This window comes from Antechinus flavipes, chromosome 2 (genome assembly GCF_016432865.1).
Source record: "Antechinus flavipes isolate AdamAnt ecotype Samford, QLD, Australia chromosome 2, AdamAnt_v2, whole genome shotgun sequence".
NCBI classification, from domain to species: Eukaryota; Metazoa; Chordata; class Mammalia; order Dasyuromorphia; family Dasyuridae; genus Antechinus; species Antechinus flavipes.
The window spans coordinates 244,843,534-244,915,622 of NC_067399.1; the positions used below are offsets into that span (position 1 = coordinate 244,843,534).

The following is a 72,089-nucleotide window of genomic DNA, read 5'->3' on the forward strand; positions in this document are numbered from 1 at the left end:
CCTCTGGATATTGTTCAGTTTACCAATGTCTTAAAACAGTGGTGCCCAGAACTGCAGACACGACACTCCAAATGAGTTCTGATGAGGTAACCAACTGTGGGACTTTCACTACCCTATTCACAGAAGTTCTGCCTGCCTCTATCACCCTGCTGGCACATATTGAACTTTTAGTCCACTAAAATCATTAGATCATTTTTCATAACAACAGCTGTCTAACCATGTAACCCCAACTTGTATTGGGGAAGTTGTTTTTTTTTTGTACCTAATTGTAAATTTTTACATTTATTTTTACTGAATATTATGACGTCCAATGCTTTAACCTCTCAAGATCTCTTAGGATACTGGTTTTATCATCCATTATATTAGCTACCCCTTATAGTGCTATAGTAGCTACATATCTGTGTCTTTATTCAAATAAGTGATAAAAATGTTAAAGAGCCTTGGTTTCTTCATTTGTAAAATGGGGGTAAATGTACCTGCCTCATCTGCCTCCCAGAATTTTTAGTTAGAATCAAATGGAATACCACAAATTATTATTGAAGTAGATACTACTTAATTGGGAATGGCTAAATAAATTATAAAACATGCAGGGAATGAAATAAATCACTGTTGTAAGAAATTACAAATATGAAGAATTCAGAGACTCATGGGAGGGGTTATATAAATTAAAGCAAAGTGATATGGGCTGAACCAGAAAGCCATGCACACAATGATTACAATAAATATCAAAAACAGAACTTATTTTCTTTTACCCCAAAACTGAGAATTTTCCTATTACTATAAAGGACACCAATCTCCTCATATTCCATCAGTCTCACAACCTCAGTGTCACACTCTCACTCATCAAATACAATCATTCTTTATCATTGTTCTATAAGAAATAATCAGGAGGATGATTTTAGAGAGACTTGGAGAGACTTATAGGAACTGATGTTAAGTGAAATGAGCAGAACCAGGAGATCATTGTACATTGCAACAGCAAAATTATATGATGATTAATTCTGATAGAAGTGGCTCTCTTCAACAGTGAGAAGATTCTGGTCAGTTCCAATGATATTGTGATGAAAAGAGCCATCTACACCCAGAGAGAGAACTGTGGGAACAGAGTGTGGGTCATAACATAGCACTTTCACTCTTTTTGTTGTTTGCTTTTGTTTTCTTTCTCATTTACTTTCTTTTTTTGATCTGATTTCTTTGGTGCAGCAAAAGAATTGTATAAATATGTTTATACATATTGGATTTAACATATATTTTAACATATTTAACATATGTTGGATTGCCTGCTATATGGGGAAGGGGGTGAAGGGAAGGAGGAGAAAATCTGAAACACAAGGTTATGCAAGGGTCAATGTTGTCAAATTATCCATGCATTTATTTTGAAAATAAAAAGCTTTTATATTAAAAAAAAGAACTTATTTAACCTAAAATACTAAAAAAAATGGTCATTCTTTTGTTGTCTTGTCATTTTTGCCTTCATCACACTGCTTATATATGGTCCTCCCTTTTCTCTGCTCACACAACCTCCTACCCTAGTACAGGCTCTCATTGCTTCTCCCCTGTACTGTTGCAATGGCCTTCTAATTGGTTCCTTTGCCTCATCTTTCCTGATTACAATTTATTCTTCTCTCCACTACCAAAGTGAGTTTCCTAAAGTGAAGTCTGACCACATCATTAACATACCTAATAAACTCTGGGAGCAATGAGCTTGGTTGGCATTTTAATTCCTTCACAACCTGGCCCCTTCCTACCTCTCCAGTTTTCTTCCCCTTTACTCCATTCAGTGCACATAGTGGGCCATTTCTGTCATCACCATGACATGCCATCTCCCTGCTGCATGCCTTTGCTCGGTTGTCCTCCAACCTTGGAAAGCTCTTCCTCCTCACTTTAGCCTCTTAGCTCCCCGACTTCCTCCAAGCCTCAGCCCAAATTTTACCTTTTTCTTCCTCTACCTGCCTCATCCCACTCGTGCTTCTCTAGGATCACCATCTATCTGCTCTATAGATATCTTGTGTGTATATAGTTATTTCATGTCTCTTCCATTAGAATGTAAGTTTCTTGAAGTCAGGGAGAATATAATTGTCTTTCTTTTAATTCCAATACTCAGTACAGTGCTTGGTACATAGTAAGTACTTAATATATGCTCATTTGACTGGAAGAATAAAACTAAATTGCACAATTATGATGATCAAACTTGGCCCCAGAGGAAAAATAAGGAAACACAACTTCTTCCCATTTTTAAAGAGGCGGGAGATTACTGATGTGAGATGATGTGTTATCATTTCTCTGCAAATGATTCCTATATTTATATATCAAGTCCGAGTGTCTCTCCTAAACTCCAGTACAACCCCAGCTACCTATGACCTTTCAAGCTGGATGTCCTATAAATGTCCCAAATTCTATGGTCTAAAACTGAACACACCTTACCAAAACCCACTATTCTTTTTCCAACCCCCCCCCACCAATTTCTCTCTCAGTTAACTATCATCTTTCCAGTCACCTAGGTTTACAATTTTGATGTCATCGTAAACTTTTCATTCTCATTTATTTCATTTAGCCAGTCAGTTGCCAAATCTTATACTTTTATCACCACACCATCTCATGTCTCTATTTCTCAATTCTTCACATAGTTACCACCTTAGCTCAGGCCCTCATCCCCTCTCATTTAAGGATTGCAATGGACTCCTACTTTGTCATCCTTCCACACTCATATTCACCTTCCATACAGTTGCCAAGGTGCAAATCTTACTACGTCATCATCCTTCTCAATAAAATCTTTTTGTTCTATATATGTTCTATATAACCTCTAGGATCCAGTATAAACTCTTTTGTTTGGTTTTTGAAGCTTTTTGCATTCTAGTAGGGCAGCTCCATATTATTATTTAATTATTTTCTCTATTTAGCCTTATTACCTATTATTCTTGTCTACAAATTCTGTGGTCCAGCCAAACTAGTCTTCTTGCTGTTCTTAACACATGGCTCTTGTTTCCATTCTTTTTTCCGCTGGCTAGACAATGTACCTGGAATTCACTGCTTCCTCACCTCTGCCTCTTGGAATCCCTGATTTTCTTTACAACTCAGTTCATGTGCCATGTTCTACAAGATGTCTTTCTAGGTTCCCCTCAGCTCTTAATGTTTTCCCCTCCAAAGGTATCTTGTATTTATTTATTTATTTAGTATGTATAATATATATATATATATATATATATATATATATATATATATATATATATATACATACATACATATACATATTTTAAATATATTTTGTCTGCCCTCCCCCCATCAACTTTTTGAGGGCAGGAACTGTTTCATTTGCGTTTTCATATCCTCTATGCTTAGTACAGAGCCTAGTACAAAGTAAGTGGTTTATTGATTGGTTTTATTGGATCACCATTTTTCCCCTCTTCCTTTTCAAATTTATTACAAGGAATCATTGGCTGGGTAGCAGAGAGAGAACTAATATGTTGGACACAAAATCAGAAGGCATTAATTAAAAATTCAGATATGTAAAACTGATATTATTTTTAGTCTTTATTTTTTAGGGACATTCATAAAAATCAAGGGATAGCCAGCCAGAAATTGGCTCAGTTTCTGGGCACTGGACCAGCATCTTGTGGAATATGAATTCCAATCATAACTGTTATCCTTATTGACAACAACTGAAGGCTTTCCTTTTCCTAAAAACAACCATCTGCAGTATTCTCCTACTCCTGTATATTCCTTGACTTAAGCAGGTGATGAAAGAGAAAAAAAAATGAATAAACTTTGAATGGAGTTCTTGTCAAGTTGGCTGGTAGCACTGTATAGACACATTCCTTCAGTGTTTTGTGGCAATAACACAATTTGGATTTGAAAGATAAATGTTTGCACATCTGAATCAGATTTAGAAAGTTCCATGCTGTGAATTGTGCCACTTAAAAACATTGCTCATTATCTACTCTGATCATTTTACTTTTGCTTATTTCTTGAGGAATTTAAATCACCCATCAAACCAAAAGAAATGCAGCCTGGTCTAAAAGCATAGTTTAGATTCTCTCTTTGTAAAGATATAATGCAGACACCTCTGGCATGTCCTACAAAGTTTAAACGGCTTCAAGAATAAGTCAGTTAATGGATTGTAGGGGCTCCTTGAGGGTCAGTCTGGATGAATGCTGCTCATCAGAGGATTGGCTATCAGGTGATGAATACTACAGTTATGAGAGGCAGAATGATATAATGGAGAGAATGCTGAATTTGGAGCAAGAGCACTTGATTTAAACATTATACCTCTGTCACTTATGATGTGGGTTTTTTCCATCTGTAGCTTCTTCAATTTCTTCATCTATAAAATAAATATGTGATTTCTAAGGTCTCTGCCGACTCTAAATTTATGATTGTCTACTAAAATGTGAAAGAATTATGGGATTTAAAGCCTGGAGGGACATTAGAGACCAAGTGGTTCAACCTCACATTATAAATGAGAAAATTAAGGTCCAAATGACTTGTCCACTGTCACAGAAGTATAGGAAATAGTAGAGCAAGGATTTAAACTCAGGGGCATCTGGGTGGTATAGTGGATAGAGTGCTGGGCTGAGAAGATCTGAGTTGTATCCTGCCTCAGTTGCTAGTTGTATGACCCTACTGAAATTACTGAGCTACTCTCTCAGCTCAGTTTCCTCATTTGTAAAATAAGAATGGTGATCTGGATAGCCTCTAAGGTTCCTTCTTATTCTAAATCTATCATCTTTTGACTTTACTAAATATATTTTTCCATTATACTCTGTTGACAGGGGTTGTAATATGAGCTAATAAAGGAAATAACTATATCAAACTAATCTTAACTCCTTGAAGTAATGAAACAATATGTAAGAAATGATATGGTTTAATGGAAAGAACATTGGATTGGGAATCAGCTGTGTGATCACAGGCAAATAATTTTAGCAGTTCCTAATCTGTAAAATGCAGAAAATACTACAATCCTATGAGTTAGGTAATATGAAAGTTTTATAAATCTCAAAGTACTCTAAGAATATAAGTCATTATAAATATAGGCAAACATGGAAGCTTAAGAAATATTACAGTACACTCTAAGTCTTGATTACTTTCCCTGTACTGCTAAAATTCTAGGGAATGTTCTTCCAGTGTAATATTGGCGGTTGTTATGAGGGAATGTAGGCCTTTTAGCAAATCTCTTAACTGACTCAACTTGATACATGAAACTTGCATTTTAGTGGAGAAAACCAGAAAGGATCCCTATAAAGAGAGAGCAAAAACGTATATCTAATATCCACAGAAAGAGAGAAAGAGATCCTAGTTGACTACCCGTGTATCGTAGCACAATGACGACTCACATTGAGCTTACATTCCACTAAAAACCCCCATATCTTTTCAGAAGACACCATATTTACTCCATCTTGCTCTGATGAAGTTGATTTTTGTAAATCTTTACTTTTAATTAGAATTCGAAGAAGTCCCTAGTCCAACCTCTTCATTATACCAATGAAGAAACTCTTAAGAGATGAAGTCATTTGTCCAAAATCCTACAGTGTGTTCTGGGAAGAAGTGGGACTAGAAGCCATTTTACTGACAAATGACACTTTACCCAGTTCTTTCCATCATTTTTTGTGCCTCTTTTACTAACCTGTTAATTCTCTTTTTTATAATTTTCTTTCATCACTCTTGTTTTTTCCCCCAATTTTCCTTCCAGCTCTCTTGTTCTTGCTGGGCTAGAGTCCAATTAGCATTTTTTGAGGCTTTGCTTATAGTTTTTTTCACACTCTTGTTTTCTTCTGAGTTGATGGTTTAGTCTTCCATGCCCCACTACTTTTGTGAAAATTTAGGGCAATCATGGTGCAAAATGCATTATACTATTTCCTTTCCCCATTTAGAAATCTGGCTTCTTTTATTTGTGTATGAACAATCCTTTCTCATAATGTGCAGAGTATGAAATGAGGTTCTGCTAAAGTCCATGTCTCATTGAACAACCCTTGAAATTTTGCAAGCCCTGAGTAAGAGTACTTTTTTAAAAAAAAATTAACGCTTTTTATTTTCAAAATATATACATGGATAATTTCCAACATTCACCCCTACAAAACTTTGTGTTCTAATTTGTTCCTCCCTTTCCCCATTCTCTCTTTCAGTTGGCAAGTGATCCAATATATGTTATATTTGTGCAATTCCTCTATACACATTTCCATAAATATCACACTGAACCAGAAAAAATCAAATCAAGAAGGAAAAAAATGGGAAAGAAAACAAATGCAAGCAAACAACAACAAAAAGATTGAAAATAATATGTTGTGGTTCACCTTCAGTTCCCACTGTCCTCTCTCTGAGTGCAGATAGCTTTGGTAAGAATACTTTTTAAAAATCTTAAAATAGATGAATACAGAGAGGCTTGGAGAGACCTACATGGACTGATGCTAAGTGAGATGAGCAGAACCAGGAGATCATTATACACTTTGACAACGATATTGTATGAGGATGTATTCTGATGGAAGTGGAGTTCTCTGACAAAGAGACTTAACTGAGTTTCATTGGATAAATGATGGACAGAAACAGCTACACCCAAAGAAGGAATACTGGGAAATGAATGTGAACTATTTGCATTTTTGATTTTCTTCCCGAGTTATTTTTACTTTCTGAATCCAATTCTCCCTGTGCAGCGGGAGAACTGTTCAGTTCTGCAAATATGTATTGTATCTAGGATATACTTCAACATATTTAACATATATAGGACTGCTTGCCATCTTGGGGGGGGGGAGGGAGGGAGGGGAAAAAACGAAACATAAGTGATTGCAAGGGATAATGTTGTGTAAAAATTATCCTGGCATGGATTCTGTCAATACAAAGTTATTATTAAATAAAATTAAATTTAAAAAAATCTTAAAATATATCTTGGTGAAGAGGATGGAGGCAAGATGGTGGAGTAAAGGCAGCAAACTAGCTGAACTTTCCCAATACTCAACCTCCAAACAACTTTTAAAAAAAAAAACTAATCAATCAAATTTTGGAGCAGCAGAGAGCAAACAAAATGTCAAAGCGAGATAGTTTGCCAGCTTAAGACCCCTTAGGTCAATGGTATCAAGGCAGGTGCCAGCCTGGAGCAATGCAGCAACACCAGGGGGAGGCCTTGGCCAGAGACACTAAGAGATCAGATAACTGACCAGAAAGTGATTTCTGGTGCTGGGTATATTGATTAACAACTCTGTTACCTACATGCATTTCTGGGTTTCAGTTCTAAGGTGGAAAGGAATGCTTGTAGTTGGTCACAAGGGAACATCTTTGTTCCACAGCAGTTCCACAGCAGAAGGAGCACCAACCTTTGTGGCTGCAGGAAAAGAGGGGTTCTGGTAACAGGTCCAGAATCAAGAGGAATGGGAAAACTTGAAGCTGCAGAGGAACAGGGGCCCTTCCTTGATAAAAAAAATAGGAGAATGGTGAACATAAGTGGATCACATCACCAGAAACCACCAAAAACTTGCAGACCCTCAGAAATAGCTTTGAACACAGCAGCATGAAAAAAATCACCACACAACCAGGTGAGCAGAATCCAACTTTAACATAAAGTTCAAAATGAAAAAAAAATAGACCCGAAAATGAGTTAACAACAAAAGAAGAGCTTTACCATTAAAAAGCTACCTACTATGATGGCATAGAAGATTAAAACATAAACTCAAAAAAAAGACAACAATGTAAAAACAACTATAAGGAAAGCCTCAAAAAATGCTAATTGGACCCAAGTCTAATAATAAATAAGAGATAGAATGAAAATTTGGGGAAAAAAACAAGAGTGACACAAAAAAATTATGAAAAGAGAATGAACAGTTTGATAAAAGAGGAACAAAAATATTGAAAAAATACTTTAAAAAACCAAAATTGACCTATTATACTATTGTAAAAGAATTGTAAACATTCACTAAAGAGAACTCCTTAAAAAGCAGAACAGATTTTGTTTTTGTTTTTTTGTTGAGGCAGTTGGGGTTAAGTGACTTGCCCAGGGTCACACAGCTAGGAAATATTAAGTGTTTGAGGCCTGATTTGAACTCAGGTCCTCTTGACTTCAGGACAGTGCTCTATCCACTGTGCCATCTAGCTGCCCCCAAAGCAGCATAGAATGAATAGAAAAGCTCACTGAAAAAACCAATTCCTTAAAAATTAGAATTTGGCAAGTGAAAGTAATGACTCCACATCTAGAGACAATAAACAAAAGAATGAAAAAAATAGAAGAAAATGTGAAATATCTCATCAGAAAAACAGCTGACTTGGAAAATAGATCAAGTAGAGATAATTTATTAGGCTATCTAAAAACTATGATTAGCTTGTGCATCATAGCCCAGGGACAAGAACTTATCAAGGAAAATTGCTGATTTCTTATATTTAGAGGGTAAAATAGGAATTTAAAGAATTACCTATCATCTTCTAAAAGAGATCCCCAAATGAAAATTCCCAAATTCCAGGGCTCCCAGGTAAAGAAGAAAATATTGCAAACAGCTAGAAAAAAATACAAATATTGTGAAGCCAGTCAGAATTTTACAAGATTTAGCAGCTTTCACATTAAAGGAAGAAAAGACATGGAATGATATTCTAGAAAGCAAAGGAGTGAGGATTACAATCAAGAATAACCTAAGCAGAAAAACTGAGTATAATCAATGAAAGGAAAAGATAAATATTAATGAAAAGGGGACTTTTAAGCATTTTTGATGAGAAAACCACAGCTAAATAGAAAATCTGACATTCCTACACAAGACTCAAGAGATTCATAAAAAAGGTAAATATGGAAGAGTAATCATATGGGATTTATTAAAGTCAAACTGTTTATATTCCTCTATAAGAAGATACATGTAACTCCCAAGCACTTTTCATTATTAGGACAGTTAGAAGTAATCTATATAGGCAGAGGGTATGAATGTAAATCAATTATGTTAGAATGAGTTCCCTCTAAAAATTGAGAAAGAGGAATGCATTGGGAGAAGAGGGAAGGGAGAAGTAAAATTGTGAACATTTTCTCACATAAAAGAGGCATACAAGGAAGAGCTTTTATAGTGAAGGAGAAAATGTAAGGGAATGGAACATAAGTGCTTGAAACTTACTCTCATTGGAATTAGTTCAAAGAGGGAAGAAGATAAATAATCAGTTGGGTATAGAAATCTATTTTACTCATCAGGAAAATAGGAGGTAAAGGCAACAAGAAATGTGGCAGTGATGTTGAAATGATAAAAGGGAGGCATTTTGAGGAGAGGAAGAAGAGAAGGAGGAGGAAGAGGAGAAAGAAAAGAAGAAGGAGAAGAAGGAAAAGAAGACGATATACTTTAGTATGTTTAACATGTATGGGACTGCCTGCCATCTAGGGGAGGGGGTGAAGGGAGGGAAGGGAAAAGTTGGAACCGAAGTGAGTGCAAGGGACAATGTTGAAAAATCACCATGCATATGTTCTGTTCATAAAAAGCTATAATAAAAAAGAAAAAAAATAAAATGACTAAATGACCATAAAAAAGGAGGAGGAGGAGAAGAAGAAGAAGAAGAAGAAGAAGAAGAAGAAGAAGAAGAAGAAGAAGAAGAAGAAGAAGAAGAAGAAGAAGAAGAAGAAGAGAATAACAGAATGGAGGGAAATATAATTATCATAACTGGGAATGGGAATGGGATGAGCTCACCTATAAAAATGGAAGTGGATAGCAGGATGGATTAGAAACCAGAATGCAACAATATGTTGTTTACAAGAAACACACTTAAAACAGAAAGGAACACAGAGTTAAAATAAAGAGCTGTAGCAGAATCTATTATGCTTTAGCAGATGTCATAAAGGCAGGGGTAGTAATCATAATATCAGGCAAAGCAAAAACAAAAAAGAAATAAGTAGAAGAACTGCATTTTTCTAAAAGATACTATACACAGTGAAATAATATCAAGTTTTTTTTTTTAGTAAATTTTTCTGATAAAGGCCCCATTTCTCAAATATGTAGAGAACAGTGAAATTTATGAAAAGTTAAAGCCATTTTCCAATTGACAAATGGTCAAAGGATATGAACAGGCAATTTTCAGAAGAAATTAAAACTATCTATAGTCACATAAAAATGCTCTATGTCAGTATTGCTAAGAGAAATGCAAATTACAACAACTCTGAGAAATCACCTCATACATATCAGAAATGATAAATGCTGGAAAGGATGAGGAAAAATAGATAAATAAATGAATTGTTGATGAAATTGTGAACTTGAGCAGTCATTCTGGAGAATAATTGGGAAATATGCCCAACGGGCTATACAATTGTGGATACTCTGTGGCCCAGCAAAACCATTACCAAGTCTGTAGTCTAAAGGTATCAAAGAAAAAGGAAAGCAATTATATGTACAAAACTATTTACAGCAGTTCTTCCTATGCTAGCAAAGAATTAGAAATCGAGGGGATGCTCCTCAGTTGGGGAATGGGTGAATAAATTGTGGCATATGATTGTGATGAAGCATTGTGATATGCTTTTAGGATATGACAATGGGGATGATTTCAGGAGGAAAATGTCAAGATGATGTGAACTGATGCAAAATGAATTGAGAGAACCAGAAGATCATTGTGTACAGTAACAGCAACTTTGTAATGTATCAACTTTGAAAGATTTGGCTGGTCTGATTAATACAATGATCAGTAAATTCCAAAGAACTCTTGATAAAAATAAAAATACTATCCAGAGAGAGAACTGGTAAACTCTCAATGCAAATTGAAGTACCACTTTTCTTACTTTGCTTTTTTTGTGATATGGATAATATGGAAATGTGTTTTACATGATTTCACATATAGAATTGATGTAATTTTGCTTCTTGGAGAAGAGAAGGAATATGAAACTCAAAATTTTAAAGCACATTAAAAATGAAATCATATAAAATTATATATGTGTATGTAATGTTATATATATATATATGCTTATGTATAGATATACATATTTTTATACATACCCACATATATGTATGTATCTTGGTGAGGTCAGTCTACTTTATAGTCAGAATTTCACTTTCTTAATTGAGTCTTAATTCAATTTATAAGCCAAAATCAGAACATTTCCAGTCAAACTCCATATTTTTTTACTAGCAGGGATTCTAACAAAGTAGAATGAAAAAATTCCTAGGATACTGAGCCATTAAGTCAGAATTTACAAAAGGAATGGGATCGCTGATCCTCCTTCCAATTCCCATAAATATCAAGCTGATAGCTGTTCTTTGGAGTTAAAAAAAAGTCGTCAATTGAGATGTGGCTATAGTATTAATGTTTTTCCAAGCAAATTCAAACATATCATTTGATAAAAGATTTGAGAGGTTTAGAGAATTGCATAATGATCTTTGAAATTAGAACTGTTCAATTAATCTGTACTTTATTATAGAAACAGATCTTTTCACAAGGGACAGATATTCAGGGATCGATTACTGGGATTATAATTTTATTGCTATCCCCTATCACAGTGGATCAATTCTAGTTAAATTTTGTTTTTTCTTTCATGATTTTCTTAAGTTATGTTTACATATAAGCTAATTTAGGTAATATCACATGTCAATATATGGCAGACCTCTCAGTGGAGATGTAGTTTGGTACAATAAAGCAAACAATGGTCAGCACTGGAAAATCTGAACTCTCATCTGGTCTGTACCAGTACTGAAAAGCTGCCAATAGGGCAAGCCACACATTCTCCCTGCACCTCAGATGCCTCAGCAGTAAAATGTTCAGTTTGTTCTAAATCATCAAAAAATAAATAAATTAGGACTGTTGATTGGGACAAATCAAGGCAGTCTTGTCCACATAGAAAGGGAGAGGATAGGTGCACTGTACTTATTTTTTTAATGTATGTCTTTAGCTTTTACATAACCATTTCTCAGTTTATCTCTCTCTGACACCCAACCTAGAGAGCTATCCCCCGTAACAAAAAGAGAGAAAAAAAAGTTCAGCAAAACTCACCAATACATAAACCAAGTTCTACCATATATTAGCCCCATACCAATTGTCCCTTATCTCTGAAAAGTCAGGAGGGAGGCATTTTCTCCCATTTTTTCTTCAGGACTGTAATTAAAATTACATAGCATTCAGTTTACTTCTCCCTCCCTTCCTTCCTCCTTCTCTTCCTCCTTCCCTTCTTCTTTCTATCTCTCTGTCTCTTGTCCTTTCTTTCTCTTTTATTCTTTCCATTTACAATATTGTAGTTATTTTATTTATTGCTTTTCTGGTTCTCACTTAACTTGTCATTAGTTCATATAAATCTTCCATTACTTCTCTGAATTCTTTATTCTTATGATTTCTTATGGCATTATAATATTCCATATACCAGAATTTGTTTGGCCATATGCCAATCAATGTGCATCCACTTTGATTCTAGTTCTTTGCAACTCCAAAAAGTGCTGCCCAGATTCTTAGTGTAAATAGAATCTTTTTTTTATCTTTGACCTCCTTGGGATAAGTAATTTGTTAGCAAACCAACTTCACCACCCTAAAAACACATTTCTATAAGGCTTGTTAAGAATACTGCTCATTATTTTAGAAGAACTTTGCAGCTGAATTATCTCTTATCCACTGCTCTGGTTTTCAGTCATGAAAAACAGCATGGTTCTTGTTGTCTGGCCAACTTTCACTCCTCCATAGTAGATGCTGTCCTTTTCTTTTTCTCTGTGCCTTTTCTGTTAATTCATGTTTTACTCAATTAAACCCTGAAATCCCTTAAAATTGAAATGACAGGAATGGTGTCTCTGTTTGCCAGAGTCTGGAATTTAAACAGGAAGCTTTGCTTGTTTTAATCCTGCTCAGGGTGATAAAGTGATACTTGCTGTTTTTTACCATTGTTATACAATGAGAATGTGGTGATCTCACCAGTATTCTGGTGGGGGGGAAGGGAAGAAGTGCTGCATTATAAACTCTCATCCAGGTCACTGCTAATTATGGTTTATTATAGTTAAATGCAATATAATTTAGAAATCTTACTTTCCTCAACATAATATTTTAGGTGAAATACCTTTCTCAGTATGAAATGTATTATTTAAGGGACTTGTCTTAAGAATGTACAATTTCAGATTTACTATAAATCTTCCACTATCCTATTTCTTGGTAAAATTGCTTGAAAAAGCTGTTTAATTGTACACTCTTCTATCAAAAAATAATTAAAGTTAGGGAAAAGGACCTATTTGTACAAAAACATTTATAGCAGCTCATTTTGTGGTAAAGAATTGGAAATTGAGGGGATTCCCATTTATTGGAGAATGGCTGACCAAGTTGTGGTATATGATTGTGATAGCATATGTCTGAGTTGTCAGGGAGAGAGCTGAAGGGAAGCCAGAGGCACCCCCCAAAATTAGAGATGCTTACACTAATCTCACTAAAAAAAATGAACCCAAAGAAGAAAGAACCCAACTTCCTACAGAAGCAGGGAAGACAAGAGGTCATCATCAGAGGACACTAAAGTATAAAAAGCTTTTTCTACCCCAAACAGTAATGATAAAAGGCCCAGAGAGAATTGATATAAGAACTCAAAAAATAATTTAAAAATCAATGAGAGATATTGAGGAAGAACTAAAAAAAAATCCAAGAAAAGCAAGAAGATTATAAAAAAAGTTAACCAACTCGAAAAAGATACTGTCTTAAAAATAAAAATAACTCTTTGAAAATTAGAATTGGGAAAGAGGAAGCCAGTGACATTGTAATAGACCAAGAAATAACAAAACAGAATATAAAGAATGAAAAAATAGAACAGAATGAGAAACATCTTGGAAGAAAAACAACAGATCTGTAGAACAGATCAAGAAGAGAAAATATAAGAATAATTGGAGTACTTGAAAGCTGTGATTAAAAAAAAGAATTTCGATATAATAAGGCAAGAAATAATTCAAGAAAATTATCCTAGAGTGGTAGAACATGAGGGAAAAGTAGAAATAGAAAAAAATGCATTGACCATCACCTCAAGGAGCTCCTTTATGGAAAACACATAGGAATATTATTGCTAAATTTTGAAACCCCCAGATCAAAAAGAAAATTTTGCAAGAAATAAGAAAAAACTATTCAAATACATTGGAGCTACAATTAGAATTGTACAGGACTTAACAGTCACAGTAAAGGACTATAGATACTGCAATCGTATACACTGGCAATCAAAAGAATTTTGGCCTGCAGTCAAAAATACAATATCCAGCAAAATTATCCATAACCTTGAATTTTTAAAAATTGATATTCAACAAACTTGCAGGTTTTTAGGACTTTTCTTTTAATAGGAAATTTAACATATAAGAGCCAGTATCAAGGATCAATTTCTAGGAAATTTACATGGACAAATTGTTTGATTTTTACATGGAAATGCATACCATATGTTTAAGATTGACATCAGCAATTGGATAGCTCAAAAGAAAGACTGGGGCAAAGTGGAGTATGATCTGACTTTAAAAATCAAAATCGCCTAGGAAAAGGTAAAATAGTAATTTTGATATACAAATGAGGTGCAAAGGAAGTATAGATACAGAGTGATTAGTGGGGGGAAGAGAGCTCATAATTCTGAAAACCTACTCACATTGGGAATGGATTAAACAGGCAACACTACATACATCTCAAGAAAGATACAGCATCCTCCAAAATCTGTAAAGAAATAAGGGGGAAGGAATGGGAAGAGAGAGAAAGGAAGGATTAGGGAAGAAGATAATCGAGGGATCCCTGGGTGAGGGAGGTTAAATAATAGCAAGGCAAGTTAGAAGTAGAATTAAAGCAGAGGAGTTAGCAGGTTTAGGAAAGAAGAGATATTCACAGACACTAAAACAAGGAAAAGGAGTAGGATTTACTACTAGAAGACAAAAAAGTAAGGCTAATTATCATTGACTTTAGACAAAGTCAAACTTAAAAGATTCAATCAAGAGAGAAATGTACATTATATGGCAGCCATATTAATATTGCTGTGGATGCAAGTTTACATATCAGTAAATGTGTGTATGTGTCTGAGTATATCTAGATATGTATACATGTTGCTCTGTATATGTGTGTGTATGTGCAAGGAGGTATGACTGTGTGTATATGTGTCTATGTATATATCAATATATGTGAATATAAGTATATTTGAGCTTAACTATAGTCTGTTTAGGGGAAGTGGAGAAGATGAAAGAAAAAAAAGGATAAAATAAAAAAATGTATGCAACAGAGAACAAAAGAACAGTCTATAAGGAAACAAAGAAAAGATGGACACTCATAAATATAATTTATTCTACTATTATATATCTTTTCAGGAACTGGTAATTTATTATTATATATTTTGAATCTTCCCTGTTGTTCTGTTGGGAACATGACAATATTGTTTTCTTTTCTTTTTTTGATTCTGTTTTTAAATAATCAGAAAAAAAAGGATAAAAAAGAAATGATGAGCAGGATGCTCTCAGAAAAACCTGGAAGGATTCGATGAACTGATGCCATAGTGTAGTGACCAGAACCAGGAGAATACTGTATTCAATAATAGCAATTTTGTAAGATGATCACCTGTGAATGACTTAGCTGACAATAATCCAAGATAATTCCAAAAAACCTTTGATGAAAAATGCTTTTCACTTCCAGACAGAGAAATGATAAACTTTAAATGTAGACTGAAGCATACTTTAAAAACTGTCTACATTTTTATTATTTTATTTTCTTTGTATCTTCATTTGCAACATAGCTAATGTTGGAAATTTGTTTTGTATGATCCCATGTGTTATGATTATTAAAATTTTTTGATATGTGATAGGGAAATATTTAATATACATATATACATATATATTTCCCCCCCTGAGGCAGTTGGGGTTAAGTGACTTACCCAGGGTCACACAGCTAGGAAGTATTAAATGTCTGAGGCCGGATTTGAACTCAGGTCCTTCTGACTTCAGGGTCAATGCTCTATTCACTATGCCATCTAGCTGCCTCCAAAAAAGAATATTAAAAAAATAAACTGAAGTATAATTTTTTACTTTATTTTTCTTGTTTTTTTATGTTTTCCAACATGGCTAATATGGAAATATATTTTACATGAATATACAGGTTTAATCTATTGCTTATCTTCTCAAGAGGTGGGAAAGGGTTAAGAGGTAGAGGAACAGTTTTGAACTCAAAATTAGCAAAAGTGAATGTTAAAAAATTGTAAATGTAATTGGAAAATATTTAATGATATATTTATATGCTTATATATGCATTCAATAGTATTTTATTTTTCAAATTATAAGTAAATATCATTTTTAACATTCATTTCCATAAGACTTTGAGTTCAAAATTTTTTTCTCTCTCTATCCTTACCTACCTTCTCTCCAAAATAACAAGCAATCTGATAGAGGTTATCCATGTACAATTTTTAAAAAAAACATTTCCATATTTGTTATGTTGTGAAAGAAAAATCAGAATAAAAAGAAAAAAAACCACAAGAAAGAAAAAAAAAAAGGCAAAAATAGTATGCTGTGATCTTCATTCAGAGTCTCCATAATTCCCTTTCTGGATGCAGATGGCATTTTCCACCCCAAGTCTATTGGAATTGTCTTGGATCACTGTTGCTGAGAAGAGATAAGTCTGTCATAGTTGATCATCACATAATATTGCTGTAATTGTGCACAATGTTCTCCTGGTTCTGCTTACTTTATTTAGCATCAGTTCATGTAAGACATTCAAGACTTTTTAAAAAAAATCATCCTGTTTATCATTTCTTATAGAACAATAATATTTCATTACATCCATATACCATAACTAATTCCCCAATCATCCATTCCCCAATTAATGGGCATCACTTACTCCATTTCCAATTCTTTGACACTTCAAAAAAAGCTGCCACAAACATTTTTAAACATGTGGGTCTTTTATGGTTTCTTTGGAGTACAGACTCAGTAGTGATACTGCTGGATCAAAAAATGTGCAGAGTTTTATAACCCTTTGGGCATGGTTCCAAATTGTTTTCCAGAATGAATCTACTAATAAAGCATTGATGTTCCAATTTTCTTGCAGTCCATTCAACATTTATCATTATCTTTCCCTGTCATCTTAGCTACTCTGGTAGATGTGAGATGGTACCTCAGAGATGTTTTAATTTGTATTTCTCTAATCAATAGTGATTTAGAATATTTTCATATGACTGCAAATGGCTTTATGTTTTTCATTTGATAATTTTTTCATTCTGATCATTTATCAATTGGATAATGACCTGTATTTTTTTTTTTTTTTTTGCTGAGACAATTGGGGTTAAGTGACTTGCCCAGGGTCACACAGCTAGGAAGTGTTAAGTGTCTGAGACCAGATTTGAACTCAGGTCCTCCTGACTTCAGGCCTGGTGCTCTATCCACTACACCAATTAGATGACCCATGACTTGTATTCTTTTTTTTTTTTTTTTTTTTTTTTTTTTTCATTTTATGATTTTATTTTTTTATTTTTTTTTTAAATTTTTTATTTAATAATTACATTATATTGACACTCATTTCTGTTCCGATTTTTTTCCCCTCCCTCCCTCCACCCCCTCCCCTAGATGGCAAGCAGTCCTTTATATGTTGGATATGTTGCAGTATATCCTAGATACAATATATGTTTGCAGAACCGAACAGTTCTCTTGTTGCGTAGGGAGAATTGGATTCAGAAGGTATAAATAATCCGGGAAGAAAAACAAAAATGCAGATAGTTCACATTCGTTTCCCAGTGTTCTTTCTTTGGGTGTAGCTGCTTTTGTCCATCATTTATCAATTGAAACTCAGGTCTCTTTGTCAAAGAAATCCACTTCCATCAAAATATGTCCTCATACAATATCGTTGTCGAAGTGTATAATGATCTCCTGGTTCTGCTCATTTCACTTAGCATCAGTTCATGTAAGTCTCGCCAGTCCTCTCTGTATTCATCCTGCTGGTCATTTCTTACAGAACAATAATATTCCATAACATTCATATACCACAATTTACCCAGCCATTCTCCAATTGATGGGCATCCATTCATTTTCCAGTTTCTAGCCACTACAAACAAGGCTGCCACAAACATTTTGGCACATACAGGTCCCTTTCCCTTCTTTAGTATTTCTTTGGGATATAAGCCCAATAGAAACACTGCTGGATCAAAGGATATGCACATTTTGATAATTTTTTGGGCATAATTCCAGATTGCTCTCCAGAATGGTTGGATTCGTTCACAACTCCACCAACAATGCATTAGTGTCCCAGTTTTCCCGCATCCCCTCCAACATTCATCATTATTTTTTCCTGTCATCTTAGCCAATCTGACAGGTGTGTAGTGATATCTCAGAGTTGTCTTAATTTGCATTTCTCTGATCAATAATGATTTGGAACACTCTTTCATATGAGTGGTAATAGTTTCAATCTCATCCTCTGAAAATTGTCTGTTCATATCCTTTGACCATTTATCAATTGGACAATGGCTTGATTTCTTATAAATTTGAGTCAGTTCTCTATATATTTTGGAAATGAGGCCTTTATCAGAACCTTTAACTGTGAAAATGTTTTCCCAGTTTGTTGCTTCCCTTCTAATCTTGTTTGCATTAGTTTTATTTGTACAAAGGCTTTTTAATTTGATGTAATCGAAATTTTCTATTCTGTGATCAGTAATGGTCTCTAGTTCATCTTTGGTCACAAATTTCTTTCTCCTCCACAAGTCTGAGAGATAAACTATTCTATGTTCCTCTAATTTATTTATAATCTCGTTCTTTATGCCTAGGTCATAGACCCATTTTGATCTTATCTTGGTATATGGTGTTAAGTGTGGGTCCATGCCTAATTTCTGCCATACTAATTTCCAATTATCCCAGCAGTTTTTATCAAATAATGAATTCTTTTCCCAGAAGTTAGGGGCTTTGGGTTTGTCAAACACTAGATTGCTATAATTGACTATTCTGTCTTGTGAGCCTAGCCTTTTCCACTGATCCACTAATCTATTTCTTAGCCAATACCAAATGGTTTTGGTGACTGCTGCTTTATAATATAATTTTAGATCAGGTACAGCTAGGCCACCTTCATTTGATTTTTTTTTCATTAGTTCCCTTGAGATTCTCGACTTTTTATTGTTCCATATGAATTTTGTTGTTATTTTTTCTAGATCAATAAAATATTTTCTTGGAAGTCTGATTGGTATAGCACTAAATAAATAGATTAGTTTAGGGAGTATTGTCATCTTTATTATGTTCGCTCGGCCAATCCAAGAGCACTTAATATTTTTCCAATTATTTAAGTCTGACTTTATTTGTGTGGAGACTTTTTTATAATTTTGCTCATATAATTCCTGACTTTCCTTTGGTAGATAGATTCCCAAATATTTTATGGTATCAACAGTTATTCTGAATGGAATTTCTCTTTGTATCTCTTGCTGTTGGGTTTTGTTGGTCATGACTTGTATTCTTATAAGTTTTACTTAGTTCTCTGTTTTTTGTTTTTTGTTTTGTTTTTTGGAAATGAGGCCTTCATTAGAAACATGACTAAAAATTGTTTCCAAATTTCTGCTTACCTTCGAATCTTGGCTGCCTTGATTTTTGCTTGCACAAAATCTTTTTTTTTTTTATTTTATAATAACTTTATATTGACAGAATCCATGCCAGGGTAATTTTTTTTACAACACTATCCCTTGCATCATTTCTGTTCCGATTTTTCCCCTCCCTCCCTCCACCCCCTCCCCTAGATGGCAAGCAGTCCTATACATGTTAAATATATCACAGTATATCCTAGATACAGTATATATGTACAGAACCGAACAGTTCTCTTGTTGCATAGGGAGAATTGGATTCAGAAGGTAAAAACAACTCGGAAAGAAAAACAAAAATGCAAATAGTTCACATTCATTTCCCAGTGTTCTTTCTTTGGGTGTAGCTGCTTCTGTCCATCATTTATCAATTGAAACTGAGTTAGGTCTCTTTGTCAAAGAAATCCACTTCCATCAGAATACATCCTCAAACAGTATCATTGTTGAGGTATATAATGATCTCCTGGTTTTGCTCATTTCACTTAGCATCAGTTCATGTAAGTCTCGCCAGTCCTCTCTGTATTCATCCTGCTGGTCATTCCTTACAGAACAATAATATTCCATAACATTCATATACCACAATTTACTCAACCATTCTGCAATTGATGGGCATCCATTCATTTTCCAGTTTCTAGCCACTACAAACAAGGCTGCCACAAACATTTTGGCACATACAGGTCCCTTTCCCTTCTTTAGTATTTCTTTGGGGTATAAGCCCAGTAGTAACACTGATGGATCAAAGGGTATGCATAATTTGATAACTTTTTGGGCATAATTCCAGATTGCTCTCCAGAATGGTTGGATTCGTTCACAACTCCACCAATGCATCAGTGTCCCAGTTTTCCCGCATCCCCTCCAACATTCATCATTATTTTTTCCTGTCATCTTAGCCAATCTGACAGGTGTGTAGTGGTATCTCAGAGTTGTCTTAATTTGCATTTCTCTGATCAATAATGATTTGGAACACTCTTTCATATGAGTGATAATAGTTTCAATTTCATCCTCTGAAAATTGTCTGTTCATATCCTTTGACCATTTATCAATTGGACAATGGCTTGATTTCTTATAAATTTGAGTCAGTTCTCTACATATTTTGGAAATGAGGCCTTTATCAGAACCTTTAACTGTGAAGATGTTTTCCCAGTTTGTTGCTTCCCTTCTAATCTTGTTTGCATTAGTTTTGTTTGTACAAAGGCTTTTTAATTTGATATAATCAAAATTTTCTATTTGCACAAAATCTTTTTAATCTAATGTAATCAAAATTATCCATATTTTATTTCATGGTGATCATAAATTTCCCCCTTTTCCAAAGATCTGATAGGTAAACTACCCTTACTCTCCTAATTTATTTATAGTATCACTTTTTAAATCTAAATCATGAATCCATTTCAACCTTATTTTGCTCTTGGGTGTAAGATGTTGATCTATGCCTAGTTTCTGCTATGCTATTTTCCAGTTTTTTTCCAGCAATTTTTATCAGATGAGTTCTTACCCCAGGAGCTGGAGTCTTTGGATTTTTCAAATAGTAGATTATAATAGTCATTGATTATTGTATTTGTGTACCTAATCTATTCTATTAATCCATTACTCTATTTCTTAGCTATTACCAAATGGTCTTGATGTTTCATGCCCAGAAATTGTGAGTATTCCTATATACTCTTATTTTTGGATTAATATTATGTTTATAGTGCTAACCCTCAGAACTTCTTCATGAGACCCCAGTCTCTAAAAATAAAAGACCATAGCAGTTCTCACAGGAGAAAATAAAATAAGGTGATAAAAACCATTTATTCTTCTACGTGCAATGTACAGTTAAATGGACAACTGAATTAATTCATCAATTCAGCAAACATTGACAAGTAAGTCTGATGCTGGAGATTGTTGTTGTTGCTTAATTGTTCAGGAGTGTCCTACTCTACAGGATCCCATGTCTGTGGGCTTTTTTTGGCAAAGATATCAGAGTATTTTGTCATTTTTTTCTCCAGGGTGCCCCCATTTTATAGATGAAGAACTGAAAAACAGGGATGAAGTGACTTGCCCATGTCACAAGCTATTAAGTATCTGAAGTCAAACTTGAATTCAGATCTTCTTGACTCTAGGCCCAGTGATCTATCCACTGGTCATCCAGCTGCCATATACATACACACATGTAATCTCTGCCTCTCCCTCCCTGCATCCCGCCATATTTAGCTATACATTTATTTATACTCATATGTACACATAGAGACACATGAGCATATACACATTTACACGTGTGTGTGTGTGTATGTGTATCATGGATTGTCCACATACATCTGGTCCTAGAATTAAAACAGTGAAGAGTTGGTTAGGAAATATTTATGAAAACTGAGCAGGGCTTTTGTTTCAATGATCAAGCCACAAAAATCATCTTTTTCATATGATTTATTTATTTATATGTGGCAATAAATCCTCAAACGCTGTGGTTTTAGAAGGATCAAAATTGTGGGTGACCCAAAGGGCAATGAAAAGTCACAAGACACTCAATTGAGTAGGCTTCAGCATTTTACCAATTTTGGGATTAAAAAGTTTAAATCAACAGGATTTTCTGGAAAAGTTAAAAGAACTACAGACGTGTTTAGAAAGGAATCAGAAAAAAAGCCAAAGCATAAAATGTTGCCTGTGTTGAAAAATTAAGGAGAATTTTTAATTTTAGAAATAAAGAAAAACAAGAGAGGAGAATAAGTAATAAAATATTAAGGATTAAAAGTGGCTTAAAAATAATTTAATTTCAGACCTTAAGCTAAATTATAAAGCAACAATTATCAAAACTATTTGGTATTAGTTAACTAAAAGTGGCTTGATAGAACAGACTAGACAAAGAAGGATCATAACTTAAAACGGGCATGTGATCTGGATAGTAAAGATCTTACTTTTTAAAAAAAATTAGAAGGGACTAGAATCACATTTTTCACAATTAAGGGTAGGAAGTAAATTCTTAACAAAACAAGGATTAGTAGCAACTACAAATGGTAAAATGAATAATTTTGATTAAACTGAAAAGCTTTTGCAAAAATAAAATCAACTGATTGTACATATATAATCTATATCTGACTACTTACTGTTTTGGGGGGCAAAGAAGAAGGTAGGATAGAATTTGGAACTCAAAACTTAACAAAAACAATTTTGTTTTAACATGTAATTGGGGGAAATAAAATGAGCACATCTGCAGTAAGAAAGGAAATGGATAATTGGGAAAAATATTTTTATCAAAAATCTCAAATAAGAGCTTGATATTTAAAATATATAGTCATCTATAAGAATTTTATAGAACTAAAAGCAATATCCAAGGAAGTGGTCAAAAAATGGTGGTCAAAGCAATTCCTTAAAAAAGAATTGTAAACTATTAACAGACATATGAAAAATATTCTGTCACTTAAGAGAAATGAAGATCAGAACAACACTGAGATATCACTGCATATCCAGAAAATTGTCAAAGATAACAAAAAAATAGGAATAGCTAGTGTTGGAAGGTTAATGGAAAGACAAGTACTCTATTGTATTGTTAGTGGAGCTGGGAATTGGTAAATCATTCTTAGCAATTTGGAATTATGCAAATAAAATGGATAAAATGTCCATCCCTTTTGACACAGAGATTTCACTCTATATATAATCCAAGGAGATCATAGACAAAAAAAGAAAGATCTCATATATCCCAAAACATTTACAGTAGCACTTTTTGTGAGAATAAAGAATTTGAAATATAGTAGTGCCCATTAACTGAGGAGTGGCTAAATAAGTTGTGGTCCATGAATATAATGGAACATTATCGTGCTGCTAAGAAATGACAAACATGATAAATACAAAAGAAGCATGAAAAGACATATAAATTGATGCAAAGTGACACAACCGGTACCAAGAAAACCAGACGACTGCACCAAAGTAAATGGGAAAAATAACCACCAAAAATCAATTGAAAATGAATGTTGTGAAATAACAGTCACTAAGCTTGGTCCCAAGGAAGAAATATGAGAAAACATCTTCTTTATTCTTTTGCAGAAGTGGACATATCATATCCATTTTTTAAATGATTTCATTGATTTTGCTGATTTTGTTCTTTTCTCCCTTTATTTATTTTTATGTTTTAGAGATATAGATCTCTGAGACAAGAGAAGAGAAATACAAAGGAAATGTCTTCATAGGTGACATAAAAACAGAAGGTATCAATAATTATTGACCTATATGCCTACTTTCCTATCTCTATAAAACTGTGTGAAAATATTCTATACATAAAGGCATCTTTGGCAAAAGAGGAGAAAAATAGTCCTTTCACAAAAGATGTTCTATGGCATATTGACATTTAATAATTACACAATTGACTGAAAGGTTCTGAATCAAAACAGCCCTGAGAGGTTTCACTTCATATTCTGAAAACTAGCTGCAATGGGGGGAGGAAGGATGACCAAAAATGGCAACAGTCAATGTGCAGGAGTTGTAGAAAGAAAGATATACTTATACATTATTGGTGGAACTATGAAATGGTACAACCACTTTGGAAAGCTGTTTGGAATTGCTATGTCTATATCTTTTGAATCAGAGACTTATTACTGGATTTATATCCCAAGAAATCATTAATAAGAAAAAAAATCCCTAGATATTCCAAAATATTTATAGCAGGACTTTTTGTGATAGTTAAGAATTAGAAACAAAGTATGTTCATATACTTAGAAAAGGTTAAATAAATTAACCTACATGAATAAAATGAAATATTTTTGTGCTGTAAGAAAGGATGTATATGATGAATAAAGAGAAACATGGAAAGATTTATAACTGGTGCAGAGTAGAACAGAACCAAGAAAACAATATACACATTGACTATAAAAAATGTAAAAGGAAACCAAAAAATTAAAAGTAAATGTAACAAAATTATAAAAATCATGTGACAAATTAAGAGACATGAAAAGATACCCCCCAAGCAATCTTTTTTGTGGAGGTGAGAGATTGAAAGGTATTATGATAAATTGCATCTTTTTAAACTTTTAAAATATACTTCTAATTTATTTTTTCCTCTTTAAAAATCATTATTGTCATAAGGCATTGCTTTGTGGGAGAAAGGGGAGAAAGAAAAGAAAAAGGGAGAAAAAGAAAAAAAGGGAGAAAAGGAAGAAGGGGATAGCAAAACTTCTTTAAAAAAGGTTTCACTGTTATCTGTATGATATTAAGAAATTTAGAGGAAGATCCCAAACACTTTGTGGAGAATTTAAAGATGAAAACAAATAAAGGTCATATAGAATGAGGAGTAAATGGGCTGTGATCTATGGTATTAGACAAGTAATAACAGTCTATGAGATTACAGAACCATTAAAATGGTAAAGAATTGTTATTGAAGTTTGTGTCTTATCCTCTTGTCCTTGAAGAAAGTGCCTTTTTAGTCTTTTGGTTATCTCAACATTTAGCATAGTTCATGGCTCATAGTAGGCACTTAATAAATGTTTATTGACTATTAGCCTAAGTTCTATGAAGACAGAGACTTTGAATCTCTAACTGTGTTTAGCCCATTTCTCTGTTGGCTCACAGTATGTATTTAAAAAAAAAATTATTCTGAACTTAAGAAATAAAACAAGAAGTTTCATAATATAATAGAATAAACAAAGATGACTGTATAATTATGAACTATTAGGTGTTGCACATCTATTATGTACAACTTGCTATTTCTTATAAATTAATAAAGTTATCATTTTTTTTCTTTTTCATCATTTTTTCCCCACACTCCCGCTGAGAGGGCTACTAGTAGATACAAATGTGTGAGTGTGGGTATTATAGACTCCCCAACACACACACACACCCACACACCCACACCCACACACACACACACACACACCTTTCTCTGGATGCAGATAATGGATAGTGTCTTACTTCTTAGGTTCTTTGTAGTTAATTTGTGTATTTATAATAGCTAAAATGTCTTAGTAGCTCAAAGTTGTTCTTAAAACAACATTGCTCTTTCTGTATACAATGTTCTCTTGATTCTGCTCATTTCCAGTTCTTTGCCACTGCAAAGAGAGTTTCTACCGATATTTTAGAACATGTAGACTCTTTTCCTTTTTCCCTAATCATCTTTCCAAACAAATCTAGTAGTGGTATTGCTAGGTCAAAGGGGATATAGGCAGTTTAATAAGTCTTTGGGTATAATTCCAAATTGTTCTCCAAAATGGTGAATTCATGTCTTGATTTTTCCACTTCTCTAACATTTCTTATTTTCCCCTTAAATCATTTTAATCAATCTGATAAGTATGAAAATGATAAAAACAATGTTGTTTTAATTTGCATTTTTCTAATCAATAATGATTGAGGGTTTTTCATGACTATAGTTTTTTTATTTCTTCATTGGAAAACTGCTTGTTCATATACTTTGACCATTTCTTGATGTTTTATTCTCATAGAATTAGCAAAGTTCTTTAAATATTTAAGATATGAGGCCTTTATTTGAGAAATTGTTTATAATTGCCCCCCCCCCTCATTTTCTATTTTCCTTTTGATCTTGGCTTGGTCTGATCTTTGGGAAAAAAATGTGTTTTATGCATACAAAACCTTTTTTATTTAATGTAATCTAAATTATCCATTTTATAGCTCACACTGGAATCTCTTGCTAATTCACAAATTGTTCACCTATTTATAATTCTGATTTTTAAAATTTGCTGGGGTTTTTTTAGCAATTTATTTTTATTTTTTAATAGTATTTTTCCAATTACATGTAAAGATAGTTTTTCACATTTATCTTTGTAAGATTTTGAGTTCCGGATTTTTCCTCCTTCTTCCCTTACTTCCCCCTCCCCCAAATAGCAAGCAATTCAACATACATTATACATATACAACCATTTTTAACATTTCCATATCAGTCATGTTGTGAAAAAAAAATCAGAACAAAAGGAGAAAACTGTAAAGAAAAAAAAGTGAAAAATTATGTTGTCATCCTCATTCAGTCTCCAGTACTCTGTCTCTGTCTGTAGGCATATGACATTTCCCATCCCAAATCTATTGGAATTGCCTTGGATCAACTGATTGCTGAGAAGAGCTAAGTCTATCATAACTGATCTTCACACAATTTTGCTGTTACTATGTACAGTACTTTCCTGATTCTAGCAGCTGATTATTGTAATCAGGCTTTAATCCCAAATTGTGAGTAATGGCACCCCAGGTCTCAGGGCTTTCTCATTGTTATTTTCTGAATTCTGAGCTTGAGCCCAACGTTGGCCCTCCCTCTAACCATGTCTGGGCCCTTAAACATACTGTCCTGAAACGGCTTTGGCTCCCTGTCCTACCAGGCTCACTGAGCAGGGGGTTTTCCTGCCCACAGCCACGGCCAGACTCACATGGTCACAAGGCAGCCTGGCCCGGCCTCCAGAGACAGTGAAGAGGCTTACAATTTTCCCTTCCCCAGGTTTTTCATAAAAGCAAAACTCCTGAAAGGCGGTGGCTTTCCTGGTCTTCTCATGCTGTCTCCAGACAACTGCTTCACGCCTTTTTTTCCCCTGTACATTCATTTTGAGGATCTCCTGTGTGTGGAGTAAATTTGAAGAGCTTGGAAGTTTCTTACCTGCTCTGCCATCTTCTGAGAATCCTATAGTAGGTATTTAATAAATGTTTTTGAGCTAACATTTTGGCAGCTAACTTAGGTCAGTGAACTAACAATAGGGGAAGTAAGATAGCACTTGACCTATTTATTTGCTGGGAAAGAATCTTCTTCGTATGTCTTTCAGTCAGTGGGTAATTGTCTAGATGTTTTTGTGTTAATTATTCCTGTTTCAGGCCATGAGGGAGACTTCTTTCTGATGGAGAAATGAAAAAAAATCTGGTGAAAGCCAATTGTCATAGAAAGGATAGAAAATAAATTTGAAGCAGCAGATTGGGATCCAATGATAAAAGATCTTGAATACCATGCAAAGGGATTTGGACTTTATCTTGTCAGTAGGATATCTGTGTCTGCTACATCCCCAGAGAGATGGAATAACAGTTTATAAGTATCTTCTCAATTTCTCCCAAGACCTTCATTTCCAAATAATCTGTTTTCTTCCTTTTGTTGCTACAGTTTACATCGAGTTCTATGAACTCAGTAAATTTTCTGTGGCCAATAAAATGGAAGTTCCTGGGAGGATAAATTTTTATTGCTTTTAGTTGAACTGTAATTGTACATATGTGTATGTTAACTTTTGTTTCTCATTATTAGACACAAATTACTTTTGATTAAAATCAGAAATTTATATTTAAATAGTTTATTTCTTGAATGAATGTGACTTGGGGGTGTCCTTCATCACTACTGTGAACTAGAAAACCTGGGATATTGTGAAGTATAATGGAAAGTCAAGAGACCTGGGGCTGAATATTGGAGTTACCATTCACAGGCTATACAACTTCAAACATGTACTGATGATATCTTTTTAATAGCCTTGTCTCCACTCATGTGGCTACCATCCTACTTCAGGCCCTCTAAATTCATGCTTGTACTTTCACAGTTGCATATTAACCAGTCTTTCAGCTTCTTTAACCCCTTTCCAACCTATCCTTCACCTATATGCCAAAAATTATCTTCCTCATATACTGACTAGTCCATATAAACCTCTGTCTCCAGAACTCTCATCTTCAGTGGCTTCTTATTGCCTTTAGAATAAATTAGTAATTAGTTAATATTTGAGGTCTCTCTATCTGGCTCCAGTCTGTCTTTCCAAACTTATTTCACATTACTGCTTTTAATGTATTTGATGTCCCAGCCCAAATGGTCTCCTGTCCCCCACACCTGGCATTCTAATTTTCTACCTGTGTTTCTGTATAACCTGTTCCCCACACTTGTAATGCACACACTCTCCACCTCTGCATTTTTAGCTTCAAAAATTAGAGTTCTTCCTGACATGGAAAGTCTTTTCTATTGGTAATGGGATACCAGCAATCCCAAAAAGTAGAAGGAATGGGAAGCAGAGCTTTGTGATATCTATCAGAGCACGTATTATGAAGGATAGAACCCCAAGTCCTCTTCCACTTTTGTCAGCACCCCACTTGAGAGAGAACTGAGAATCACTAGGATTGTACTGGGTCTGAAGAGTGAGATAAGAGAGTCCTCGTGGCAGCCAAAAGAAATAGATTTTACTATATAAATAAAATTAGTTCTATGTTTGAGGGGGACAGATAGAAAGTCTTTCCTATCAACGAAACTATTAGTGCTCTTTCCTTCCTCCTCAAATTATCTTATTTTGTTTATGCTGAATACTCCAATTCAATATAAGTTCATAAAGCACAGAAATGCTTTCATTTTACCTTTAAATTCTCAGGGTTTACATAGTCATGTACATAGTAGGTGATTAACAAGTGTCCTCATTGGGCTTGGAATGTCAGAGAGCAAGGGAGCTAGGATTACAAACAAGAGCCACTTATGAATATAATCCTTCAGAGGAAATGGTGGCTATTCAACAAAATAGAGGATTTTCAACATTCCTGATGAAAAGAGCAGAATTGCATGGAAAATTTGATTTTCAAATACAGGATCCTGGAGAAGCATAAAGAGGTAATCAGGAAAGATATATAATAAGGGACTTAATAAGGTTTATCTGTTGATGTTCCTACATGGAAGGATGAGATTTATAACTCATTAGAACTTTCTTATTATTATGGCAGCTAGGAATGTGTGTGTGTGTGTGTGTGTGTGTGTGTGTACACAGAGAAAGAGAAAGCACAGGTGTGAGTTGAATATGAAAGGATGATGTCTTTTTCAAAAAATGATGAAAGTGAGAGGTGAGAGTAATGTAGTGGGAGAAAGCGAAAAGAAGTGAAATGGTGCAAATTATCTTCTATTAAAAAGAAGGCAAGAAAAAGCTTTTACAGTGGAGGGGGAGAGAAGCAGGGAATGAGTGAACCTTACTCTCATCAGAAATGGCTCAAATAGGAAATAACATACATACTCAATATAGGTTTAGAAATCAATCTTACCTGCAGAAAAATAGGAGGGGAAGTGGATGGGTAATAAAAAAGAGGGCATATTGCGGGAATGGTCAGTACCAAAACGCCTCTAAGGAGGGAGAGAATAAAAGGAGAGAGAGAATAAAAGGAGAGAGAGAAAATAAATTGGGGGGGGAAGAGATTACAGTTAGCAATAGTAATTTTTAAAAAATATTTTGAAACAAGTTTCTCTGATAAAACCTCATTTCTCGAACATAGAGGGCAATGAGTCAAATTTATAAAAAAAAAAAAGCCTTACCCAATTGATAAATGATCAAAAGATACGTGCCCAAAATGCTATAAATTCATCCATAACTTTGACCTAACCACACTACTACTAGTTATATGAGTACCAATAATTTAAAAAAAGGGAAAATGACCTATATGTACAAAAAATATTCATAGCAACTGTCTTCTCAGGGCAAAAAATAAATAGAAATTGAAGGGATGCCCATCAATTGGGGGAATGGTTCAATAAACTGTGATATGTATTTGTCGTGGACTATTATTATTCTATGGGAAATGATCAGCAGGATGCTCTCAGGAAAAAAAAAACTGGAAACCAAAGTGAAAAGTACTATAAACAAGGTAATAGCAATCATCTAATGATTACTCTGAAGGATTTACAATAAAATATCCTATCCATACCCAGAGAAGGAACTAATGTGTCTGAATACAGATTGAAACATTCTCTCTTTCTCCCTTTGTCTTTTTTTAATTTAATTTTTCTTGAGGGTTTTATATTTACTAGGGTGGGAGAGTTGTGGTTTTTTTCCCACAACTTGACTTTTATAGAAATGTTTTCCATAACTTTATATGTAGTTTTTTAATTGAGAGTGGAGATTAGGGAGAGAACCTAGAACTCAAGAATCTTAAAAACATGTTTAAAAAAGGGTTTTTTGAATGTAATTTGGAGAAAATAATAGATAAGTGTCCTCAATGTTAATGTGTTGGCTATAGGGAATAAATGACGTAATACACATAAAATGCTTTGTAAACCATAAAGCACTATACAAATGTCAGCTATTATGCTACAAAGCTTCTTTCGGTAATGCATTTTAGACAATTCATTAAACTAACATGTCAACTATTTCACCTAAAGAACCCAAGTGATTTATAAAATTGTTTTTATCACTATTTACTGATTGTTCCAGTGCTGCATAATTGGCACAAGCACTTAAATCCACCTGTTAAAAATAAGCAGCACATACTAGCTATTAACTTGTTTTTAAGGAAAATTAAATATTTTTATATTTTCAGTAGCCATCAACCGAGGGACTACTATGGAAAAGGAACGTAAAAACAAAGCTCATTCTGTCAAATGTGATGTGAGAACCTGACTGATTTAAGGTGAAGTAATTCATTGTCAAGTATGTTATTTTTGGTTATTACTTAACTGTTTTTGATCAGGCCTCAGGGTATAATTATAGTAATTATCAGGATGGATCTTCTCATCAATAACCTTTTGACTCATCTCCTAAAAACTGTCATCCATCATTAGGCAGTGACAGCTACGCATTGTTTCAATTCATTCATCTGTTCCTGAGAGGAATACTTTCATATGAGTGTTGTCTTCTGTCTCAATATACATGACCTCTTGCTTGAAGCCAGACAGGGATGTAAGCTACTGAACAAATAAAGGATTCTTACTAGTGCTGGCTACATTTAACTAAGAATGGTAATGACTCTGGATGCTGTATGCTACACATAGTAAACATATCCTCCCTAAGCTCCAGCTGCTGCATTGAAGAGGTAATATTTTCTTATGTGAGTTGCAGATCAATTATTTTATAATTATATTTTATTTATTATAGGAAGCAAATAAAGGCTATGTTACAAACTGATCAAGTTACTCAAAATGTGTATGTCTCAGGTGGGATTCAATACAAAAAAATGAATTAAGGAATAAGCAGTGCAATAGGAAAAAAAATCACTGGATTAGGAGGAGAAAAAATTCTATTCAAATTCCATCTCTGCCATTTATATATGACATCTGCTAAGGCATGTAATCTCTCAAGACCTCAGTTCCCTCATTTGATGTGGCTGATCCAATAGTGTCTCTACTGGATCTGTATTCCAAAAAGATCATAAAAAAGGAAAAAAGACACACAGATACAAAAAATGTTTGTGGCAGCCCTTTTTGTGGTGGCAAGGAACTAAAACTGAGTGGATGTCCATCAGTTGGAGAATGGTTTTCTTTGTTTCACTCAGTATCAGTTCATGTAAATTTTTATAGGTCTTTCTAAAATCAGTTTGTTCATCATTTTTATAGAACAGTAATATTCCATTACTTTCACATACCATAACTTATTCATCCATTCTCCAATTTCTTCTAATTCTGACATTTTATAATTATGTGAAAAAGAAAAAAGGCAAAGTATCAAAAATCACTGGTAATGTGTGTCAAATGTTAAAGAAAATATTTTAAAAGCTTCATTATAGTGCATATACATATAGCACAGATAAAGTGAAAAAAATCAATGGGCATTCTATATAATGAATTGAGGGAAACTAAGCATTTTAAATGGAAAACATTCAGAGACTTTGAGTCAATTGACAGTAAAGGAGGAAATTCTTGTAATTTTCAAATAAATGGGCTGCTAAATTTTGGGGGAAACAAATTACTTCAGTAACAAACCTCAAACCATGTATGTAACAGGTTGTTAACAAAATAAAATCGCAAGATATCAAGTCAATTTTAAAAGTAACCTTTATTCAATTAAACTGTTGTCAAACACTTGCAATGTGACTTAAAAAGAGATGTTAAATTATGCAAGATTTGTCTATTGTCTAGAGTTATTTAGTGCTAGACATCAAAAGTATTTTAAGCCCAATCATTCCAGAGGCAGGTCATTAACCAAACATTCAAAACTCAATCACAGTAAAGCTCAACAAATATTTCTCTTTCAAATTAATATAGATGTTATTTTCTCTTTGCTTCTTCATATATAACTAGCTTTACTGTTACTACTGAAGACAAACAAGGGTTTTACTTTATCTTTTCCGGTAAGTACGAATTAATGATACAAACTGCTAAGATTTTTCTGTAAACTTTCCATCCTCGACAGCAAAATAAATCAGACTTATCAATTGGGTACATTTTATTGATCTAAAAAACAACTTTCCTTTTTGAGAAAGATCTGTCATTGTTTTCTACTCCAAATTCAGAATATAATGATAAGAACAAATTTGGGAGGTCTCTAGAACATCAAAATATCTGGATGGAAAGTGAAAGTTTATCATCTAGATATTTTCTATGCAGGCAGAAAATATGTATGTATTCAAAATATTCATATTATTCAAAATTTTTTATTTAAATTTTTTTCTTAGTTTTAGTGGTTTTCAGACCCAGCCTTGGTTTTTAAAACTTTCTTTCATTATCTGCTTCTTATCCTATTGTCTTCTGTGGACTCAAAATATCACTTGAACATTTTTCAGCACAAAACATTTTAAACTTTATAATAATATGAAATGTACTAAGACATACATTCTGAAACTATTAATAACATGGCTAACTTTACTGTCTAAACAAGTTTTCCTAAAGTCAACATTCATATTGCCAAAAGGAAGCGTCATAACTTTGATGCAAAATGAACCATTTTAAAGGGTCATAATTCATGAATTTTTTTTAAAAAGGCATTTCATTGGAGTTATTTGAAATAATAGTAAAATGTGACAAGTTTCTAACATAACAAAATGGTTATAATAATAGCATAGACCAGATTGTAAAATTTACATCTTGTTTAATTAATTTACCAACATAAATTAAATGGTATAGCGCTTCTATATTTGGAACATTTTAAAGAACACAAAATCTTGAGAACCTGAATTGACTTATCAATGATTCTGAAACACTGAAAAGACATGCTTAAATTTACCAAAAGTAACTGTTCAATAAAGGAAAAAAGAAAAATTTGGCTCATCATACAGAAATGTAATAGTTAATTTGAAATTGAAATGAAATAACATGTCCCATGCAATGAGAAAGTAGGTCAAATATTCTCATGTCAAAAAGACAAGTTAAAAATAAGATAAATTCCTCAAAAACATGTAGCTTCATGAATATAATATTTTTCACTTTGCCAATTATCTTTAGAAATATAAACTTGCTTAAATAACAATATGGGTAACAATAGATATGGATTGATGTACAAGTAGATGATAGCTTAGCTATCTGATATTAAATTTAGGGGAGTTTTACATCTGCCTAAAACATAATTAACAGATAATAAAAATTCTAAAAGGTAAATAAATCTCTTTTAAACCTCCATATATATTCTTCATTGTTTTCTAGACTAATTCTTTTTATCATTTTTCATTTCTTATGGAGTCATTTTTCAAGTTATTTCATAACAGTAAGTTAAATAAAAGCATCATTACTAAAAATAGTAATTTAAGGTTTATGGCAGTGTCAGCTTTTACAGAGGAGGTCTATAAATTTTTCTAAGTGCTATACATTTTAAACAGCATGGATTATCTGGAAATACTATGGATTCATATATTTAAGTAAAGAGAAAAAATTCAGGCTTTGACTACCTGCTACCATAAGATCACACTCAATTTAGTCTACCATCAAAAGAGTAACTTTAATATCATTCTTTATTAACTATAAATTGCTAAGGTCCTAACCTGGATAAGTTTAATGTCTTTGAAGTTAAAATGCTCTGACTCAGAATTGTAAGCCCTTTACAAAACTGATATGAATAACATTAACTTCAGTAGATTTCTAAACACCTTATTCTACCCTAGTAAGTAGGAAAATCTAGGCACCATTATGAACTTTTGAAAAGTTCTTTAAAATTAATTTTCTTAAACGTATCATGCTGTGTTTAGAATTTAGACACTAAAAAAAAACCTTTAATTAAAAATGAGGTACTAAAAGAAAATGCAAAATTTTTATCTGCATCACTTATCCATCATGTTGAGGATCATTTCACAAGTCACTTCTGTTTTTGGTTCTTCAACATCTGCTGCCATTCCATATACGACAGGAACAATTTCATTTGTATGATGCTCTATGTTTACAATGGAAATATCTTCAATTGGCATCTGCTCAATAACTTTATATGAAAAAGAGACCATATTTGACATTAGCAATGATATGGTAAAATCAGAATTTCCAAACTGCAAATGTATAAGTTTACACTGAAAAGTAACTTGATCTAAAACATAAAATCAAGTATTTTAAAGCATTGATCCTCGATGATGGTATACTATAAATACTTTTATTTTTGTGCCCTTACTATTTGTGTATTAGTTTTAGGCCCCAAAATGATACACTTCAAAGATCAACTGAGTATTGGATAGCATCTTTTTGCTCCAAATTAGAAATATAGTCTAGCAAACCGGCATTTTATTTCATTTATTTCATAACAGTTTAACAATTTAAGTTATTTTTTCCAAAGCTGTATTTCTGTTAGAAACAGGACACAGATACTGTAATCAAAAAAGCTGTTATGTTACATTTGTCTATTACTTCTAGTTTGTCTGCTCAATCAACAAATATTTATTGAATGCCTGTCATATCCAAGGCATTGGGCTAGGTGCTATGAAGCATATGAAGTATCAAGATTTTTGTTCGCAATCTTAGGAAGCTTAAACCTTGCAATGAGGATTTCCAAAAAAAAAAAATCATTCTAAATATTTGCAGCACTAGTAACTGTTATTCATACCATTCGATAAACTTTCTTATTGGCCAAGAATGTCCAAGGGACTACTTTGCTTTCCTGCTACAAACATGAGAAGGAAGAACAGCTTCAGTTTAAAATATCACAAGGGGATTTTTAGAAAATGCTATTAATTTATGTTTTATGTAATGAGGGGGTTTAAAGTCATTTCTACTCCTGTTTAAAAAATGACATTGAACTTAATGTTCAAAAGAAGTCTATCAATAGTTAGACTATTTAAGACTAGTATGCCAAAAAGGAAAATGTTCTGTTCTCACCAGTGGAATAAAGCAAAAGCATTAGATGATAATCTGAATAAAATGAGAAAAAGCATCAACAACAAAATGAAGCATCTCAATTGCATTGTTCATAATAACTTTATCAATTTTATGCTTTGTTATGTTAGTGAAGGCCAACAGGAAATTATCATGATTAGTAGAGTTCTACTTTGACTACAGTGAAAAATAGCCAAAATGGGAAGACAGGCTTTTGGCATAGTAGAGAGTGTTCTAGATTTGGAGGCATGAAAAGCTAAATTCAGAATCCATGACACTTGTTAATTGTGCAACTTTAACCAAACAATTTAGCTTTCCTGAGTCTCAGTTTCATGAATTTTTAAAAATCTTGGGCAGTTGGAAATAGATATAATACTGAAATTCATCTTTTACATGAATTACCTTTTAACTTTTCATCATAATAAAAAAGACTAAATTTCAATTAAATCCTTAAATATTTATTCAAAATTGGCTAATTCTGTCATAACATTCCTATCATAATTGTTTCCAATTTTTTGTCTTATATTGTCTCCATCTGAAGAAATTTTGGGAATTCAAAGATAGTCTGAAAATAGGAAAATAAATATGAAGTGAGATGCATCTTTTGTCTATTTATAAAATATTTTCGACCTTAATCAGCATCAACAATCAAGATAAGCAGTTAGTAATTGTTAACTTTGAGCCTTAACAAAGATGTGTTGTTACCAAGTGTTTAAGGCATAACAATAACAATTTAAGAGCATTTTAAATTTACATTAATATTTAAACTTTAAATGTTTCTCTAATTTTTATTTGTATTAAGAATTTTAATTGTAAGAGATTACCAACAGATGCTTACATTTCCAAATTAGCTTATTGCATCAAAATTTCTATAATAACTAAACATACATTTATTACTTATAATAAAAATCCAAGAATTTTTTTAGTAAAAAATTGTGTAATACACTCATTTTTTTAAATAAAAGAAAAAAATTTACTAGTACATATACAATTGTAATAATTTATAGTCTTGGGCAGCTAGGGCACAGTGGATAGAGCACCAGCCTTGAAGTGAGGAAGACCTGGGTTCAAACCTAGTCTTAGACCCTTAATACTTCCTAATTGTGTGAACCTGGGCAAGTCACTTAACCCCAACTGTCTCAGCCAAAAAAGAAAAAAATATATATATATATATATATATGTATATATATATAGTCTTTGAGTATAAACAATTAAATACTTACTGTAGATGCTTTCAGGCATTATTCTGCTTAGAATATGAATTATATTAAATAAAAGTACTCTACATAATAATTTATTGATTATCTCTAGAATATCATCATTTAATAATCTCTTATATGAAAATTTAAAATATTCATCAGGTTCACTGAAATGATTCAGAAAAATCATGGAATTTTTTATATAATTTAATTTAAAATAATGCATATTTATACTTCTAATCATGTATTTAATATCTGAAGAAACTATATATATATAAAAGCATGATTTAAGCTATTCCTAAAAGCAAACAGGAATGGTCCAACTTATCTGGGGAAATATAAAAACCAGCCTCTACCCTATAATGCCAGAAGATCTGTATTTCTATATTTGATCTCATGAATTTCCTATGGCTCATGAAATAGTGTTTACCTTCTTCCTTTGCACTCTGTTTTGGGTCCTTTTGTTTTTTCTTTTTATTTTTCCTTCCTTTTGCTGATGGCACAGCCTTTCCTTTCACTGCTTCACAATGCTCAGAATGTTTGCGCATATTATTCTGTTGGTAAAAAATGTTTCAGTTAGCATAATGAAAGCAACATTATTTTCTGACTTTTTAGCAAAATATTTATGATCTAAGATATAAATACTGAGAAAACTGGGTCATATCAACCTTTAACCATTTGTACAAATAAAGATGATACTATTTATTACTACAGATATTTTTATTCATGTAGCTGAATAGTTTTGTTTTGTAGAATTTACAGAATTATGCAGATTCTGTAAAAATGAATAAAACCCCCAAAACTTTGCCTATAAGGAATTTTCAACTCACATAAAATAGCATTTGCTGAAATGATCTATCATAGCATTGCTTAATAAATACTGTTATGAAAAGGAGAAAGTGAAGTTAAACTTAAAGAGCTATGAATGTGTAGGAGGGATAAGAAGAAATTCCTATCATTTGATAAAACAACATATGGTGTAGCAAGATAGAAAATATCCTGTTGCTAAAAAAGTGGAGCAGATTTATTCAAAGTGTGGCAAGAGAATTCTCAAAAAAAAAAAAAAAACCCAAAACATTCAACATACCAGTGGGAATATTCAAGACAAACTACTTCAGTAAAGGGGAATCATTTTCATGGGGAACATGGGTCTTGTTTTACAACAGAAGTAAATACTTCATTAAGAGTCACTTTGCAGCCAGATTTTCTGGAATGTGTCTATTCCATAAAACAAAAGATAGCATTAAACTAATTTCTAATCTCAAAGATTACAGGCTGGTGGTTAGAGCAGGATGACATCATCCTGTCAGAGATGAAGGATAGAGGGGATGCTACAAACAGTGGTCCAGAGCCCTCCTCCCATGCTAGTGAGACACAAATGCAAACCTCGGGCTTCCTTCAGACTCTCTCTGCACTAGGTCAGAACACCTTAGAAACAACTCACTCCAACCCTCCAAATTTACAGGTGAGAAAATGAGACCCCACAAAGAATGACCTGCTCAATATTACAGTTTGTTACTAGGAGGACCATTATTTAAATCCAGTTCTCTGGACTCCTGGTCCGGTGCTGTTATTGCATGATAAAATTATATAAAAAATCTATGCATATTCAATTTTAGCTAGCAGGTAAGATGTAATAGAAGTATTAGTGTCCTTTTCTAATTTTCTTCTGAACCCAGCCAGGTATATCAATTTTAATGTGAGATGATTCTTCTAACACTGGAATTTCCATCCAAAATTACTTTAAGAAAAAATAAGAAAAAAGCATAGGGTAGGTCTTGATGGACTTCCCAGACTAGTACAATCCCATGAAGTATGTAAATTATTTAAATAAAAAGTTATGATTTGGGGAAGTCAAAAAGCTTTTCAACAGCTTTATATTTGTGTATGACTTACTTGTTTTAGAGTGCTATGTATGTACTTTGATAATACATGTAAAATTTCCATTTTTATCTAAAATTAAGATGTTCATACCTTTTGACCTAGTATTCCCACCACTAAGTATCAATTACAGAAAAAAACCCCCATATACTACAATAATCCATAGCAACCTTTGGAAGTAGCAAAACAACTGAAAAAACAAAGTAGGTGCCCATAATTTGGGAAGTTGTTGAACAAATTATGGTGTATGAATATAATGGAATATTGTGTTGTAAGAAATTAAGAATAAGATAAATTGCTGCAGAATGAAGACTTTAGTATCAGGAAAACAATACATAGAACTACAATAATAATATAAATGAAAACAACACTAAAAGACTTAGAAATTAGATTAAATGCAATTATTAATACTCATTCCAAAGGGTCATTGATGGGACATTTCCCTCCTGTCAGTAAAAAGGCAACAGACTATGAATGGGAAATGTTACATGTATTGTTTGACTCAATTACTACATCAGTTGGTTCTGATCAACTGTTTTTGTTTGTTATAAGGGAAGAAGGTAATTACTGAGAAGCAACTTGTAAAAAACAAAAAGGATCAATAAAATAAAAAATTCCAAACCTTAAAACCAACAAAGCAAGAGCAAAAAAGTATTTTATAATTATATTTTATAATATTAAAAATAGCAAAACTGTATGTCTTAGAATAATATAGATATAGTAGATGTGATTAGTGCCCTCCAAAACTTTTCCGGTAGAGAAAAGTATGGTACTCATCTTTGTCATAACAGAATCTTTCCTTAAATTATCTTACCCATCGTGAAAAACCTTTGCCACATTTGGGGCATTCATAAACAGTTGGTATGAAATTTTTATCATGGTATTTCTTGAAATGAACATTCAGAAGTTGTTTCTGCCTGAAACATTTATTGCAGGAAAGGCAGGTGAATGGTTTCTCTCCTGTGTGGGTACGTTTATGTACTGTCATGTGCCGCTCCTAGAAGGAAAAAATCCAAGTAAGTGAAAATCCTAAAACAGTAGTCATTCCATGTATTATATATACTTGGATTATTTTCTCTCTAAGAACTTAGAATATTAATCAGTAAATAATATATCCTCAATAAGTACTTGGTTGATTCCAACTGTGAATGAGCTCAGAAAAATCTTCCCCAAACAGACTGATTAAAGACTTACACACAAGATAATTTTTTTTAAAAGAATTTATTTATTTTCTCCTTGCCTTTTAGGAGCTAACCACACAAGTTACATAGCATATCTTGTAGTTTCGTTACTTGATGATTTTCTAATTTTCTATGCAGTCCTGTAATTGAACCTCACATTAATGTTTTTCCCTTTAAAAAATAACTGTTTTGGGATACTAATTATTGTATTTATACTTATATGAATTTATATTGCTAAAGTAAATATGCAACTTAATAAATTATATAGTGATGCTGAGTTTGTTGAATTTATTTAACTTTAAAATCAGAAGACCTCTAGCACTGTAAATAAATTTTCCAAAAATGGCATATTCTCTCAAAGATTACTATAAATAATTACTAAAAAGTAAATTCTACCTAACACATTTGGTAAAAATTTGAAAGGAACTCATGAATTTTTTTGGATTACCACAACTCAGTATCCAGTTACCTTGAGTAGTGGACATCTTGAATTTCATGCTAAGAAATCAAAGCTTCATTTAGCTAGTAATGGGAAACTGCAGAGAGTTTTTTCAGCAGCAGACTAGAGATTTGGAAAACAAGATGAATTGAGGCTAGAGGGGACAAAGAAACTAGAGGCAAAGGTATTATATTAATTTAAGCTAACAGAAAAAAGCACCTTAATTAGTGTGGCAATCTAAGTAAGACTGTGAATGAGGATCTAAATACGAGAGATATTGTGAATCTATAGGACTCAACTACTAACAGAATGTGGAAATCAAGGCAGAGGAAGGACTCTAAGGTGACTCCAAAGCAGCAGGTTTATAGGAGGCTTAGAAAGATGATAACATTGGAAGAAATCAGGAATCAGAAAAAGTGGATCTTTTGGAAGTGGGATAAAGGTGGGCACTAATTAATACTTTATGATCCTTTTTTTTACCTCACAATCAATGGCAAAAATATCTTTAATAGGAGATCAATTTTAAAGTACCAGTTTGTGGAAGGTTTCTCATTATTCTGAAATATTTAAGTGGATTGAGGATCTCCTCCAAGTGGATATTCTTTCCAATGATGCCCACACCCTGCATGTATCCTCCTCCCCTAAGTTCACCATGGAGGGAAGGGCAGGCGGTGGGAGGCGGGGGGTCAATTCAAAATTCTAGGGGTAATCCTGAAATAGCCCTTATAAATCGAAGAGGGTCACTGGGATCCAGAGGCTGGAGCACACCTGCCATGTGCCCCAACTTGCCCACACACACAAAGTACCTGCTTGCAGGCATAGTTGCAGTCGTCACATTTGAATCTCTTCTCATTTCTGTGAGTTTTCTGGTGCTGGATGAGGGCATAGCGCTCGTGAAATACAGCGGGGCAGTAACGGCACTTCATCTCAGTAGCTTTATAGGAATGTAGGTTTCGCAAATGGACACCTAAAAATGTCATGTGTCCCGGTAAGATTGGAAGATTTTTCTCTAATTTAACCATCTATTAGAATCTTACTTCAGTAACATTCATCACTTGAGAACGGAATTTAGTATTAGAATAAAGTTATTTTTCACATGTTCATTACCTGTAGAATCAGGATAGTTTTAAAAACTAAGTTTTTCATATACACTCTCCACCTTCTAGAATAATGAGGTTGCTTTCTTTTATTTTAAAATTTAAGATTATGTTTGCAAATTGTTAGTTTATATTCTCAAGATTCAAGCACTAAAAATACTATGTAAGCTACAACCAAATGGCACTTCATGTGTCTCTTCTCATTGATATGTTTATCAAGGTCTGATTAAGCATGCCGTATTGTGATTTTTGCTCAATTGAATCAGGCTTTTAGGCACGACAATTCTGTTCTACTTTGTGTAAGAAGCCAAACAAAAAGCTGATAATTGCATAGCTTTGATATGTCCCACTTATGCTGACTCATACTTATTCAAATAGCTTCTGTTTCATATAAAACAATTTGCATGCCAATTTACTAGGTTAAACAACCAACTTAACTTGGGAAATATGGAATATGAGTATTCCTTCTACATTGTAACTGTCTCTATCTTGGTTTGGATATATCATGGGTTGGCATAAGAAATGAATTGGGAATTGCCTGGGAGTTTTGAAGAAGCCAAAGATTACACAAAGTCTATGAATAAATACTTAACCCAAATCTGACAGTAATTTACAATTTTATAATAATCTGACAGTAATTTACAATTTTATAATACTGGAAATAACTCATAAAAGGAAAAGAAAAATGCACAATTTTTCTCTGGGACAAAGGGAGAGTCAAAAAATTTACTCACATTTTCCAAATCATGGGAGCATACAGTTCCCTTTAATCTTAATGAAATGGAAAGGACAACTATATAATAAGTCCCAAAAGTCTTAGTGCAATTTTGGGCTAAAGAAAAAAAGGCAGGAGAGACACACTTAAAACTGCACTAAGACTTTTAGGACACTCCACATATAAACTATTAATGGAATGTGATATACACAATCCTGTTTCCTAGGACAACATGAGAAAAATATCCTTAGGGTTTTCTCAGTAACCTGATTTTAAAAATTCATGTTCTTTTTAAAGTTCCATTGGGAAATTATTATACAGTATCATACTCACTGTGTTAGAATGTTCATAATTAAACATAAAAATGTTACATACATATATGTATGTCTGCTTACACATAACATTATTATACACACATATTTATGCACACACTTCTCTACTTTTGGAGTTAAGGATACCTTAGACCACTAAACTGATCAATTTGTATAACATGAAATATTAAATGTTTGGTAAAATGTTAATAAGAAGTCTCTGTAGCATGAATTTTTGAAGAGGAAGAAGAAAAAGAACAAAGAGAGATAAAGACATTTTATGAAGACTCATTGGAGATGCTTATCCATTAGAAGCATTATGACATCAAAGATTAAACTTTTAAATACTGACCAACTGATTAATAAAAATTATAATGGCAGTAGAGAAGGGCTATTATTTAATAATTATCAAAGAAAAACAGTAATAAAGAAACAGTACTACTTGAGGAATGATGGTCTGATGTTAACATGACAAAAAGAATGCAGAACTACTTTTATTCCTATTTGATGCCCATATTTTTCATTAATTGGAATCTTTCTAAGACTCAAACATTTCGAAAGAATGTGATTATGAGAAACCTGAAGCACAAAGTAAATTAAAATATAGTATTAAATTAAACTAAAAAATGTTTATTTTTTCAGGACTGAATAAATTACATCCAAAGCACTGAAAAAAAAAATTGTCCATGTGCTCAAAAACTTCTATTTATATATGAGACACAGAAAACAAAAATTGGAAGCAAACTTCAAAATCTAAAGAAAGGTAGATTTTAGAAATAAAGACTAGTGTGGATGATTCAAAATAACAAACAAAATTTTCTAGATTGGATTTTTTTTTTGTTTGTTTTGGTGAGGCAACTGGGATTAAGTGACTTGCTAGGGATCACATAGTTAGTAAGTATTAAATGTCTTGAGGCCAGATTTGAAAAGAGGTCCTTCTGAATCCAGGGTCGGGACTCTTTCACTGCACCATCTAGCTGCCCCTGGAATGAATTTTTCAAGAGATTGTTAAATAAATTCAAGCTACTTAATGTAAATGTCCACTTCATCTAATAATGAGCTAAAGTAATAATTTCCTTTTTTTGAGGAGCCAACTAGATCGGGGAGAATTGTCATTATACTGATTCTTGCAAGACATCCAAGAGATACTTGTGGGCAAGCCCTGAATAGGAAGTCAAGAAACCTGGGTTCTAGTTCTGATGGTGTCACTTATGTTGTGGTATATTTGACTTCTAGGCCTTAGCATTCTCATAATATAAAACAAAGGGTCAGTGGAGAGCACAAGGGTTAGATTTCTCACATTCTGCCCAGATATAATAAGATAAAGTTTTATAAATTCTAAGTTAGAGAAATGTGAGCTAGATGGAAGTACTGTTAGATGGATTCACAGATCCCTGTGCCACAGAATAAATGATTTCAGGGAGCAATGCCAGGAGAGGGGACACACGAACCTGAGAGGAATCACAAGCAAATATTCAAAAAGTTATTGGAAAGTTAAATATGGGCTCAGAGTTTCTTAAAAAAACCTACCCAAGGAGGGAAAGAAGAGGTGTCTGAGCTTCCTGGAGATGGCTCTGTGGATACAATTAGGTGAAGGGTTGTGGCAGACATTGTGCAAACTTAGGCCGCCTTAACAGAAACACAACATCCACTGATCAGAACAAATTGGAGATCCTACATACTGCTCTGGGGGTTCTAAGGCAATGACAAATGGAAGTTCACTTTGGAAAGACAGCCATGACTGAAGGGTCTAGAAAGTCTCCATATAAGAAATGCTTAATAACTGAAGATCTGCAGTCTGAAGAACAGAAGACACAGGGGAAAAAATAGCTGTCTTAAAGGGATGTTGTGGGAAAATGACTCTCTATAGAAAAGGGCTGAACCACAATTCCTAGGTGGGAGTTAGTGAGGCAGACACTACCTGATAGGAGATTGTTTAAAATAACTGTCACCATCCAAAAATGGCACAGGCTTGTGAGGCAGTAAGTTTGCCATTACTGGAAATGGTCAAGGAGCAGGATAGTGCAAAGGCCGTCATTTCCTGCTTATGCCAAGGGACTTGTAGGAGCTGTTCTCTAAGATCCTTTCTAATTCAAAGAATCATGATCCTCATATACTTGAACCTTTTAAGAGAGATGTAAACAATTCTAAAACCCCTGAATATCATTAGTTAATTATTTTTCAGTGTTAATTATAAAAGTACCCAATCTTGATCTTTATGACCTCCAATTTCCACAACTGAATTATATTAATAATTTAATAATTCAAATTAATACTTTAAATTTAACCAAACTGATTAACTGACTTTGAATATTAATTCAAATATCTCAAAAGCCAATGAGAAAGACGCTACTATGGAGGCTACTGGTTCAGTGGTCAAGACCAGCTTTCTGGTCTCCTTTTCCCCAGCCTTGGGAAGTCTGCTTTTAGGCTCAGCATCCCCATCTGTGTGAAACGGAGGCAGTCATGCTCCTGCTGCCCTTCAACACTCCTTGCAAAGATCCATAAAACAACACACCAGGAAGAGCAAACTCAGCTCTGCAGATGTGGGGATTGGAAAGAGCATGCACTTGTCACTCTGGCCACCAGGTGGCACCAGATCACTTTGTGAAAAAAGACTTCTAGCAGATAAGACAGAAATGAACACGAGAAGGAAAATCAATGTAAATCTGACTGAAGCAATCAGCTACTCACGAAGGTCGCTCTTTCTTGCAATGACTGTAGAGCAGTGTGGACACTGATGTTTGGGGACATTTTCACTGTGCTTCTGCAGTATGTGTATTTTCATGGTACCACTCTGGGTGAATCTGGCGTGGCAGACGTAGCATTCGTAAGGTTTTTCACCTATAATTCAAGGTGACAGATGAAATGTCAGAGTTACATGGGTCCAGTGTGACTGCTAATCATCTCAGAAAGGAGGGAAGGCAAGGAAGAGAAACAGAATCTGGAACTCAAAACTTAAAAAAAAAAGTTTGAAATTGTTTTAATGTGTAATTGGGGAAAAAACAAAATATTTTTAAAATAAATAAATGGCTCTAGTACAACATAGACACATTGTGGTCCAATGCAGTCCAACTAATTCAAACAAAGAGCTAATAAAGTTCTACTGCTAAATATGTGAGGCACTGAGAATATAAAACCAAAATAATTTAAAACTTCTAATAAATGGGAGGGAAAAATGGAAGATATGATACTAGTCTGTATCCAGCATTTGTTTATCCTTCTGTTCCTTAACCTGTTTATTTGATTATCTTTCTGATGTGCTAGGTACCTAATTAAGTCATCTGCCTTCAGTTAAATTAAAAGAATATAGATTTAGAGTTGAAAGGGATTTAAGAAGTAGAATCCAACCCTATCAAACAAAGGATAAGTAATTATTGAAAAAAAAAGCAGCTATTTGTATGGTTTTTGATTCACTAAATAATAATTCAGTAATTTCAGTGGTGCACAATTACCTAAGTAAACTTTACAGATTCATTTTGGAAGTTTTGTTTTAAGTATTTCAAAAATTCAAAAAAGCAAACTTCCAAAAAAGAAACAAAAATTCAGAAAAGACCATTTTGTAGTCTTACATGAGTGTACTTTAAGCTCAAATTAACAGGGACATGTCACTATTCTTAATGTTTACTTAAACTCATACTATTATTACATATTAATTATAATTACACATTTATGTATAATTACATATACAAATCATTAATTAAATTAGTAATTAATATAATGTATCATGTAATAAACTTATTAAACATAAAATCTAAATCTCAAAATTTAAGATTCAGGAAATAATTTTGCAGCAGAAGTAACATTAGATTGCAATCAGAATTAGTACACAGAGGATTTGTGTTCAAATCTCAGCTCTGTTACTGTGTGACCTTTGATGAGTCCTTTAAATTCTCTGGCCTTCTTTAGTTCTTTTGTAAAATTAAAAGATTGCACCAAATCATTTATGAGATGCTTTCAGCTCCAAATATATGATCTATAATTATTCTATAATTATAATAGAATCTAGAATTTATGTAGATATTATTCTACATAAATTCTAGATTCTATTATAATAGTACAATTATTCTAGAATTAATCCATAATTATCCCTATTACATTTGAACATGATATTACTTGATTGAACTTAAATATGAAAAAACATTTTACCTGAATGAGTTCTCATGTGTCTTTTCAGTTTATAGGTATCTTTGCTAGCATAGCTACAGAGACAACAGTGAAAAGGGCGTTCTCCAGTATGTGAACGTATGTGACGTTTCAATTTGCTTGCCTAATATATGAGTGAAAGACACAAAAGAAGAAACTTTGTTGTAAAACCAAAAATTGGAAAAAACAAATTATAAGTTTTTAAAATATCCAATAATACTTATATGTGTTGAAGTAAATTATTTTCTTTCAATCAAACCATTTAATACAAATAATTGAAAAATAAATTAAAAACTGTAATACATTGTATGTGGCATTTTATTTTGTAATCAGCAGATGTACAACAGTAGGTTAAAATCTACTTCTACGAACATTATTATTTGCTTTCACATTATAAAGGAAATTTTCAGTTTTAGCTACTCAATTCCCTGCATTTTATTTTGTTTCTATGGTAGCATATACTTAAACACTTGAAAAGTTTATATTATATTATAGAAGCACATAGAAGCACAAAGGCAAAAAACCATCAAGTTCTAACTCCCTTAATGTTATCAGAATTTTTTAATCTTTAAATTATTAGACCCTATATAGGACAAGATAATATATATATAGCACGTTATATGCACAATTTCTTGCATCCCTATTTCAAAGATACTTTTGTTTTAAGGGTGTAAGAGGCAGTTGTGGTGTGGCCCTTAAGCCATGACAGTTCCTTCTCCATTTGATCTGGGACAAGTGCAAGTAAATTAGGTAACTATAGAGGAGAGAGATAACCTGCACTGAATAAAGGTTTTTCCCCCCCCTCACCTGATAGTTTTCTGTGCCAGTGAAATCACTGGTACATTTTCTATCCCAAACCTAACTAGGTAGAAGTCACTCTGGGGGAAATTTCCTCACAGAGACCCCTATACAAATTAAATCAACAGAATTAACTAAATTAAATTAAAATTAATTAAAAATAACAATAATAAATAAAAACAATAAATTTAAAAATGAAACAGTCTAAGGATAATTAATTGAAATTAGATAATTAAAAAATATATTTACACAAATTTATTCTATTAAGGAACCACCTAGAGTAAAATGAATTGAAAACCCTTTCTATAATCTTTCTTTGTGCTTTACTGCATCTCTAAATCTTTTTGAGCTCTTACTTCTCCTTCTCTGCTACATGTTTTAAAGAAAATTAGCAATATTATATTCTGATTGTACTATACCAACAAAACTATAATAAAGGAGGGAGAAAAATCCTATATATTATTATTTAGCTAATTTTCTTTGGTCCTTAAGAATCTTTATGACAGGCTGTAGACACATTGTTGTCTATTCAGAATTCACCCAGAGGCTATGAACGATTATATGTTATACAATAATTCCAATAGTCATTACCAACAGAAGTACTATAACCTTTGTATATATTGAGCATCTCTAGTCTATCTGTAGTACCTGATATCTATGAGACAAAAAGTGATCATGCAGAAATTCAAAAGATGTAAAAGATCAGAATATTCAAAAAAAAAGTAAAGCAACTAAATTTCTTCGGGAAGGATACAATTGTATAACAATTCTATATATTTTCAAGTGTATGAAGTGGTAGAACAAGAGAAAACTGATTTAGTCTATGGTATGGTATTGTATCACTTAAATATAAGGACAATTTTCCTAACAGTGAGTATAGAATCTTCTTTTCTGGAGGAGATCCCAATTAAGCTTTTGACTTCTTTTCTTGTGGTATATTGAGGGTAGAGGAGAAAAGGAAATGAGAACCCAGGGAAGCTACCAACTCTGAAGTTGTTGTCCATGGCAAGGAGTAAGATACACTAAGGAACGAGATGATGGAAACCAAACCTACATAAAATACAGGATGTGATTTGGGACTCTGGAGACAGACTGTCATCTTTCTGGTGTGATTTAAGAGCAGAACTGGCAGAAAGCAAAGTCATAAGACCATGTGACTACCCACTTTTCTTTAATTCCCCAAATTCCCATGTAGTTGCATTTCAAAAATTTTAGGTTTTTGACTTTATAATAAAATTATAAAGTTTCTGTCTTTAGTGTGATTGCAAAACATTTTTTTAAGTTATTTTAGAATCTGATAACATGTATGCTTGAGAAACTATAGCACTATGTAATTATTATTCATTTTAAAGTAGCATGCTTCTCTTTCTGTCAGTCTCAGTATACTGTTCCAATGTACCTTTCCCTAAATATTTTTCTGATAATAGGTGAAGCTTAATTTTGTTTTGCTGCCATTTTACTTGAAAAGTGAGACTGCTGCTATGTATAACTGAAATGTAATTTCTCTTTTGTGAAATGATCGTGACATATAAGGCTAAATGTTTAAAAGGCAACATTCCTGTAACTGAAAGTAGAAAAAAACTATGCTTGATGTTATGCTTTTGGAAACTTGTCCTTAATTTGAAAGAAGCAAATGGTCAATTCCAATTATAACTGATTTGTGCTCAAAAATTCAGACTAAACACACTTCAAAAGATCAGATAAAATATATTTTGAAGACTTCTTAACAATGAATACAAATGAATTCTACCTTAAAATATTTAGCAAAATAACATGAAGTGATGTCTTGTATTTCTTAAACATAGTTTAATTCTGAAAATATACTAAAAACAGCTACAAATTCATGATAGATGTTAAAACCATGTCTTATTACACTGAAATCTCAGACTCAGAGAAATGCTCATTTCAAAAGCAAAGCAAATAGTCTCAAATTCCATTACAGGTTAGTGTTTCTAGATTTTAGTTAGTTAGCATAAGTATATACATATGGCATTTGTGTACAACTTCCCATCCTTACTGTTCCATTTAAACTTTAGAAAACATTTTAAATGGTTTATTATTTGCTGTATTGTTTTTTAAAAATTAGTCAAGATCTATAAATCATCATTTTGGTATATATCACTATTAAAAATTAAAAAGCATATCTGCTATAGAATTTCTTACAAGATAATATTAAACTTTAAGCATATGAAAAGTATGATAAAGCACCTAGAATGGCACTTACTTCTACACTAGCATATTTGCACATTGAACATTTAAATGGCTTCTCATGAGTATGTTTGTAACGTCTGTGTCGTACAAGTTCACCACTAGTCACGAATGCCATATCACAGTCACTGCATTTATATGGTCTGGTGCCTGTAAAAAACAAATGTTTTTCTACTTTAAAATTTTGTGAATGAAGTTTACTCCTTAAGTTTTCCAGCCATAAATCAGTAATATGGAGATATGAGAGCATGCTAAATTTTAAACAGCTCAAAAAATTTTACAATGCTAAATCATAATGCATCAATAAAATGGGATAATATTTCAGGTCGGAACAAAGAACATTTTCTTTGGATGATTAAAAAACCCTAACCCTTATTTCATTCTGGGATTACTGATTTTAACACCTAAAAATGAGAAAATGTTAAAAAACATAGCACTTTTATCTCTTGAATCCTTCCCTTCCTAATTTCCACAATGAGAAAAGAGTATCTTGAACACGTTGATTTAAGTATTCAGTTTACAACTTTATTTGATATTGATGCAGTGCATTGGCACATTCTCCAAATTTAATTCAATTTTGTGAGTGTAAAGTCATAAACTATTAGACATCCTACACAAACATACATAGATATTCATCTATTCTTTCCTCTCCCAGGACCAATCTTCCTTTTTAACTTTGTCTTGCCTGAACATGTATAATTAATCTCTGACATATACACTCCTCTTTAAGAGAGCAATATCTCATTCCTGGAGGTCTTCAAATTTTTTCATCCACTTAGGAGCTGTCTTCCCTTCTTATCTCCTTTGCCTCTACAGCTATTCAAATCAGTTTTCCTATGGTCTTAAGTTGCAACTCCTTTTCAAAAGAAGGATTTTTGGTCAATCATTAAGTATGACTAAATTGTATTCTATTTTTGGATAATTTTAAGATCTTATTTGCAAACCTGAATATGCTACTCATCTCTTGGCTTTGAGATGCTCTAATCCTAGTGTTACATGCAATTCTTACTCTCCTCCTGTAATAAGATTCTGTGGAGAAGATGAAGTTTGTGGGGTTTAGAGAGTCATCAATGCATTTCCCCCTTGTCTTACCTGTATGTGTATTCACGTGATTCCGCAGAAGAGTGACAGTACGGAAGGCTTTCAGACAGAGATGACACATATGAGGTTTTTCATCAGAGTGAGTTTTCATGTGACGATTAAAACTTGAGATTCTAGAAGAGGTGAATATGCATATTTCACAATGGAAGGTTCGCTTCATTCCTATGAGATAAAAAATATTGCATTTACATTCAATTATTAAAAAATGTTCTTTATTCTGGAAAAATGTGCTTACCATTAAATTCCACTAACGACATTTAACCTGAAAATCCCTCATTTAAAAATTCAATGAAATAGTTCAGAAAATACACACTATATATTTTACAGACAGCATTATATGTAAACAGTTAGGGAGAGAAAAAAAACTTCTTGCATTATAGGCACTAAACATCAAGTTAATTATAAAAATAATGTATTTATTATTTTAAAATATATGTGATTTCATCAACGTGTATACTTTTAAATCCCTGTCTGTAGTGAGGGATCCAACTCACAATGCCTTAGAGTTTATTTGATCACAGGATCATAATTTTAAAACTAGAAGGGACTCCAAAAGCCATTTAATTCAACCCCCACATTTTAAATATGAGGCACCTGATGTCAGGGAGTTTAAGTGACTTGGTCAAGGTTATATGGCTAGTTATCATCAGTCGTAGCATAAGCAGTTTTTATGGTTAAAAAAAAATCATTGATTGAAGGATAATTTTCCAGTGATAAAATCTTCAGACTTAAGCTGGTTTTCTATTTTTTAAAACAATAATTTGATTGGTGATCTAAATATACATTTATTCAAAGCCTTTGCAACTTGTCAAATCAGTATTCTGCCAGGATAATCTTTCAGAAAATATCCCTTTTATACCAAGATGGAACCATAACATTTGTACTCAAAAAAATTAATGTGTATTTACTACTTTCTAATCAACAAATAATCAACAAATGTTTATTGTGATTTGGAGATAATTCTCCAAGAGCCATAACAGCAAAATGTGAACTCTGGCAGACAGTACAAGGCTGAAATGGGCCCAAATATGGGTCCAACAAGAGATCACATGTATTATCTAAACACTAGAATAGCTAAATTCAGATAGATTTTTACCACCAAAGTGTTGGCAATCTGTTGACAAACTTTTATGGTCAAATCAATTTACGAAATCATCTGTTATGGGACAGAAGGGGCTGTGCTCAGCATAGAAGTATCTCTAAAAGTGAAAATGAGGCTCTTTAAAAACAGTAAAGTAAAAAAAATTAAAGTAAAAATTATTTTTACATTTTTCATTTTTAAAAATTATTTTTTTAATTTTAAAAAATATTGAAATTAAAGTAAAATATTAAAGTGAATGTATTCAAAAGAAATTATTATTTAAAATACTTTCAAATGTTAATAATTGAGAGAATAATTTTCCTTAAATTCCAATCCAACTGCTATCATAAAAATTCTTGATTAATGACCTGTGAAATAAAATAACAAAAATAACTGATTTCTTCAGATGATACTAATAATTCAGAAATGTAGACTCTCTTGTTTTTATTCAGGTTGAGAATAGCAAAATTAATTGCTTTTGCTGTGACATATGTAAATCACTTTTAAAAAAAGAGCTTAGCTAAAAATATCATTAAATAGCATATACTAATGGAACTGAATTGAATATATCTACTATGCTTTGCTCTAAACAAAACAAATCAAATAGGATCTAACAAGCTAAACAAAGAGGTAGTTATATAACACTCCAAATAAAAAGCTATCAATATTGATAAATCCAAAAAATTGAATTTGTTTTGTTTTGATGTATACATGAAACATTTAAGGTGTTAACATGTGAAACCTCTCCTGTGCAAATAAGCGCTAGGATAAAATATTAAGTTTACTCTGAGAACAAATCATACCTGCATTTCTGCTGCAATTTTAAAGTAAATCTATCTTCAGGTAAAACATCTTTTTAGCTTTTTAAAAAAATAACTAATTTATTCAAGAAGTTAACTTGGCAGCTAGCTTTGAAATTAGAAGACTGTGTTCAAGTGCTATTTTTGACAAGCAAGCCACTTAACCTCTGAGTGCCTTGGGCAATTCTCTATAACAATAAATCAAAGAAGAGTTATGATCCTTATCCATATTGGAAATTTCCATAGATTCTGCATGAATGAAAAAAAATTCTTGAGTTGATCAGATATCCATTTGTCATCTATTTTTAATATTTTGAAGACAATTAAAAATTACCCACTTGTAAAAGTACTCACTTTACATAACATAAATTACTTTAATTTTGCCTACCCTTCGACTTCGCTTGATTTTTTGCAGTTCCAGAGACCTCATCAATGTCTTGTTCTGATGAGTGTATATCCTCATGCTCTTCAATTTCTGAGTTGGCTGGTAGCAGAATGATTTCTTCCTTTTCTCCCTCTCTGAGTTTTTCAAAAGTAAATATTTCTTCCTTTTGATCAGTAAATTCTCTTTCTTCACATAACTGCTGGACCTCCCCTTCTTCAGCCCCATATATATCTTTGTCTTCATCCTAATTAAAAAAAATACAATCATTTACAAAAATATCAAACTTGTTCAGATTTAATATATTAACTTAGTACTTCCCAATCTTAAACATAAATAAAAATGTGATATTTTCAATGCTAAAATGCATCTAAAATATTCAAGTAGGCAATTTATTAACTCTCCCATCTCAAGGACATGTAACATGCACTTCCCTAAATACTTTAATGTAGATTTGTTTTTTAATTGAAAAAAAAAATCACATCACTAGTTCTGCAGAGAATGATTAAAAGTTGTTGCCCTTAAGAAAGCTGTATATAATAAAAGTTTTCTACCTTTATTAATTCTGTGTTTTCATCTAATGGTGAGTTAACTGTCAATTTATCTTCTTCACTGGAAACTTCAACACTTTCTTCCACAACATTAATCTCCATCACCTCCATTTCATGAAGTGAAAAGACCTCTTCCTGAATGCTTATTGCAACACACTGGTGCAAATTCTGGTGGGGTATCTCATTTAACTCCGTTTGAACATTGATGTCTTGCTGCAACACTAGTAAGGATTGTAAGCCACTCTCTCCTTGCTGCACCATGACGTGCATTCCTTCTGCTGGCTGCACCGTCAACTGGCTCATCTCCTGGTGGTCGGTTTCATCTGTGGCAAAATGCACAGTTTGCAAGGTAAGTATGTGCTTCTCATTCTCTTCATTTGAGGGAGCCAATTCCAACTCCCCTTCCACAATCTTGGCTTGAAGGACTCCATAGGAACAGTCCACCTCAAGGCCACAGCTGCTCTGCCTTTCCTTTAGCTTAGACACCTTGTCTACATCATTTTCTTTGGCCTTTTCCTGGATCACATCAGTGCCTTTTATCTTAGTGAACTGTTCCGGTGAGGCGGACGCTTCCGTCCCCATTCTGGAGGCCTATTTCAGGGAAACCAAGAAGTCTATGTCAGGGGCACCCCGGGATCTTGCACTTTGCAATCTCCCAGGCCTGACTAATGCGCCCCCACACAGATCCTGCCTTAAAAATAGGAGCCATCACTTTTTTAAAACTGTAGCCAGCCATTCATGACCTTCTGCTAAAACCAGGTCAGGTCAGGCATTTAGCTCACTGGGCTGGCCTACATAGTCTGCTAACCCAGACAGGTCAACTGTCTTCCTTCCGCAAAAAAAGGATTGGCTCATTGCCTTACACCAAGAAGGGCTGGTCAACAGCTTTCGGGCAACCAGGGGCCCTCGCTGTCTTCCACTAACTGGGGTTCACCCTAATGGGATTGGGGACCCACTTCCTTCTGCTAACCGGGGTTCACCCTCCGCCTCCATCTAACAGGATTGGACCCGTTGCCTTCCACTAACCGGGGTTCACCCTAACGGTGTTGGGGCCCATTGCTTCCGCTAACCGGGGGTTTGCGCATTGCCTCCCCTAATAGGTTTGGGCACATTGCTTTCTGCTAAGTGGGGTTCACTCTGATGGGGTTTGGGGGGTATGCTCACAGCCCTCCGCTAATGCGACCAGGCCCTTGCCTTCATTAGGCCTTTTGTTAACATGTGCTCCTCGATTACCTTGCGCTATCCGAAGTCGGGGAATTAACCTCTAATAACTTCGGCTGGTGATTACCCTTGGCTAACCCCCACAAGGCCATTATTTCCTTTGCTAGCCAAGGTGGGCCGGCCACTATTGCCTTTCACTCACTGGGGCCGGACCAGTGCCTTCTACCAAGTTGGGCCTTTCCAGTCGGCCCTTCCTTCCTCCCCACCCCCACCCGACCCCAACTCCGAGTTCGACCCCAGCCCCTCAGGCCAGGCCAAGCCCTTTAATCGATCTGGCCCCCGCAGGCACACTTGCAGGCCACCTCCCCTGGACTGCCCTCGAGGCCAGCCCCCACCCCCGCCCCACACCTGCTGACTCCCTAACCCAAGCTGACTAAATGCTCTCGGGCAGGCTGTGGCACGAGCCCCCAAGACTTCTCACCCTCACCCCTGTGTCTAGCCTTCCAGGACCGGCCTTCTTTCCAGCTCAGGTCAAAAGCTGACCTGCCAGCCTTCGGCTTCCAGCCACGAGCTCTCTTCCCCCTCCTCCCCACACCCCCACCCCTCTGTGGCTTTCGTTCTGACTTGCCTCGAACCTCCTCGGGCCTCCTCTGGCCTTCTTTGGCCTTCTCCAGCCTCCTCCCACGAGCTCAGCTCCGCAGCCTCGTGCTAGGTTGGGAGAAGGGAGGGAGAGATAGAAGGGAAGGGTGTGGTCGGGAGTTGGCGGGGGAGGAGGGAGGGCTGGAAATAAGGCACGAGGCTCGCGCAAACTCAGCAGTGAGACCAAAATGATGTTAGAAACTGGCGGGGGGTGGGGGTGCGGAAGGCAGGCATGGAATGGTGCAGGTGAAGGAGGGACAAGGGGGAGGGGAGCAGCGGGGTAATTGATGGGGTGCAAAAAGGCAAGAGAAACAGGGGGGAGGGAGGGTGTGTATGCCAATGAGTAGCATCTGAGAAGGAGAAGGGAAGAGGGGAATGCATGAGGGGCAAGAAGGCGAGAAAAAGAAAGACTGGGGTAAACCAAAACGAGAAAAAGTGAAGACCTGCATCCTGCAAGGGTGGGACAGACAGCCGAGTACAGGGAAAGGTTATTGGAAAAGGCCCCAATTGAGAGAACCCTTCTTGTCTTGGGTGTTCTCCGCAAGGACTCAGTTTAATCACCGTACACATTCTCCCACTTACTGCTTACATTGAATTTACCTTTTATAATTTTTTAAAAATTTCCATTTCTATTATCTTTAAGTTATTTTTATTTTAAGTATTTCCCAGTTACGTATGCGATTTTTAAAGTCATTTTAAAAGTTGAGTCCAAATTCTCTTCCTCCCTCAGCCCCCTCCCACCTCTTTTAGAAGACAAGCAGATTGATACGGATTCTATATGTGAGATTATGCAAAATATTTCCTGTTAGCTGTGTTGCAAAAGCAACACAAAACAATAAAGATAAAGAAAAGAAAAAGCATGCTTCAATACACATTCCCAGTTCATCACTTCTGTCTCTGGAGGTGGGTAGCATTTTTTTCATTATGGGTCCTTTGTAATTGCCTAGAATTTTGGAGAATAGCTGACTCATTCATAGTTGATCATCATATTGATGATTGATATTATATCAATATATCATCATTGATATTGATCAATGCACTTTGTATGAGTTCATATAATTCTTACCAGGTATAACTGAAATCACCCTGCTCGTCATTTCTTATAGCACAATAGCATTTTGTCCCAATCTTACACTACAACTTGTTCAGCTATCTCTCCGTTGATGGGCATTCACTCAATTTCTAATTCTTTGCCACCACAAAATAAATTTTTAAAAAAGCTGTTATAAATATTTTTGTACCAACAAGTTCCTTTCTCTTTTCTTTGATCTTTTTGGGATACGGACCTATAAGTGGTATTGCTAGATCAAAGGTTGTGCAGTTTTATATCTTTGGAGATGTAATTTCAAATTGTTCTTTGGAATGGCTGTGAACTAGTTCACAACTCCAATAATGATGCATTAGTGTCCTAAAATTTTCCCATCCATTCCAGCATTTGTCATTTTCTTTTTGTGTCATTTTAGTCAGTCTGTTAAGTGTGAAGTGGTATTTCAGAATTTTTCAAATTTGCTTCCCTTTGATGGTTGGTGACTTAGAACATTTTTTCAATAACTTTGATTTTTTTCCCCTCAAACTGCCTATTCCTGTCTTTTAACCCTTTATCAGCTGAAGAGTAGTTCTTTTTTAAAATTTGGCTCAGTTCCCTATATAATGAAGAAATGAAAACTTTATCAGAGAAACTTCTTACAATATCTTTTCCCAGTTTCTTGTTTTCCTTCTAATTTTGCCTGTATTTTGTTTGTGTGAAAGCTTTTTAACTTTATGTAACTAAAATCTATATTTCTTTCCATAATCTATCTTTTGTTTGGTCATAAGGTGTTTTCTTATTCATAGATTTGGGAGGTACATTTTTCCATGCTCCTCTAATTTATTTATGATATCATACTTCCATTCATGGTCTAAATCATTTATCTGTTTTGATATCCATCTTGTTTTATTGTATGGAATGTTAGCCAAACCTAGTTTCTGGCAAATTACTTTCCAGTATTCCTGGCAATTTTTGTCAAATGCTGAGTTCTTACTCCCAAAACTTGTATCTTTGGATTATCAAATACTAGATTAATATGGCCATTCACTACTGTATATTGTGTACTTAATTATCCTGATCCACCACTTTATGTCTTAGGTAATAACGACCTAGGAGCTAACAAAGGACCTAGGACAGCTAGGTGGTGCAGTGGATGGAGTGTTGGACCTGGAAAGACTTAGCTAAGTGCAAATCTGGCCTTAGATGCTTCTTACTTGTTCAGCTGTAGTCCAGTCACAAAATGGCTTCTTCAGTTTCCTCATCTGTAAAATAAGCTAGAGAAGGAAATGGCAAACCCTTCTAGTATCTTTGCCAAGAAAACCCCAATAATAAGTCAGATAAGCCTGAAAATAGTTGAATAAGAATATCAAATTGTTATGATTACTGCTTGGCTTTTTTCTTTCATTGTTTCCTTGATATTCTTGAGATTTTGTTCTTTCAGATGAATTTTCTTATTTTTTCTAGCCCCATAAAATTATTTTTGGTAGTTTGAGTGATATGACATTAAATAAATACATTTGATAGAATTTTAATTTTTATTCATTTTGGTTTAGTCTGTTCATGAGTAATTAATATTTCTCCAGTTGTTTAAATCTTTATGTGAAAAGTGTTTTCTAAATGTCATATTTTAAGTTTGTTTTAGCAGGTAGACTCCTAAGTATTTTATATTATCTGAAGTTATTTTAAATGGAATTTTTTTTATTTTTTTCCTGCTGGATTTTGTTGGTAAGGTATAGATATCCAAAACTTAAAACTATATACTTGTCAAGAACAAGATTACTATAGATATTTGCTACTATAAATTGTATTTCAGCTCTGTTCTACTGATCTACTCTTCTGTTTTTTAGTCTGTACCAGGTAGTTTTGATAGATACTACTTTATAATGTAATTTAAAATCTTGTACTAATTAACCTTCCTTTTCAATTATTTTTACTAGTTCTTTGATATACGTGAACTTTTATTATTCCAAATGGATTTTATAATTATCATTTCTGAGTAATTTTTTTTTTGTAATTTAATTGGAATGGCATTGAATATATGGTTTGGGCAAAATCGCCATTTTATTATATTAGCCCTATCTACCTATGAACCCCAATTAATTACATTACATTTTATCTTTATGAGATTTTTAAAAAAATAATTTTGTTCATATGTTTCTGGATTTATTTTGGCAGGTGTATTTCCAGGTGTTTTATATTGTCTAGAGTTATTTTTAAGTGGGATATATCTTACTATATTTTCTTTTAGGATTTTATTTGTGATATCTAGAAATGCTGATGAATTAGGTGGATTTACATTATATCCTGCTACTTTGCTAAAATTATTTGTTTAACTAACCTTTTAGTTGAGTCTTTAGGATTTTCTGAGTATATCACTATGTAAAAAGAGATAGTTTTATTACTTCATTTAAAAAATTCTGATTCCTTCTATTTCTTTTTCTTCTTTTATTATTCTTGCTTGGATTTCCAATGTGATATTGAATAATATTGGGGGTAATGGGCATCTGTTTCACACCTGATTTTACTGGGAAAGCTTATCCATATTACAAATAATGCTTGCTGATGATTTTAGATAAATACCTTTTATTTAGTTAAGGAAAAATCCATTTCTACATATACCTTCAAGTGTTTAATAGAAATGAATGTTGTACTTTGTCAAAAGCTTTTTCTGCATCTATTAATATTATCACTAATTTTTGTTACTTTTATTATTGGTATAATCAACTATGTTAATAGTTTTATTTATGTTAAACCATCCCTTCATTCCTGATATAAATCCTGCTTGGTCATAATGTATAATCTTTGTAATATATTATAAACATTCATTATTTGGTAAAAATTATTGAAAGAGCTGGAAAGCAATTTAGTAAAAAAAAAAAAAGAGCATAGAGTAATATCTTATACCATTTACCAAGATAAGATCAAAAAACATAATTTGAATATAGAGAGAGATATTAACAAAAAATTTGAAAAACATGCACTTATTGCCTATTAGACATAAAGATAGATAAGTAACTCATGGATAAAAAGAGTTAGTGATGGGGTCTTCAATGTTAGGTGTGCTTAGCAGAGGAATTGATCCCTAAGACAGGCAAGGAAAGGCTTTGATAGAAATCAGTTCAGCTCCCCTCTGGGGAGATCGTCCAGTCCAAAATCCAAATTATGTCAAGCCTTTGAGACGCCCCCCCTTTGTAAAGGTCTCAAGCAGTCTCACCTTGCCATGCCCTGTCAGTATTCCCAGTCATGTCTCTGAGATTAATCAATAAATGGTCACAGGGTATGAGCAGGCAATTTTCTGATGAAGAAATCAAAACAATTTATAGTCTTTTTTTAAAAAATGCTCTAAATTACTTTTGATTAGAGAAGTGCAAATTTAAAAAAGCTTGAGATATCATTTTATACCTATCAGACTGGCTAAAATGATTGAAGGGGAAAGTGACAAATGTTGGAGGGAATGTAGAAAAATTAGGCCACTGATTTATTATTGGTGGAAATGTGAATTGATTCAATCTTTTTGGAAAGCAATCTAAAATTATACCCCTCAAATTTTTAAACTGCTTAACTTCTTTGACTCAGCAATAGCACTACAAGGTCTGTTTCCAAAGATGAGTAGAGAAAAAGAAACTATATTCTAAAATATTTCTTAAGCAGCTCTCTTTGTGGTGGCAAAGAACTAGAAATTGCAGGGATGTCCATCATTTGGAGAGTGGCTGAACAAGATATATGATCTTCAAACTACTGTGCTGTAAGAAATAATAAATTCAATGACCTTAGAAAAACATAGATTGTCTTCCAAGTTGAGGAAGAGGAAAATGAACAGAATCAAGAGAAGGTTGTATACAGAAATAGCAATATTATTTAGAAAAACTTTGAGCAGCTAAATCTTTTGGACTATTATAAATACCCAAATTAACTACAAAGGACATATGATAAAAGACACTACCTGCTTTCAGAGAAAGAACTATTAAATAGAAGTAGGTATAGAATGATTTTACACACACACATTCACATTTATGTCTAATGGTGACCATCTCTATGGTGAAGTAGGGGGAAGGAAGGAAGAAAAAAGGTGGGGGGAAGTTACAAAATAACTTTATTATGTATTTAAAAGGAATAGCAAGTTGTATACAATACTGCAGTTTCAAGCCCATCTTTTTTTCTAATTTATTATGTTATAGAAATGTTTGTTTTATTTCTTGAGTTCAGAATAAAAAAAGATACAGAAATGCTGATGTTTCACCCCTTTCCCTTCTCCCCCACATATATTGGGATTCCAATACAAAAAAAGGTCAAATTGCCTGGAGATTTTGGTGAAAAATCTTTCCCTTTATTAGGAAAAGGGATAGATAAGATATTGGGGAAAGGATTAAGTTAAAAATTTTGCTAAGAGGTCAGAATTCATATGATTATCGAATAGATAAATAACTGCTTTATCACAGGAAAAGATACATTTATGCTTTATCAAGTTTGTTTTGGAGTAGAGAATAATGAAAGCCAAGGTGTACTTCCATTGTAGGAGGTACTATTTGATAGTAACAGCATTAAGAAGACTATGTCCCTTAGAGTCTGAAGTATGCTTGTACTGTATTTGGAATTTGAATTTTGTTGATTATCAGACCTCTGAAAGAAATTAACTTCAGGAAAATACAGGACAATAAAAAATGGATGGTTATGCTAGATGGTTAATAGAGTTTTTAGAATCACTTTGAATATGACTTAAAATTCCAATTGGATGAAAAAGGAACATTTGAACATAAAACTTTTAGAGAAACTGACTTGCTTTGCAATTTTATTTCTTTTTTTTCAATAATGAAGAAGATCATTGTTAGAATTAATCCAACAGAATTGTCAAATCCAACTGGTTCCAATTTTCTATGACTCAATAGTTTGATGGCATGTGTCCTTATTGATGTAGATATTTCCTGCAATAGTATAGCATGTTTCCCTTATCCTGTGCTTCTCTTATTCTTCCCTTCCTATAATAAATTGCTGGAAAAAAAAAAAGAAATGCTGATGTTTATGTGGGTTTATTTTTTATCTTGCAACTTTGCTTAAAGATGTTAATTGTTTCAACTAGTTTTTTTTAGTTGATTCTCTGAGTATACCATATTCATGTGCAAAGAATGAGAGTTTTTGTTTCCTCGTTGTCTGTTTTTATTCTTTCAATTTCTTTTCCTTCTCTTATTTCTGTTAGAACTTTTCAATTGGGTAAACACGGAGAAGTCAGAGCAAAATAAGTTGACTCTGGGGTCAGGAAGTGGATTCAAAACTCATCTTTAACTGAAGCTTTTTTCTGTATGTGGGATTGAGCAAGTCATATCGTATTACTTTATCTCAGTTTCTTCATCTGTAAAAGGATAAATTTGAAGGAGATAGTTCCTCCCCCACTCCGGGCAATTGGGGTTAAGTGACTTGCCCATGGTCACACAGGTAGGAAGTGTTAAGTGTCTGAGAACTCAGATCCTCCTGACTTCAGGGGTGGTACTCTATCCACTGTACTACCTAGCTGTCCCTGAACTAGATAGTTTCTGAAGTTCATTCTAGCTCTAGATTTCTTCTTTTTTTTTAAAATAAAGCTTTTTATTTTCAAAACATGTACATAGATAATCTTTCAACATTGACTCTTGCAAAACCTTGTGTTTCAAATTTTCCACTCTTTCCCACCACCCCCTTCTCTAGATGGCAAATAATTCAATTTATGTTAAACATGTTAAAATATTTTAATTCCTATATATATATATATATGCACACACATATTTATACAATTATCTTGCTGCAAAAAAAAAATCAGATTAAAAAAAGGAGAAAGAAAACAAAATGCAAGCAAATAACAAAAAGAGTAAGAATGCTATGTTGTGAACCATTTAATTAATTTTAATGTTTTAAGTGAGCAGCTACATAACTTTTTTATTATAGCTTTTTATTTACAAAATATATGCATGGGTAATTTTTTAGCATTGACAATTGCAATATCTTTTGTTCCAATTTTTCCCCTCTTTCCCTATACTCCCTTCCCCAGATGGCAGGTTGACCAATACATGTAATACATGTTAAAGTATTTGTTAAATACAATATATGTATACATGTCCATACAGTTATTTTGCTACACAAAAAGAATCGGACTGAAATAGTGTACAATTAACCTGTGAAGGAAATAAAAAATGCATGCAAACAAAAATAGAGGGATTGGGAATTCTATGTAGTGGTTCTTATTCATTTCTCTGAGTTCTTTCACTGGGTGTAACTGGTTCTATTCATTATTGAACAAATGGAACTGATTTGGTTCATCTCATTGTAGAAGAGGGTCACATCCATCAGAATTGATTAGCATATAGTATTGTTGTTGAAGTATATAATAATCTCCTGGTTCTGCTCATTTCACTCAGCATCAGTTCATGTAAGTCTCTACAGGCCTCTCTGAAATCATCCTGCTGGTCATTTCTTACAGAACAATAATATTCCATAACGTTCATATACCACAATTTATTCAGCCATTCTCCAATTAATGAGCATCCACTCAGTTTCCGGTTTCTGGCCACTATAAAGAGGTGCAGCTACATAATTTTAAAGGGCCTCAGATTGCCATAAAATACAAAGTGATAGAATATTTCCACAGGGAAGAATTCCTATTTACTAAATATGCTATAAAAATGCAAAGTCAGAATTTATTGATCTTTTTGGTTACTATTTTGATTATTTGACAATTCTGTTCTAATATAGCTTTGTTAATACAATTCATGGATTTAGATAAGCATTAAACTAAATATTCTTGGTGCTCTTAAAGTAATTTTTAATATTAAAACACAGTAAGATAGTTTAAGAGCTTTAGAACAGACTTATGGCCCCAATCTTTCACAACATAGGAAGAAATCAGTAAGAATAAAGATACTGGGTCTAAAAAAATTTCAACAGACTCACACTGAATAAGGTGAATTGGGACAGAAACAAATGTCAAATGGTATTTGGATTAAAAAATCAAGCACACAATTACTGACCTGGGGAAACTAGGATAAAGTTAATGTGAAAACACTGGAGGAATTTACTGGATAGAGAGCTTTATTTGAAGCAGTGGCATACATCTAAAAAAAAGTTACTGCAATTATATTATTCTTTAATAGAAGCAGAGTCCAAAATGAAAGAGATGTTACATTAGAAATGTTATGTTTAGATGTGGACAACATGTTTAAGAGAAAATTTACAAGCAAAAAAGAGCCTAGAGAAAGCTGATTTAAGGCAGAGCTTCTTAAACTTTTTCCACTCATGACCCCTCTTCATCCAAGAAATTTTTATGCCTATATATCTAAATATATAGATAAATAAAATAGGCATAGAAATCAAACATGTCCTGATAATAAATCCTAATTTTGTCACCCACATTCAGTTAGGTGACCCTTTATGGGTCACTACCCACAGTTTAAGAAGCTTTGGATTAAAGGAACCTGCAGTCATACCCATGTAAATTGGAGTAAAAAATAAATAGCATAGTCTTTCATTTTTCCAATCTATTCTTATACAAATGGTGATTTTATTTAATTTTTTTCAACTAAAAAGCATTTATCTTTTCCTGCCATTCCTATTAATTAAAAGCAAAGAAAAATAAAACAAAAACTTTGTTAACAGACCACGGTCACTCAAAACAAATTACTGTGTTGTCCATGTTAAGAAATATGTCTCATTCTGCACTGAGTCAATGATCTCTGTCAGGATATGACATCATTATCATTATTAGTTATCTGGAACATGGATTGTTTCTGCTGTACATAGAACTCTTTAAATCTGTAAAAGCTTGTCTTAGAATAATAGGATCTTTCATATTTATATACCATAATTTCTCCAGCTTCTTCCCAGTTGTGTCCCCCCTTTCTAGAAATTTGACATAACAATGAAAGCAGCTATAATAGTTTTTGTACACATGGGTCTCCTTTTCCTCTTTTATTTTTGGAGGACATACACCTAATGATTGTATTACTGAGTCAGAGTGTATGGGGAATATAGTGACTTTGGGACATAATTCCAAATTGTTTTCCAGAATGGTTATATCAATTCACAGCTCCATCAAAGTCAATCAATATGCAGGTTTTCCCACAGCTCCTCCAACATTTCTCCTTTTCCTTTTTGTTGTTATTGTTATCATCTTTGCTGATTTGATGGATCTGAGGTGAAATCTCAGAGTTTCATTGTCATTTATATAATTATTAGAAATTTGGAGCACTTTTTTTCATATGGCTGTTGATATCTTGGTGCTTTTGAAAACTGCCTGTTCAAACCCTTTGATCGTTTGTCAAGTGGGGACTAGTTCTTATTGGATCAATTCTTTATATTGAAAATGAGACTTTTGTGAGAGAAGTATCCAGCAGAGGTTTAGTTTTTCCCTCAGTTCATGATTTCTAATTTTAGTCTCATTGATTTTATGCAAAACTTAACCATTTTTTATTTTCTCAAGGCTTCCATTTTATTTTCAATGATCCTATTTATTCTTTGGTTATTAACTGTTCTACCTATACAGCTGAAAGAATGTTTTTTCTTTGTTTGTGATATAGCTTTTTGTATTCAAGTCATGTATCCATTTGCAGCATATTTTGGTATTTCATATGAGGTATTGGTCGGAGATCACTTTGTGCCAGAATGCTTTCTACTTTGCCCAGCAGTTTTTGTCAAATAGTAAAAACTTACCTTAGTAACTTGGGTCTTTGAATTAATCAGACACTAAGGTAGTAGGTCAATCTTTCAGCATATTAAGTAACTCCATTAATAGACTTCTGTACTACTACCAAAATCATTCTGATTATTTCTTCATAGTACAGTTTAAAATCTAGTAAGTAGTATTTCCTTCCTTTCCACTTTTAAACAAATTTCCCTTAAGATACTTAACCTTTTGTATCTCAGATAAATTTTATTATGCTTTTTTCTAGCTCAGTGAAATGTTTGCTTTTCCACATTAATTAATCTGTCCCACTCTCAGATAAATTTTTCTATTTTTAAACTATACCAAATCATTTTGATAATAACTGCTTTCTAGTTTGAACTATAGTATTAATAGTTACCTTTTCTGTTTATTATTTCCCTTTAGCTTTTTGACTTTTCATTTTTCCAGATGAATTAAGGGGGTGTAAGTAGATTCTCAAATATTTTATATATTTTATATTTAATTTAAATAGAATTTTTATTTCTTCCTCCTAAGTTTTGTTGTTAATATAGAAAAATGTTGGTTATTTTTGTGAATTTACTTAAATACAAAAGTTTTGCTAAGGTTTTAGATAACTTTAGTTGACTCATTAGAGTTCTTAGTAAACCATGGTGCCATCTGCAAAAAAGAGAGAGCTTTATGTTGATTCCATCAGTTTTTTTCTTCTCTTCTTCTTTAGCTCATATTTCTAAGATGATGTCAAATAGTAGTAGTAATAATGGATATCCTTGCTTTACTTCTCATCTTGTTGAAGGGTTTCTAGTTTATCCCCACTTTATAAAATTCTAGCTCTTGTTTTCATATAGTTACTACTTAGTATATTAAATCAAATCTCTTCTTCATATTTTCTAGTGTTTATTTAAATAAAAATGCATTTTATATTTTGTTAAAAGTTTTTGCTGTAACAGTCAATATAATCATATTATTTTTGTTATTATTAATATGGTATTTTATGTCTATAAGTTTTCTAATATTGAACTAAACTTGTCATTCTTTATGGTATGTTCTAGCCTTTTATATTTTGTTTAACATTTTTTGTATCAATATTCATTAGAAATATTGCTTTATAGTTTTCTTTGTTTTGACTCTTTCTAGTTTAAGTATCAAGGCAATATATATTTCATAGAAGGAAAAAAATAGGACCTTTTCCTATTTTTTTGTGAACATTTATGTGCTAAAATTATTCTCTAAATGTTTAATAAAATACCCTTGAAAATCTGTCTGGGCCCAAGTTTCTTCCTTGGGAATTACTTTATTTATTATTCAGTTTTTTCTGCAGTTGGGTTATTTAAATTCACTATTTCTTGTTTTGATAATCTTGGCATTTTATATTTTTAAAAAGATTCATCCATTTAAATTTTCAGTTTTATTTGCATTTAATCAGGCAACATAATTTCCATTAATTTCCTTTAGTTTTTCTTCCTTTCATCTGCATAATCCTTCTTTGATTTTAGATATTGGTAATATGGTTTTTCTTAATTAAAAATCAAATTAGCTAATGATTGATCTATTCCATTCATTACCTTTGACAACCTATCCCAAAGCAATTCCACTTTAATTCATTAGTTTGATGGAGTTTTGCTTTAAATTTTTTTAGTCTCTTCTTCGATTTTCATTGTTTCTATCTTGGTGGAGTTTTTTTATGGTGGTCTAGCTTTTTTAGTTGCATTCACAATACATTAATCTGTTCTTTCTCTGTTTTGATGATGAACATGTTTAGATACGTAAAATTTTTCTTAAGGACTGCTTAGGCTAAATATCATGAAATTTATTTTGCTGTCCACAGAGTCAAAATGCTTGCCCTAACTAATGCATAATTTTTTGTAAATTTACCAAAATTGATGATAATAAGCATCTTTCTTTCTATTCTTATAAAATAACCACTGGACAGCCAGCATTTGAATTTTTCAAAATCTTATTCAGATCCTTAGCATCTTCTTTCCTTCCTTCCTTCCTTCCTTTTTTCATTCCTTCTTCCTTGCTTGCTTGCTTTCCTTCTTTTCTTTCTTTCCTTACTTCTTTCCTTCTTTCTTTATTTTTCTATTGTTTTTCTGTCAGAAAGGGGTATATTCATTTCCCCTACTATTATAATTTATGTCCTATTTTCCCTGTAACTTATTTAGCTTTTCCTTTAAGTATTTATACACTTTGCCTTTTGGCGCATATATGTAAATTACTTATATTAAAAAAATTTTATATTATTGTACATAGTACCTTTTAACCTGGTGTAGTTTACCTTCTTATTTCTTTTAATAATTTATTTTTTTGTAATTGCATTGTCTGAGATTGATTGCTATCCCTGCTTTTTTGAGTTCAATTTGAGTATAACAGATTTTGCTAGTTCCTTGTTTTGACTTTGTATAAAATTTTATGTTTCAAGCATGTTTTTTGTGAACAAAATTTAGACTGATAACATCTTTCCTATTAGTTTATATGTTTATGCTCAGTATTTTTAATGGGATTTTCTTCCTCCTGGTGTCTGATAATTTCAGTCTTTTTCCTTTATATTCCTCTGTTATTCACTTTCTTGTTTTTTCCCCTTTGATTACAATTTCTCTGAGAGATGGTCTCTAAAACTGACTCAGAAAACTCTCATGCTGGTCAATTCATAATTTACCAGTCTCAGGTTCTGCCCCAAGTGACTTCTGAGGGGACAGAACTGGCCCTAACAAGACATGGGCTCTTTCCTTCAAGTTTGGCAGTGTGAAAGCAGAATTTATGTCCTGCACAACAAAAACAAATATCAGAATAGGAAATCTTGAATTCACGTGGTAAGTACCATAAAAGAAAGAGAAAATAATTGATTGAGAATGCAAATACACAAAAGTAAAATCTGGTAGAAGAGAAGGAAAAAAAAAACATACCAATGATTAAAAGAAGACATGATCTCAAAACAAATAAAACATATTGTTCTTGGAAGACAGGAGATATAAAGACAATTTCAGGATTATAAGTATTGTTGAAGAAATGACAGGTCAAAAAACCTGAACAATATAATACAAGAAATAATACAAAAAAGCTGCCAGAACTTCTAAATACAGAAAATAAAATGCCAGTTGAAAAAAAAATGTCCTCCCTTCAAAAGATAAAAAATCTGTGCTATAAATTCTAAGACACACTGTGGTTAAATCGAACAGTTACAATGGCAAACAAAAAAATTCTGAAAAGAACCAGAAAAAAACATTCACATATGAAAAAAAAAGAAATATTCTTCTTTACCAACCAGAAAATGCAGGAGTGAATGACATTATGTGTTCTGAACAGTAAAGTAGCTCAGGATACACACATTCATTTTAAAAGAGATGTTTGAAGTATAGGAGGAATGCCAGGCCTGAACAAATTATTTGCTTTTCGACTACTAAAAACAATTCACAACTTTAGCAAAGTTGCAGGATACAAAATAAATCCACATGAATCATCAGCATTTTTGTATATTACCAACAAAGTCCAGCAGCAAGGGATACAGAAAAAAATTCCATTTAAATTAATTGTTGATAATATAAAATATTTGGGAATCTATCTGCCAAGGCAAAGTCAGGAACTATATGACACAACTACAAAACACTTTTCATACCAATAAAGTCAGATCTAATCAATTGTGGAATATCAAGTGCTCACGGGTAGGAGGAGCTAATATAATAAAAATGACAATGCTACCTAAATTAATCTACTTATTAAGTACCATACCAATCAAACTCCCAAGAAATGATTTTACAGATCTAGAAAAAATAACAAAGTTCATCTGGAAGAGCAAAAGGTCAAGAATTTCAAAGGAATTAATTTTAAAAATGCAAATGAAGATGACCTAGCTATACCAAACCTAAAACTGTATTATAAAGCAGTGGTCATCAAAACCATTTGGTACTGTCTAAGAAATAGAGTAGTTGATTAGTGGAATAGGTTAGGTTCACAGGACAAAATTGTCATCGACTATAGTAATCTAGTGTTTGACAAATTCAAAGACCCCAGATTTTGGTATAAGAATTCACTATTTGACAGAAACTGCTGGGAAATTGGAAACTGATAAGGCAGAAACTAGACATTGACCCTCACCTAACACCACATACCAAGATACAGTTGGGTTCATGATTTAGACATAAAGAGTGATATTATAAGCAAATCAGAAGAACAGGATAGTTTACCTCTCAGATCTCTGGAGAAGGAAGGAATGTGTGACTGAAGAACTGGATCTCATAATTGAATACCAGATAGACAATTTTAATTATATTAAATTAAAAAGTTTTTGTAGAAACAAAACTAATGCAGACAAGATCAGAAGGGAAGCAATAAACTGGGAAAATATTTTTACATTCAAGAGTTCTGATAAAAACCTCATTTCTAAAATATATAAAGAATTGACTCAAATTTGTAAGAATTCAAGCCATTCTCCAATTGACAAATGGTCAAAGGATATGAAAAATTTTCAGATGAAGAAATTAAAACCATTTTTAGTCATATGAAAAGGTGCTCTAAATCACTAAATCAGAGAAATGCAAATTAAGACAACTCTGAGATATCACTACACACTTCTCAGATTGGCTAAGATGACAGGAAAAGATAATGATGAAGTTGGAGGGGATGTGGGAAAACTGAGACACTGATACATTGTTGGTAGACCTGTGAATGGATCCAACCATTCGGGAGAGCAATTTGGAACTAGGCTCAAATAGTTATCAAACTGTGCATACCCTTTGAGCCAATAGTGTTTCTACTGGACTTATATCCCAAAGAGATCTTAAAGGAGGGAAAGGGACCCACATATGCAAAAATGTTTGTGGCAGTCCTTTTTGTAGTGGCAAGAAACTGGAAACTTAGAGGATGCCCATTAATTGGAGAATGGATAAATAGATTATGCTATATGAATGCTATGGAATATTATTGTTCTGTAAGAAATGACCAGCAGGGTGATTTCAGAGATCCCAGAAGAATCTTACATTAACTGATGCTGAGTGAATGAGCAGAACCAGGAGATCACTGTACATTTTAACAAGACTATAGGATGATCAATTCTGAGAGACATGGCTCTTTTCAACAATGAGATGATTCAGGCCAGTTCCAAGTGCTATATGATGAAGAGAGCCATCTACACCCCAAGGGAGCACTGTGGGAACTGAGTATGGAACACAACATAGCATTTCCTCTTCTTTTGCTATGGTTTGCTTAAATTTTATTTTCTTTCATTTTGTTTTACTTTTTGATCTGACTTTTCTTGTACAGCAGAATGGTTGTATAGATATATATGCATATATTGGATTTAACATATATTTTTACCATGTTTAACATATATTGGATTGCTTGCCATCTAGGAGAGGGGGTGAAAAAATTGTCCTTGCATATCTTTTAAAAGTGGGAAGCTTCAATTAAAAAAATTAGAATAATCTCTACAATTTTACAGTCACCATCACCCAAATGCTATCTTGCCATGCAATTCTGGCATTATTTCTGTATCAGTCATGCATTTGTGGTTAAATTTCTGTCAGTATTTATATTTTACACTTACATGTTTTCTGGAATTTCTAATGATGACTGGGGGGGGGGAAATCAATTCAGTTTTTGACATGAAAGGAATCCCTTTGGTCAATAAGCCTCAGATTGAAAATATCAATTAGATCTTGACAAGATTATCACTGTAATTATTCATTATATTATATCTTATGTCATATATTATGATATATAATTATATAATATTATGATATTATATATCATTATTAAAATCTCTCATAAGTGTTGAGGAAGAATGTGATGGGATAAAAAAATAGACTTCTTAAGGTGAGAGGTATTTTTTGATACTTCACTCTGCTTATCTTGATCAAATCATCTCTACCATTTTTCCTGTAGAGGGCATGTTAATCTCCTTCCTCATCCCCATAATTTTCCAAACCAAAATATTTCTCCATGGCCATCATTCTGTTTTATTAGAATATAAAAGATTTAAGAGCAGGAATTATCTTTGTCTTTTTTAAATCTTCAGAGCTCCCCAGTTGCCTGGGACATTCTGACTACTTAATTCGTTCCTTTCTGGCTAAGACAAATAGTATGATTGAATAGAGTTGATAGCATGTTGGATTTGAATTCTAAAAGAGATGGGATCAAATTTCACTAATTGTGTGACCTTTTGAATATAAATGACTTGTTTTCTCATGTATAAAAGTACCCTGATTTACTTCAATCTCAGGTGGGCTCTTCTTCAACTAGTTCACCCATCATTTCTCATTCTGTGCATTTCCAGTCCATATCCAAGAAATCCTACATGGAATCATGTGATCATTAGTAGGAGTTTTTATTCCAAATCAGATACCTTACTTAACATTAGTTCGGAGTTGACAGAGAATTTTTATTAATTCACTTGTTGTCACCTATGTTAAAAAGGGTATATGGATGAATTTTGTTTTGATACCAACAGACACTTCACAAAAAGCACCCAAATAACCCATCCTTTATGGAGTACATTTCCCTGAAATAGTTTTTCAATAATTAACAGAAAGGACTGGTGTGTCCTTTAAATTTGATAGTGTGATTCTATCACTGACCCTTGTACTTGACCCTGGTTTTGTTGGCTCTCACCAATGACTTTATTTACATTGGTGTAATCATTATGTACGTTGTTCTTTTGGCTCTGCTTTCTTGGTTCTGTATTACTTCCTACAAGTCTCCCCAAGTTCTCTGAATTCAGATTAATAATTTTTTAGAGCACAGTATTATTAAAGTACACTCAAATTGGTAGCTCAACCATTTCTCAAGTATGGACACATATTTCGTTTTCTAGCTCTTTCTTTAATATTAAAAATGTGACCATGAATATTTTATACATGTAGGCATATTCTTGTTTTTTGATGATCTCCTAAGAACTTAGTTCTATTAGTAGAATCCCTGGATCAAAGGTTAAGAACAATTTTAGAAATTGCCTTTTTTTTTTTTTTTTTTTTTTTTTTTTTTTTTTTTACAATTCCTCTCACAATGAGTTTTCTCATTTTTGCTAATTCACTGAATATTAGGTGATACCACAGGGTTGCTTCAATTTGATTTTCCCCTATTTATTAGTGATTTTGAATAGTTTTAGGTGATTCTTGATAATCTGTACTTTAGAAAAATATTTTTATTTCAGATCATCGAATTCTTCCATCAATCTTCTCTCCATTTGGACAAATAGCACCTTCTCAATTGCAATGTCCTCCTAAATAGGACTCTCCTCCAATCAGTCTTTCAGAGTGCTACCATTTCCTTTGGGATGTTTTTTTCTGGCCCGCAAGTCATTGTTGATGAAATGTTACTCTGTTTTCCAGTGCTTTATTGTCCTTTAGAAATCATATTCTTCCCATGGAGACTTAAAACTATTATTTTTTAAAGAGGTGTGTTTGTTTATCA

General features: G+C 33.2%; 1 protein-coding gene across 1 annotated transcript; it reads right to left on the reverse strand.

The window, feature by feature from the left end:
- Positions 1-33,529: 33,529 nt before the first annotated feature.
- Positions 33,530-53,793, reverse strand: CTCFL (CCCTC-binding factor like). Its single transcript, XM_051982975.1, has 10 exons — positions 53,215-53,793; positions 52,667-52,907; positions 50,389-50,559; positions 49,313-49,446; positions 46,294-46,414; positions 44,839-44,988; positions 40,828-40,988; positions 39,216-39,398; positions 36,951-37,074; positions 33,530-34,440 (listed from the first exon to the last, which is right to left on the reverse strand). Exons 1-10 carry the CDS (start codon positions 53,791-53,793, stop codon positions 34,286-34,288), a joined length of 2,019 nt encoding a protein of 672 aa, XP_051838935.1. The 3' UTR covers positions 33,530-34,285.
- Positions 53,794-72,089: the final 18,296 nt, after the last annotated feature.

Coding starts and splice junctions, on each gene's coding strand:
- CTCFL (XM_051982975.1), bottom strand. CDS start 53,793: ATGGGGACGGAAGCGTCCGCCTCACCGGAACAGTTCACTAAGATAAAA. Junction 44,989..46,293: donor ACACATGAGAACTCATTCAG/GTAAAATGTTTT, acceptor CTTGAATTATAG/GTGAAAAACCTTACGAATGC. Junction 37,075..39,215: donor GCAAAGGTTTTTCACGATGG/GTAAGATAATTT, acceptor TTTTACCAACAG/AATAATATGCGCAAACATTC.